The 61,820-nt window shown below is 42.0% G+C and overlaps 3 protein-coding genes across 3 annotated transcripts in view; 2 read left to right on the forward strand and 1 right to left on the reverse strand.

The window, feature by feature from the left end:
- Positions 1-420: 420 nt before the first annotated feature.
- Positions 421-3,006, forward strand: LOC133561629 (trypsin-2). The gene is made up of 6 exons (XM_061915044.1): positions 421-571; positions 641-791; positions 861-1,111; positions 1,197-1,333; positions 1,420-1,521; positions 2,834-3,006. The coding sequence occupies exons 1-6, from the start codon at positions 532-534 to the stop codon at positions 2,879-2,881; spliced, it is 729 nt and encodes a 242-aa protein (XP_061771028.1). The 5' UTR covers positions 421-531; the 3' UTR covers positions 2,882-3,006.
- Positions 3,007-13,737: 10,731 nt separating this feature from the next.
- Positions 13,738-21,920, forward strand: mrpl17 (mitochondrial ribosomal protein L17). The gene is made up of 3 exons (XM_061915045.1): positions 13,738-14,098; positions 18,360-18,428; positions 21,536-21,920. Exons 1-3 carry the CDS (start codon positions 13,925-13,927, stop codon positions 21,800-21,802), a joined length of 510 nt encoding a protein of 169 aa, XP_061771029.1. The 5' UTR covers positions 13,738-13,924; the 3' UTR covers positions 21,803-21,920.
- An 11,839-nt stretch (positions 21,921-33,759) lies between these two features.
- tmem145 (transmembrane protein 145) overlaps positions 33,760-61,820 on the reverse strand; it is a 103,466-nt gene continuing 75,405 nt past the window's right edge. Inside the window, exons 11-15 of the mRNA XM_061915046.1 lie at positions 56,890-56,983; positions 50,444-50,616; positions 42,780-42,900; positions 42,091-42,279; positions 33,760-39,519 (exon numbers count right to left, since the gene is read on the reverse strand). Coding sequence (XP_061771030.1) covers positions 39,268-39,519; positions 42,091-42,279; positions 42,780-42,900; positions 50,444-50,616; positions 56,890-56,983 — 829 coding nt within the window. The 3' untranslated portion in view covers positions 33,760-39,267. The remainder of the gene's footprint in view (positions 39,520-42,090; positions 42,280-42,779; positions 42,901-50,443; positions 50,617-56,889; positions 56,984-61,820) is intronic.

Consider the following 61,820-nt stretch of genomic DNA (forward strand, 5'->3'; position numbering starts at 1 on the left):
CAAATATCTTGTCTTAGTAGTGCATTCTACTGAATATGGGTTGAAAAGGATTTGCAAATCATTGTATTCCGTTTATATTTACATCGAACACAATTTCCCAACTCATATGGAAACGGGGTTTGTACAAGTCGTGATACGTTTCAGGAGTTGCGTTATCTAAAGACGAGGCCAAAATCAACATTTGAGGATGTGAATGGGCCAGCTGGAGAAGCCTTTCCAGCACAGAGCCAACCAAGGTCAAGCAATGCAGAAAAACACCCCGTGCTAAACAACTAAATGCAAACCCTTATAGAACCTTCAAATTGGGGAACTTCAAGTATTTCTTTATGTTTAATGCTTTCAAATGGATCTTTTCACCAATTACATAACTCAAAAACAAAGTTTGGGGTTCACCCCACCCCGCCTACGAATTATTTTCCTGGATTCTAATTGGTCAAAAGCAACGTTAGGGGCGTGTGCAAACGTAAGGCAGGATCCATATAAAGCCGACCTCAATCCCCAAGTCCTCATCGACAGGATCACTCAGCAACCATGAGGTGTCTGGTCTTCGCTCTGCTCATCGCAGCCGCTTGTGAGTAAAACTTACCTGCATTTGTCGTGGGAAATCCTTCCCTTGGTTGATCGCTTCTTTGTTTTCCAGTCGCCACGGAGGACGACAAGATCGTCGGAGGGTATGAGTGCAAACCTTACTCCCAGCCCCACGCGGTGTCTCTGAACTCCGGCTACCACTTCTGCGGCGGCTCCCTTGTCAACGAGGAGTGGGTGGTGTCCGCCGCTCACTGCTACAAGTCGTACGTAACCTACCGACTCCGTAACCCCATCATACGAAAAACTTTTAAAAACTTTTAACACCATTGCAGCCGTGTGGAAGTTCGTCTCGGAGAGCACAACATCAAGGTCACCGAGGGAAAAGAGCAGTTCATCAGGTCCTCCCGCGTCATCCGCCACCCGGACTACAGCTCCTACAACATCGACAATGACATCATGCTGATCCAGCTCAGCGAGCCCGCCACCCTCAACGAGTACGTGAAGCCCGTGGCTCTGCCCACCAGCTGCGCTCCAGCCGGCACCATGTGCAAAGTCGCAGGCTGGGGCAACACCATGAGCTCCAGTAAGTTTCGAACTTTGACAAAGTGTTGCTAAAAATAGTTATTTGGTTGCACTTTTCTCCATTTGTGCTTTCTTTTGTGTTCTAGCCGCTGACAAGAACAAGCTGCAGTGCCTGGACATCCCCATCCTGTCCCAGAGGGACTGTGACAACTCCTACCCCGGCATGATCACCGATGCCATGTTCTGCGCCGGATACCTCGAGGGCGGCAAGGACTCCTGCCAGGTAACGGAACTTTCTCAGAAACACCAAACTATATGGAATTGTGGAGAAATGTTGATGGTTAACCGTTTGTATAATTTTCTTTTCAGGGTGACTCCGGTGGTCCCGTGGTTTGCAACGGTGAGCTGCAGGGTGTTGTGTCCTGGGGATACGGATGTGCCGAGAGGGACCATCCTGGTGTCTACGCCAAGGTATGACAACGGACCAAAGAACTCATTTCTCAGATTGAACTCACCACATTTAGTCAAGATGATCCCAAGTTCTCCATCCATCCATCCATCATCTTCCGCTTATCCGAGGTCGGGTTGCGGGGGCAGCAGCCTAAGCAGGGAAGCCCAGACTTCCCTCTCTCCAGCCACTTCATCTAGCTCTTCCCGGGGGATCCCGAGGCGTTCCCAGGCCAGCCGGGAGACATAGTCTTCCCAACGTGTCCTGGGTCTTCCCCGTGGCCTCCTACCAGCTGGACGTGCCCTAAACACCTCCCTAGGGAGGCGTTCGGGTGGTATCCTGACCAGATGCCCGAACCACCTCATCTGGCTCCTCTCCATGTGGAGGAGCAGCGGCTTTACTTTGAGTTCCTCCCGGATGGCAGAGCTTCTCACCCTATCTCTAAGGGAGAGACCCGCCACCCGGCGGAGGAAACTCATTTCGGCCGCTTGTACCCGTGATCTTATCCTTTCGGTCATGACCCAGAGCTCATGACCATAGGTGAGGATGGGAGCTTTGCCTTCCGGTTCAGCTCCTTCTTCACCACAACGGATCGATACATCGTCCGCATTACTGTAGACGCCGCACCGATCCGCCTGTCGATCTCACCGTCCACTCTTCCCCCACTCGTGAACAAGACTCCTAGGTACTTGAACTCCTCCACTTGGGGCAGGGTCTCCTCCCCAACCCGGAGATGGCACTCCACCCTTTTCCGGGCGAGAACCATGGACTCGGACTTGGAGGTGCTGATTCTCATTCCGGTCGCTTCACACTCGGCTGCGAACCGATCCAGTGAGAGCTGAAGATCCCGGCCAGATGAAGCCAACAGGACCACATCATCTGCAAAAAGCAGAGATCTAATCCTGCGGCCACCAAACCGGAACCCCTCAACGCCTTGACTGCACCTAGAAATTCTGTCCATAAAAGTTATGAACAGAATGGGTGACAAAGGACAGCCTTGGCGGAGTCCAACCCTCACTGGAAACGTGTCCGACTTACTGCCAGCAATGCGGACCAAGTTCTGACACTGATCATACAGGGAACGGACCGCCACAATCAGACAGTCCGGTACCCCATACTCTCTGAGCACTCCCCACAGGACTTCGATAGGTCGAATGCCTTCTCCAAGTCCACAAAGCACATGTAGACTGGTTGGGCAAACTCCCATGCACCCTCAAGAACCCGGCCGAGAGTATCCCAAGTTCTTGTCAAGAAAATCGCTTCCAATACTTGAGTCACATTTCAGTTAAGTTTTGTTCTATTTCAAGGAAAACTAACTTTACTCTCAATTCACAGGTCTGCCTTTTCAACGAATGGCTGGAGCGCACCATGTCCCGCTATTGAGCCCGAGCCTTTGAGCCATAACCCGAGCCTTGTTAACATCTTTGTACCTCCTGGAGAACTGTTGTACAACTTCCATCAACATGCAGCAACTTTCCGTTTGTATCAATAAAGGCTGAAAATTGGTATTTACCTGAAGTTTCTACTCTGTACCAGCTGCATCTCACCACTGCTCTCACATCACAACATAATCTGGCCAGGCCGACAATCTAGCGGACACTATCTCACTGCATCAAGGCCTCAAGTCAAGGTCAGAAAGATGTTTACAAGCTGAAAGTGTTTTTGTGGTCAAACGGAACAACTCTAACGCTATAAAAAAAACCTCTGTCACTTTAAATAAAAAAGTTTTCCAATCAGCACCGTAGCAAGACTTGTATTGGTCTCAGTTCCAGAAATAAGTCTTTATAGCTAGCAGCCAGTCAATAAAAAAAAAAAAAACCTCCTAGTGTCCAATCTGGTCTAATCGTGTCTCTGCCGAAAACATTAAAGAGGTTGTTTCACAAACTTTTTCAACACTAAAATTCTATTAAAAACTCTTTCAACACTAAACCAACTAGATAGATGGATAGATAGATAGATAGTACTTTATTTATTCCGTCAGGAAAATTAAAATTTTCAGCACAATCCCATTCAAGATCAGACAAACATTACAGGGAGACAGAACAGGATCGCTGACTTGTCTGCCGGCTTCCAGCGCCCCTTACAAAAATGATGAGATACAGGTAAAAAAAAAAAGATTAAAATAAAATAAATAAATCGGTCTTAGCCTGGGCCCTGGAGAGGGGGTGCAGACTGAGGCAAACGGGAAAAAAACAACTCATAGCCATAGAACACATCTCTCTTACATGTGTGTAAGAGGGAAACATCAAAGAACACAGAGGAGATTAAAGACATTAAAGCAGCTGATGCAACCAGACACTTCTACATACAGCTATGAATAAAAAAGTAAAATAAACATATCCACTGTGGTGGCCTCTGCGGTGTTCCACGCCATTGTCCGCTGGAGTGGAGGGAGGATGGCCAGAGACAGGAGCAGACCCAACAAAGCAACCAAGACAGTGTCCAGTCCGCATGGATGAGCGAGGATACGTCCAAGGTGACTGAGGTGTCCGACACCTGCTCACCCAGCCAAGACACCGCCAAGCCTCTCCGTCCCAGTAGCTCAGTGCTAGCTCCGCAGTCCTGTCCCCTCATCCGCATCTCCTCCAGTCCCTCCAAACCGACTCCGGTTTGGCAGATACCCAGCAGCTGGTCTCCATGGCCAAAAGGCTCCCGGGAGGCAGATCCAGAAGTCCACAAAAAAAGCACCACAGAGGTCACAAAAGTGCCACCCCTTGTCACACAGTCCCAAAGGGTCCCGGACCAAAAGGCAAGAAAATATAATAACATATGAAAACAAGAGGGGAACACAAAAGGATGACACAAGAGCACAGAGCTCCTGCCAACAGCAGCGCCATCTTCATCAACTAGACCAGTCCCCAAGGCCCAAACTTAGAACTACACTTTTTTGGGAATGTTGCCTATCATTCAAGATTCTTAGATAAAACAAGCACACACATAACGTCTGTTCTTTATGCATTTCAACTCCAGACTAAACGTGATCAAAAGTCTGCTTACAATGGAGCCTATGGTAGTCTCTCTATTCTGCCTATAAAAGCGCTTAATGGTAAATGTGTTGTACATGTATGGCGCTTTTCTACCCCTTTTTTAAAAAGGAGCCCAAAGCGCTTTGAAACCATTTCCACTTCCGGCCATTCACACACACATTCACACACTGATGGCGGGAACTGCCATGCAAGGCGCTCACCAGGGCCCATCAGGAGCAAGGGTGAAGTGTCTTGCCAAAGGACACAACGGACGTGACTAGGATGGTGGAAGGTGGGGATTGAACCAGTAACCCTCAGATTGCTGGCACAGCCACTCTACCAACTTTGCCATAATAAACAACCAAAAACCTCAGAAAAGGTTTTATATACAACCTCTAAGTAGGGTGATGTATCGATATATCAATCAATCAATCAATCAATCAATGTTTACTTATATAGCCCTAAATCACTAGTGTCTCAAAGGGCTGCACAAACCACTACGACATCCTCGGTAGGCCCACATAAGGGCAAGGAAAACTCACACCCAGTGGGACGTCGGTGACAATGATGACTATGAGAACCTTGGAGAGGAGGAAAGCAATGGATGTCGAGCGGGTCTAACATGATACTGTGAAAGTTCAATCCATAATGGATCCAACACAGTTGCGAGAGTCCAGTCCAAAGCGGATCCAACACAGCAGCGAGAGTCCCGTTCACAGCGGAGCCAGCAGGAAACCATCCCAGCAGCGCAGAGATGTCCTCAGCCGATACACAGGCAAGCAGTACATGGCCACCGGACCGGAACAGACCCCCTCCACAAGGAAGAGTGGGACATAGGAGAAAAAGAAAAGAAACGGCAGATCAACTGGTCTAAAAAGGGAGTCTATTTAAAGGCTAGAGTATACAAATGAGTTTTAAGGTGAGACTTAAATGCTTCTACTGAGGTGGCATCTCGAACTGTTACCGGGAGGGCATTCCAGAGTACTGGAGCCCGAAATGAAAAAAGCTCTACAGCCCGCAGACTTTTTTTGGGCTTTGGGAATCACTAATAAGCCGGAGTCCTTTGAACGCAGATTTCTTGCCGGGACATATGGTACAATACAATCGGCAAGATAGGATGGAGCTAGACCGTGTAGTATTTTATACGTAAGTAGTAAAACCTTAAAGTCACATCTTAAGTGCACAGGAAGCCAGTATATGTATATATGTAGGTATATATGTATATAAAGGTATATACAGTATAGGTATATATGTAGGTATATATGTATATAAAGGTATATACAGTATAGGTATATATGTATGTATATATGTATATAAAGGTATATACAGTATAGGCGTAATGTGATCAAACTTTCTTGTTCTTGTCAAAAGTCTAGCAGCCGCATTTTGTACCAACTGTAATCTTTTAATGCTAGACATGGGGAGACCCGAAAATAATACGTTACAGTAATCGAGACGAGACGTAACAAACGCATGGATAATGATCTCAGCGTCTTTAGTGGACAGAATGGAGCGAATTTTAGCGATATTACGGAGATGAAAGAAGGCCGTTTTAGTAACGCTTTTAATGTGTGCCTCAAAGGAGAGAGTTGGGTGGAAGATAACACCCAGATTATTTACCGTGTCGCCTTGTTTAATTGTTTGGTTGTCAAATGTTAGAGTTGTATTATTAAATAGAGGTCGGTGTCTAGCAGGACCGATAATCAGCATTTCCGTTTTTTTGGCGTTGAGTTGCAAAAAGTTAGCGGACATCCATTGTTTAATTTCATTAAGACACGCCTCCAGCTGACTACAATCGATATATCGTGGGTTTGTCTCTGTGCGATATAGAAAATGACTATATGGTGATATTTGAGTATATGTTCTCACACAGTTGCTTTTAGCTGCGGGCATTACACTACAGGCTCTTCTCACTCTTTCTTGTCTCTCTTTCTCACAGAGACATAAAACAAACGCACCTTCTTACATACGTCACATACGCCCCCACGGAGCAGAGAGGAAGCAGCATGGGTAACGTTAGCTGTGGTGCGAGTGGTAATACGAGAGAAAGAAGGTGCAAATCTGGTAACAAATAAAGGAATAATTAATTCCCAAGAAAAACAGCAGGGGGTCCATCGTCTGGTGGTGGTTTGGCTTCGAGCGGGAATATGTCGAACAGACAATTGAATTTGTCAAGTGTGGGGCAAAAGCGTTGCTACACAAAGTAGCATTACTGCTAATATGAAGCATTATTTGAAAAGTCACCTGCTAGAGAATGAAGAGTGCATTCTCCGCATATCAACATCTCCGTTCGGTGCCACACCAACAAAATGCCGAGTCAACCATTTCCACCAACACCGTATTAAAAAAAATAGTCAACAACAGAAGGAGATACATCTGCAGGAACCTACCACATAACGCAGGACATACACTATTTGATTTCCTATTATGCAGCTTGTTTACTTTTGATACTTATTGAAACATCTTGTGTGACATCATGCACAAAAGTGCACTTTGTTTTAAACTATTGTAGTGGCGTTCTGTACAAAAAGTGCACTTCAATTTAGTGTTGTTTTGATATGTCATCTTAGTGACATCATGCACAAAAGTGTACTCATTGCTTGCATATATATCACTAAATATATATGTGATGTAACAACAGGAACATTCATAATAACATTTAATATTTTCAATCATCAATCAATCAATCAATGTTTATTTATATTGTCACAGTTATTTTTTGTTGACGGACCCCAAGATGCAGAGACGGAGGCAGGCATAGAATATGAAGACATTATTTACTATAAATAATAGAAGAAGAACAAACAAAAAGCAGGCACGTGGGCGGAATAACAAACTAAGGGAGCTAGCACTGGAAGCTAGAAAACAAAAAGGAACTTTAGCATGGAAGCTAGAGGATAACAAACAGAAAAACTGGAAATAACTAATGGCTAACAAGAACAGCTTACCGCTAAGATGACCAGGACAAAATGTAGCACGACAGGTAATAGCTGAAAAGAATCACAGACACGACAAGAGCAACGACAAGTCTGAATGACAATACAACGATCCAGCAACTGACACAAGACAAAGCAGGTACAAATAGGAGCAGGCTGATTGGCAACGGGTTTGGCCAGGTGCCGATCAGCCGCAGCTGAGGAGGAACACAGCACTCAGGGAACAAGACAGGAAGCTGACAAAATAAGAGCACTAGACAGGAATTAAAGACAGGAGATACTAAACACAGAGGAAACGGACAAATGCAGAGGAAAAAACTAAAACATAGATAAACTGTCAGGGGAAAGCCTGACATGTATAGCCCTAAATCACAAGTGTCTCAAAGGGCTACACAAACCACAACGACATCCTTGGGAGAGCCCACATAAGGGCAAGAAAAACTCATCCCAGTGGGACGGCGGTGACAATGATGACTGTGAGAAACCTTGGAGAGGACCGCATATGTGGGCAACCCCCGCCCCCAGGGCACCTAAAGCAATGGATGTCGAGCGGGTCTAACATGATATTGTGAAAGTCCAATCCATAGTGGACCTAACATAACCATGACAGTCCAGTCCAAAGTGGATCCAATATAGTAGTGAGAGTCCCGTCCAAAATGGAGCCAGCAGGAAACCATCCCAGGCGGAGGCGGATCAGCAGCACAGAGATGTCCCCAGCTTTTAGTGAGATTGTAAAGACATACCTCGAGGTCGGATGGCTGCGGTGAACACGCCAGTGTCTCAGAGAGAAGCCGAGGAGCCAAGCTCACAGCTACCTTTTTTGACAGCTACTGCAGGAGGACGAATAATCCACTGATGACTCCGGTAAGATATATATCACAGTTTTACCATCCAACAACATGCTTGTTGACGTAGAGAAACATGTTCGCTTGACCGCTCTGTGTTAAAGCTTCACAACAAACGAAGAAACACCGGCTGTGTCTCAGTGCTAAAGACAGCTGTAATACACCGCTTTCCACCAACAGCATTCTTCTTTGACGTCTCCATTATTAATTGAACAAATTGCAAAAGATTCAGCAACACAGATGTCCAAAATACTGTGTAATTATGCGATGAAAAGAGACTTTTAGCCGTAAGTGGTGCTGAGCTAGTATGTCCCATCCAACTCGAAACGTCACAAACACACGTCAATGACTGGGCGTATCGATACCAAGTTTCGATACTTGGTGAGTATCGGTATCGTATTGATACTAGAGTGATGGTATCGATACTTCACCAAATTAAGCGAATCACTCCGATTTTAAAAAAAATGTGAGCGCTCCTCACCACTCCACCCTTCTCCCTAATGATGGGTCGCGAACGAGATTTAAAAACACTTTAAAAATTCATCTTCAACCCAAAATAAAATAAAATAAAATAAATACAATTAACATGACGCTTGGTGCGTTGGCGCACAGACATCAGTATAATTCGCTCCGAGGTTCACTCGGACACACACACACACACACACACACACACACACACACACACACACACACACACACACACACACACACACACACACACACACACACACACACACACACACACACACACACACACACACACACGTGCGTTTCCAGTGCGACTTAATGTCTTGGTTGTAAACTGTAAAGTATTTTATTGCACTAAAATAACAATAAGAATGTCTCAGTTCTTTTGTTTTGTGTTCATTTTTACAACTGTTTAATAACAAGTGTTTTCTTTTTTTACTTAAGTTCTTGTGTGTTGTGAGGCGACTAGCCAAGTTCAGTATTTGTTTTCACCTTATTTGCACTACTTACTTTATTGTAATTGATATTACTTTTTTATTTGAATTTCTCAGTTCTTTTGTTTTGTGTTCATGTGTACAACTTTGTTCAATAACTCGAGCTGTGTTATTTACCTTAAGTGTTTGTGTGTTTTGAGGCCACAATCCAGGTTCAGTAGTTGTTTGCACCTTATTTGCATTTCTTTATTGCTATTGATATGGTAGCTCGGTTGGTAGAGTGGCCGTGTCAGCAACTTGAGGGTTGCAGGTTCGATTCCCGCTTGTACCATCCTAGTCACTGCCGTTGTGTCCTTGGGCAAGACACTTTACCCACCTGCTCCCAGTGCCACCCACATTGGTTTAAATGTAACTTAGATATTGGGTGTCACTATAATTCACTTCACTTTTGTAATAAATATTTTATTTTTTGACTTAAATCGTTGTCCTGTGTTGTATTATTATCATAATCAATTAATAAAGGCAAAAGTACAAATTTGTTTTTCAAAAGTATCGATACCCCGAACCCCCCCCCCATCAGATGACGACACTTCCGGTATTGGTATCGGTATCAGCGATACTGGCCGGTATCGATACCCAAATTTGCGATATTGCCCACCCCTACACGTCATCATTCCGCGACTTTCAACAAGAAACTCCGCGGGAAATTTAAAATTGTAATTTAGTTAACTAAAAAGGCCGTATTGGCATGTGTTGCAATGTTAATATTTCATCATTGATATATAAACTATCAGACTGCGTGGTCGCTATTAGTGGCTTTCAGTAGGCCTTTAATGTACCCACGAATGGGTTGCAATCCTGCACAAAACCTCATAGAAAATACCCACTAACGGGTTCAATAACAGTAAATATTAACCACCAATGCATTGGATTTTTGTTGCTTGTCTTTGTGTGCACACACTGATATATGTCATATACATGCCATGTCCCCTCCCCCCCCCCCCTCAGTAAGCTGTGGAGTCCCCCAAGGCAGTATACTAGGACCTTTACTGTTCCTAATATACGTAAATGACATGCCATCAGCATGCCACTGTGAATTGTTCCTGTTTGCGGATGACTCGGCCCTGCTGGTGTCCGGCAAGGACAAGTCACAGGTGGAACAAATCCTCAGTACTGAACTCCTCAATATTTGCACCTGGCTTGCTGACAACAAGCTATCCATACACTTCGGTAAAACAGAATCCAGCCTATTTGGGTCCCATATCAAACTTAAGAAAGTCAGTGACTTGACTATAAAAGTGGGTGACATTGTTATCACCAGGAAAGATGAGATCACCTACCTAGGTTCCATTCTAGAAGCTAATCTTTCCTGTGATAAAATGGCAACCAAGGTGATCAAAAAGGTCAACCAAAGAACGAGATTCCTCTACAGAATCACCTCTCTGGTCAACAAAAGCACCTTGAAGATTCTAACGGGAACTCTCATTCAACCCTTCTTCGACTACGCTTGCACCTCCTGGTACCCCAGCACCTCCAAAACCCTCAAATCTAGACTCCAAACATCCCAGAATAAGCTAGTCCGGTTACTTTTAGACCTCCACCCCAGATCACACCTCAATCCAACCCACTTCTCCAAAGTGGGCTGGCTCAGGGTGGAGGACAGAGTAAAACAACTTGCACTGAGCCTAGTCTATAAAATCCGCTACACCTCCTTGATACCGAAGTACATGTCAAACTACTTCGCCATAACCACAACACCAGGGGGAGCTCCACAAACCACGTTAAACCCAGATTCCAATCTAACAAAGGTCTTAACTCATTCTCTTTCTATGCCACATCAATGTGGAATGCACTCCCAACAGGTATAAAAGTAAGTGCATCTCTATATTCCTTCAAAAGCGCTCTAAAACAACACCTCCAGGCAACTTCAACACTTTACTAATACCCTCCTCCATTCACATCCCATCTCCCCGGATTATAAACAACTCTAATGTACTTCTAATGTATATACTTGTTCTTATGCTATGTGAACTCACTATGTTCTCTGCTGGCTGTACATATCCTACTAAATAAGACCTACACTGTTTCAATGTCCACATTTCTCTGTTGATGCAATTGTTGATGACTGAAGTACTGATATCAACCAAAGCTCCTCATCCCACCCCCCGGATTGTAAATAATGTAAATAATTCAATGTATATACTATGATGATTAACTTGTGTGATGACTGTATTATGTTGATAGTATATATTTGTACCATGAATTGATTAACGTGGACCCCGACTTAAACAAGTTGAAAAACTTATTCGGGTGTTACCATTTAGTGGTCAATTGTACGGAATATGTACTGAACTGTGCAATCTACTAATAAAAGTATCAATCAATCAATCAATATATTATCCCGTGTAGCGCGTTACTTACCTTTACTTGATGCTGGCCCGTCACTTTCTTTTTGTCTTCAAAAGATTTTCTTCGAAAAGAGTTCAATATCTTCAAAAAGAGTACAAACTTCAAAACAGCGCTGCTGAGGCTGTTGTTCCTTCAGCGCGTCGTCCTCCGTCTGCCTGCCGCTGCGTTGTTCCTGGCCCGAAACCACCATCCCGCCCGCTGGCTTCCAGTCTCCTGGTCCAAACGAGGCCAAACCGCCCGTCCTGTGGCTGAACACCGCCCCGGCGTGCTCTCCAGGTGCGCACGCCACGCCTTGATGCAGCCTAATTACTTCCTGTTTCTAATAAAGTTAAAGTAGCAATAATTGCCACACACATGTGGCCAAATTATTCTCTGCATTTGACCCATCACCCTTGATCACCCCCTGGGAGGTGAGGGGAGCAGTGGGCAGCAGCGGTGCCACGCCCGGGAATCATTTATGGTGATTTAACCCCCAATTCCAACCCTTAATGCTGAGTGCCAAGCAGGGAGGTAATGGCTCCCATTTTTATAGTCTTTTGGGGTTCTTTTCGGGGTTTGAACTCACAACCTACCGATCTCAGGGCGGACACTCTCACCCAGGGGTGCCCATTACGTCGATCGCGAGCTACCAGTCGACCGCGGGGGGTGTGTCAGTCGATCTCCAGCCAGGCTTTTTAAAAAAATAGACCTAAAAATGAGTGATCATCAATCTTCACCAAGACGTCACTTAAATGACATTCACGGTACCGGAGGGTCTTGTGAGATGACGCTGGCTGCTGCAAGATCATTATTATGAAAATATGACCGAGAGGAAGGCGAGAAACACTTTTTATTTCAACAGACTCTCGCGCCGTACCTTCCGTCAAAACTCTAAAGGCCGACTGCACATTTCCTATCTTCACAATAAAAGCCCTGCTTCATGCTGCCTGCGCTAACAAAATAAGAGTCTCGGAAAACTGGCGTGCACAAGCGATCCCTCAGAAAGCTGTCGTGCACATCACTTGTGCACGACAGCTTTCCGAGACTCTTATTTTGTTAGCGCAGGCAGCATGAACCAGGGCTTTTATTGTGAAGATAGGAAATGTGCAGTCGGCCTTTAGAGTTTTGACGGAAGGGACGGCGCGAAAGTCTGTTGAAATAAAAAGTGTTTCTCGCCTTCCTCTCTGTCATTTTTTCATAATAATGAACTGGCAGCAGCCAGCGTCATCTCACAAGACCCTCGGGTGCCGTGAATGTCAATCAAGCAAGCTACGGAATTTGCCGCCAATGTTTTTCTTGTAAAGTGTATGGAAGCTGGATGAATTAGACGCCAAAAACCAACCACTTTCATGTGGTATTGTACAGAAAGGACAACTTTTTTTCTCCTCCATTTGAAAATGTGGGCGTTATCATCATTACTGTCTGATTCCAATCAATGCAAGTCATCAGAATCAGGTAATACACCAACTTATATTCTTGTCTTCGTGAAAGAAAGACATCTATATGTGTTACATGTGCTTGTATTATCATTAAACACATTTAACTTGTTTACAAAAATGTCTCTTTCATAAATAAATAAATATAAATGATATATATAAATGAGGTAGATCCCCTCGAGTTGGTCAATTGAAAAGTAGCTCGCCTGCAGAAAAAGTGTGGGCACCCCTGCCTTACGCTCAATCCAATCCAATCCACTTTATTTATATAGCACATTTAAACAACAATAACGTTTCCAAAGTGCTGCACAGCCATGTAAAAACAATTGTAAAAAAATAAATGAAATAAAATAAAAAAAAAAAAAAAATATATATATATATATATATATATATATATATATATATATATATTATGCTCCACCAATGACTGAATAAAAACAAAAAATAAATAAATACGCTGTTTTATTTTGTACTGTTTTGTACTTATTTTGATTTTTGTTTAACGTTTTAAATGTTGAAATGTATAAATAAAAGTTTAAAATACAAATCACGTGTCACCACTTCCGCTCTTAACGCTTATAACCGGAACTTAATACCGCAAAGAGTCAAGTCCATAAAAATAGGTTACAAATGTTTGTTTTTTTGTTTTTTTTTAAACATGCTCCAAACGAGTACTAGTTTTTTTACCCTACAATAAGCTGAAAACACGGTAAAACAAAAATAAAATAAAATAATAAAAGCATGTATTTTTGTAGGCGGAACATTTCCTTCCATGTTGTTTTCAACCCGGACACATTTGTTGGCGTGACGTCAATGTCACCTATCTAGTCTGCTTGGCGGTTTTTGTTTCCTACTAGTTTCAAATAATTGTGTATTTTTCTTGAAAAAACGTCTTTTATTTTGGTTCTTCGGAAGCGCTTGAGTTTGCGGCCTGGATCCAAAAGCAGGCCAAGATGCGACTGACGTTGCAAGTGTTGATCTCCCACGGCCGGGTGGGCAGAAAAATGGGCATGGGACCCAAGTCCCGCATGGACCTGCTGCGGAACATCCTGACTGGTTTAGTCCGGCATGAGAGGATAGAAACCACGACCGCCAGGGCTGATGAAGTCCGCTTCTACGCCGAGAAGGTGACGCCCGCTAAGCTAACTATGCTAACGGAGCTATCTCGATGTTGACAACATAAACATTAAAGGCCTACTGAAATGAGATGTTCTTATTTAAACGGGAATAGCAGGTCCATTCTATGTCTCATACTTGATCATTTCGCGATATTGCCATACTTTTGCTGGAAGGATTTAGTAGAGAACATCCATGATAAAGTTCGCAACTTTTGGTCGCTACTAAAAAAGCCTTGCCTGTACCGGAAGTAGCAGACGATGTGCACGTGACGTCACGGGTTGTGGAGATCCTCACATCCGAACATTGTTTACAATCATGGCCACCAGCAGCTAGAGCTATTCGGACCGAGAAAGCGACGATTTCCTCATTAATTTGAGCGAGGATGAAATATTTGTGGATGAGGAGAGTGAGAGTGAAGGACTAGGGAAAAAAAAGACAGGGCAGTGGGAGCGATTCAGATGTTATTAGACACATTTACTAGGATAATATTGGAAAATCAAGTCTCACCTTAAAACTTGTTTGTATACTCCAGCCTTTAAATATACTCCCTTTTTAGACCAGTTGATCTGCCGTTTCTTTTCTTTTTCTCCTATGTCCCACTCTCCCTTGTGGAGGGGGTCCAGTCTGATCCTGTGTATCGGCTGGGGACATCTCTGCGCTGCTGATCCGCCTCCGCTTGGGATGTTTTCCTGCTGGCTCCGCTGTGAACGGGACTCTCGCTGCTGTGTTGGATCCACTTTGGACTGGACTCTCGCGACTGTGCTGGATCCATTATGGATTGAACTTTCCCAGTATCATGTTAGACCCGCTCGACATCCATTGCTTTCCTCCTCTCCAAGGTTCTCATAGTCATCATTGTCACCGACGTCCCACTGGGTGTGAGTTTTCCTTGCCCTTATGTGGGCCTACCGAGGATGTCGTAGTGGTTTGTGTTGTGGTTTGTGCAGCCCTTTGAGACACTAGTGATTTAGGGCTATATAAGTAAACATTGATTGATTGAAATCCCTTATCTGCTTATTGTGTTACTAGTGTTTTAATGAGTTTGTGTCGTACCTGAAAGTCGGAGGGGTGTGGCGACCGCCAGTGTCTCTGAGGGAAGCCAGGTTTCTTGACGAGGCAAACCTTTTTTCCACTCTTCCACGGTGGAAGCATTCCACGTTCAGGGGCCGGCCGGTCGGAGGTGGCAAGACAGTCCGCATCTGCCTCTTTGACAAGTGCACAATGACCGACGCAAACTCCGCTCATGTCTACGGTAATAGCCGACTTATTACCACCATTTTCTCACCTAAACCTGCCGGTTGACATGTGGTCGGGAACCATGTTTGCTTGACCACTCTATCTATAGTAAAGCTTAACCTTCACTGGGCGGTATAGCGATATAGCTTGGTTGATAGAGCGGCCGTGCCAGCAACTTGAGGGTTCCAGGTTCAATCTCCGCTTCCGCCATCCTAGTCACTGCCTTTGTGTCCTTGGGCAAGACACTTTACCCACCTGCTCCCGGTGCCACCCACACTGGTTTAAGTGTAACTTAGATATTGGGTTTCACTATGTAAAGCGCTTTGAGTCACTAGAGAAAAAGCGCTTTATAAATATAATTCACAATTCACTTCACCTTCGGGAATGTAAACAAGGAAACACCGGCTGTGTTTGTGTTGCTAAAGGCAGCCACAATACACCGCTTCCCACCTACATCTTTCTTCTTTGACGTCTCCATTATTCATTGAACAAATTGCAAAAGACTCAGCACCACAGATGTCCAGAATATTGTGTAATTATGCGATTAAAACAGACGACTTATAGCTTGGATCGGGCTGAAAAAAAATGTCTGCTACAATCCGAGACGTCACGCGCACACGTCGTCATACAGACGTTTTCAACAGGATACTTTGAGCGAAATGTAAAATTGCAATTTAGTAAACTAAAGCGGCCGTATTGGCATGTGTTGCAATGTTAATATTTCATCATTGATATATAAACTATCAGACTGCGTGGTCGCTAGTAGTGGCTTTCAGTAGGACTTCAAGTCTACATGAAGGCATCAAAACTATGAAACCATTTCAGGTGACGACCTCTCGAAGCTCATGGAGAGAATGCTTAGCGCGTGCAAAACAGTAATCAAAGGGTGGCTATTTTGAAGAAAATTGAATATAAAACATGTTTTCAGTTATTTCACCTTTTTTTGTTAAGTACATAACTCCACATGTGTTCATTCATAGTTTTGATGCATTCAGTGACAATCTACAATGTAAATAGTCATAAAAATAAAGAAAAACATAGAATGAGGAGAAGGTGGTGTCCAGACTTTTGGCCTGTACTGTATATTTTTTAACTATTGTATATCTGCGATGAGGTGGCGACTTGTCCAGGGTGTACCCCGCCTTCCGCCCGATTGTAGCTGAGATAGGCGCCAGCGACCCCAAAAAGGGAATAAGCGGTGGGAAAATGGATGGATGGATATTTGCGGCCATTTTTTTGGACACACCTTTTGTAATAGTTTTATAAGATTTGGTATATCCATTTTCTACCGCTTATTCCCTTTTGGGGTCGCGGGGGTCGCTGGCGCCTATCTCAGCTACAATCGGGCGGAAGGTGGGGTACACCCTGGACAAGTCGCCACCTCATCGCAGGGCCAACACAGATAGACAGACAACATTCACACTCACATTCACACACTAGGGACCATTTAGTGTTGCCAATCAACCTATCCCCAGGTGCATGTCTTTGGAAGTGGGAGGGGCCTATCCCCAGGTGCATGTCTTTGGAGGTGGGAGGGGCCTATCCCCAGGTGCATGTCTTTGGAAGTGGGAGGAAGCCGGAGTTCCCGGAGGGAACCCACGCATTCACGGGGAGAACATGCAAACTCCACACAGAAAGAACCCGAGCCTGGATTTGAACCAAGGACGTCAGGACCTTCGTATTGTGAGGCAGATGCACTAACCCCTCTTCCACCGTGAAAAACAAAAAACATACATGTTTTGTTTTCTGCGGGGTAATAGAGTCATTTATGATTTTGATAAGATACAGTACAGGCCAAAAGTTTGGACACACCTCCTCATTCAATGAGTTTTCTTTATTTTCATGACTATTTACTAGGGATGCACCGATTAATCGGTTACCGAATATATTCAGCCGAATATGGCAAAAAAAGCCACATTCGGCCTTCGGTGGAATGAGTTAAAAACAAGGCCGAATAGTGGCGTGTGACGCAATTTTTTGACGCGGTGACGCAATCAACCAACGTGCAGTGTTAAATTTAAATTGTTTTATACATAGTTAGTTTCCTTCTTTTTATTCTGAAGCGGAAGTACTGTTATTGACAAATCTGTTCTGGCCTGGGATGGGTTGTGTACCTGTATAAGTGTATGAGGTTACAAGCACACACTTAATTGAGATTTACTTGAGCCTTCTGTTTACATTATTAGCATATCTACTGTGGCTAAGCAGACTTTTGCCAAAAGGACAATAATTCATTTGTTGTGGGTTTATCCACTTTAATGCACTTTATTTTCATTTTTGGAATGCATGTTTTGTTTGAAGGCCTAATATAAATGAAAAACTGTGCTTTTTTTTGGAAAAGCAAAGGCTACTGGAATATTAAAAAATGTGAATATTCAATAAAAATGTACTTTATTTGAAAAACATGTCTAAAAATGTATTCCAGGCTATTTATGCAACATAAGAAAGTTGTGAAAAACCGCATTTATTATTCGGTATTCGGTATTTGGCCTTCGGCCAAGCGCTCAAATTTTATTCGGTTTCGGCTTCAGCCACAAATTTTCATTTCGGTGCATCCCTACTATTTACATTGTAGATTGTCACTGAAGGCATCAAAACTATGAATGAACACGTGTGGAGTTATAAATGAAAACATGTTTTATGTTCTAGTTTCTTCAAAATAGCCACCTTTTGCGCTGATTACTGCTTCGCACACTCTTGGCATTCTCTCCATGAGCTTCAAGCACACCTGTGAAGCGACAACTGTTTCAGGTGACTACCTCTTCAAGCTCATGGCGAGAATGCCAAGAGTGTGCAAAACCTGAAATAGTTTTCACTTCACAGGTGGGCCTTACCAGGGATGATTGGAGGAATTTCTTGCTTTATCAATGGGGTTGGGAAGGTGTGTCCAAACTTTGTCTCATTCTTATCACAATTGTGGTAAAAAAATAGTCAAATCCATAAAAATTATGCGCAAAAGACGCCAATCAGTATTGTAGTGTTTCAAAGCCATCCTATGTGGTGGAACTAATGACAAGGTGCTTGTTCCCCCAGCTGATTGACTACGCTAAAGCCGGAGACACGGATGAGAAGGCCATGAAGATGGCCACATTCTGGCTGACGGTAAGTGCTGACAACTTTTGGTCTTTCTGTAAAACACTGATTCTCCAACTCTGATAGTCGGCTCCATCTGGTGCAGAAGTGTCAAAGTCCTAAACTAAAATGTATTTAAAAAAAAAATCTCGATTGTAGTTTATTACGATTTGCAATCGATTTATATATATTTTTTAATTAATAAAAAACAAAAATTTAGATTAAATTTTTAAAATCGTGAATTGTGTTGAATTAAAAATCGATTCTGAATAAAATTGTCAACCCAAGAATCAATCAATTAAAATTGTGAGTTTTAAATGTACCAAGGCGGTCAAAGTGAAAGTGAAAGTGTTAAATCATGCGATTAATCAAACAACATTATCACTCCCCGACCCCAAAAGGGTGATGAAAGGGCGGTTTAGCTCGGTTGGTAGAGTGGCCGTGCCAGCAACTTGAGGGTTGCAGATTCGATTCCCGCTTCCGCCATCCTAGTCATTGCCGTTGTGTCCTTGGGCAAGACACTTTACCCACCTGCTCCCAGTGCCACCCACACAGGTTTGAATGTAACTTCGAAAGTGGGTGTCACTATGTAAAGCGCTTTGAGTCACTAGAGAAAAAGCGCTATATAAATATAATTCACTTCACTTCACTTTAAGTTGATGATTACTTCTATGTGGGGTGGTTTAGCTCGGTTGGTAGAGTGGCCGTGCCAGCAACTTGAGGGTTGCATGTTCGATTCCCGCATCCGCCACCCTAGTCACTGCCGTTGTGTCCTTGGGCAAGACACTTTACCCACCTGCTCCCAGTGCCACCCACACTGGTTTGAATGTAACTTAGATATTGGGTGTCACTATGTAAAGCGCTTTGAGTCACTAGAGAAAAAGCGCTATATAAATATAATTCACTTCACTTTAAGTTGATGATTACTTCTATGTGGGGCGGTTTAGCTCGGTTGGTAGAGTGGCCGTGCCAGCAACTTGAGGGTTGCATGTTCGATTCCCGCATCCGCCACTCTAGTCACTGCCGTTGTGTCCTTGGGCAAGACACTTTACCCACCTGCTCCCAGTGCCACCCACACTGGTTTGAATGTAACTTAGATATTGGGTGTCACTATGTAAAGCGCTTTGAGTCACTAGAGAAAAAGCGCTATATAAATATAATTCACTTCACTTTAAGTTGATGATTACTTCTATGTGGGGCGGTTTAGCTCGGTTGGTAGAGCGGCCGTGCCAGCAACTTGAGGGTTGCATGTTCGATTCCCGCATCCGCCACCCTAGTCACTGCCGTTGTGTCCTTGGGCAAGACACTTTACCCACCTGCTCCCAGTGCCACCCACACTGGTTTGAATGTAACTTAGATATTGGGTTTCACTATGTAAAGCGCTTTGAGTCACTAGAGAAAAAGCGCTATATAAATATAATTCACTTCACTTCACTTTAAGTTGATGATTACTTCTATGTGGGGCGGTTTAGCTCGGTTGGTAGAGCGGCCGTGCCAGCAACTTGAGGGTTGCAGGTTCGATTCCCGCTTCCGCCATCCTAGTCACTGCCGTTGTGTCCTTGGGCAAGACACTTTACCCACCTGCTCCCAGTGCCACCCACACTGGTTTGAATGTAACTTAGATATTGGGTGTCACTATGTAAAGCGCTTTGAGTCACTAGAGAAAAAGCGCTATATAAATATAATTCACTTCACTTTAAGTTGATGATTACTTCTATGTGGGGCGGTTTAGCTCGGTTGGTAGAGCGGCCGTGCCAGCAACTTGAGGGTTGCAGGTTCGATTCCCGCTCCCGCCATCCTAGTCACTGCCGTTGTGTCCTTGGGCAAGACACTTTACCCACCTGCTCCCAGTGCCACCCACACTGCTTTAAATGTAACTTAGATATTGGGTTTCACTATGTAAAGCGCTTTGAGTCACTAGAGAAAAAGCGCTATATAAATATAATTCACTTCACAAGTGTTGGCCCTGCGATGAGGTGGCGACTTGTCCAGGGTGTACTCCGCCTTCCGCCCGATTGTAGCTGAGATAGGCGCCAGCGCCCCCCACAACCCCAAAAGGGAATAAGCGGTAGAAAATGGATGGCACTTCACAAGTGGTAGAAAATGGATGGATGGATATGGTAAGTTGCAATAATTTCACCTCCAAATGTGGTGTATATTTACTGTAAATGGAAAAACAGTACTGCTGTTTTTATGGTTTCAGTTGCCAGAATTTTTCTGTAAAATTTTAATTTGTTTTTTTACTGTAAATAAAACTGCAATTTCACAGTAACATTTTTCGCACCTGAGCTGGCATTTTATTTTGTAATGTTTTTACCGCAAATGAACAACTATAGATTTTTCAGTGTATTACTGTAAATGCCACAGTTTATTACAGTAAAAAAAAAAAAAGTTTTTTTCATTGGGAGAAAAATGCTGTAAAAAATACATAAAATTTCAAAATTTTACCAGGAAATCTATTGCTACTTTTACCGTGCGCAATTTGATGGATAACTTGCTTATATGTCATATAGTGAATTATATTTTTATATAGAACTTTTCTCTAGTGACTCAAAGCACTTTTACGTAGTGAAACCCAATATCAAAGTTACATTTAAACCCGTGTGGGTCAGGTGTCTTGCCCAAGGACACAACGGAAGTGACTAGGATGGCGGAAGCGAGGATCGAACCTGGAACCCTCCAGTCGCCGGCACGGCTGCTCTACCAACCGAGCCATACCGCCCCGATTATTAGTATTTATTTCTATTTAAAAAATAGTTTGAATGTTTGATAACATATTTTTGCATTATTAGACAATATTTAAGTTAACATCATTTGGAGTACGTATATTTTTTTCTCCCAAAACAGAAAGAAAGAATACATTTAGTAAGTTAAAGTACTTTTTGGATACATATTTTCAGGATTTTGAGGGCCAAATAAAATGAAGCCTTGAGTTTGACACCTGTGATGTAGTGTTATTTTCCTATAGTTAAACACTGTACTGTTACAGTGGCCAAAAATATTAAATATACTTGTTAAAATAAACCCTTGGTTTGTTTTTAATGACTACTTCGGCCTACTACGCTGCTGTATTTTAACTTTGGTCATGATGGTGGCGCTCTAACGGAATGTTTGCTTTTTTTTTACCAACTGTGCAGGAGAAGGACCTGGTCCCCAAGCTCTTCAAAGTCCTCGCTCCGCGGTTCGAGTCCCACAGCAGCGCCTACACACGCATGGCTCGCATCCCCAACCGACAGAACCTGGACCGGGCCCAGATGGCCGTGCTGGAGTTCAAAGGAAACCCTTTACCTCCACTCTACCCTGTCAAGAAAAGGAACGAACTGACTCTCATCAACCAGCTGCTCAGAGCCTACAAGGAGGAGAAGACAGGAGTCAGCAGCAAGTCCACACCAAGTCTTCCATAGGACTACCAAAACATGAGCGGACTATTACACACGTTAACAAATATCTCTTTGTCATTGTCTCCGTATTTTCACAAACCTGATCAGATATTAAAGGCCTACTGAAAGCCACTACTAGCGACCACGCAGTCTGATAGTTTATATATCAATGATGAAATATTAACATTGCAACACATGCCAATACGGCCGCTTTAGTTTACTAAATTGCAATTTTAAATTTTGCGCGGAGGTATCATGCTAAAACGTTGCGGTATGATGACGCGTGCGCGTGACATCACGCATTGTAGAGGACATTTTTTTCCAGCACCGTTCACAGCTATAAGTCTCTTTTTATCGCATAATTCCACAGTATTCTGGACATCTGTGTTGCTGAATTTTTTGCAATGTGTTCAATTAATAATGGAGACGTCAAAGAAGAAAGCTGTAGGTGGGAAGCGGTGTATTGCGGCCGCCTATAGCAACACAAACACAGCCGGTGTTTCATTGTTTACATTCCCGGAAGATGGATGTAAACAATGATAGTTTATATATCAATGATGAAATATTAACATTGCAACACATGCCAATACGGCCGCTTTAGTTTACTAAATTGCAGTTCTAAATTTCACGCGGAAGTATCATGCTGAAACGTCTCGGTATGATGACGCGTCATTGTAGAGGACATTTTTTTCCAGCACCGTTCACAGCTATAAGTCCCTTTTAACGCATAATTCCACAGTATTCTGGACATCTGTGTTGCTGAATTTTTTGCAATTTGTTAAATTAATAATGGAGACGTCAAAGAAGAAAGCTGTAGGTGGGAAGCGGTGTATTGCGGCCGCCTATAGCAACACAAACACAGCCGGTGTTTCATTGTTTACATTCCCGTAAGATGGATGTAAACAATGATAGTTTATATATCAATGATGAAATATTAACATTGCAACACATGCCAATACGGCCTTTTTAGTTTAAGTCGGATAAGCGGAAGATGATGGATGGATGGATGGATGGATGGATGGAATTTCGCGCGGAAGTATCCTGCGAAAACGTTGCAGTATGATGACGCGTGCGCGTGACATTACGCATTGTAGAGGACATTTTGTTCCAGCACCGTTCACAGCTATAAGTCGTCTCTTTTTATCGCATAATTCCACAGTATTCTGGACATCTGTGTTGCTGAATTTTTTGCAATGTGTTCAATTAATAATGGAGACGTCAAAGAAGAAAGCTGTAGGTGGGAAGCGGTGTATTGCGGCCGCCTATAGCAACACAAACACAGCCGGTGTTTCATTGTTTACATTCTCGAAAGATGACAGTGAAGCTTTACTATGGAACAGAGCGGTCAAGCGAACATGGTTCCCTACCACGTCAACCGGCAGGTTTTGGTGAGAAAACTGGTGGTAATAAGTCGGCTCTTACCGTAGACATGAGCGGAGAGCTTGCGTCGTTCCTCCTGCACTTGTCAAAGAGGCAGCTGCGGACTCTCTTGCCTCCTCCCACCCCCGACCGTCGGATGCTTCCACCGTGGAGGAGGGAGGGAAAAAAAAATCTCAGCCCGTCTGCCTTCGCCTCCTCGAGACAAGTGGCTTCCTTTGGAGGAACTGGCGGTCACCACACCCCTCCAACTTTCAGGTTGTACAGGTATGATCGTATAATCTCACTAAAACACTAGTAGCACAATAAGCAGATAAGGGATTTTCCAGAATTATCATAGTAAATTTGTCTAATAACATCTGAGACGCTCCCACTGTATAGTCTTTTTTTTTTTTTCCATCTGGTCCTTCACTCTCACTTTCCTCATCCACGAATATTTCATCCTCGCTCAAACTAATGGGGAAATCGTCGCTTTCTCGGTCCGAATCGCTCTCGCTGCTGGTGGCCATGATTGTAAACAATTTCAGTAGGCCTTTAACACATTATTATTATTTAAACTAGGAAAAGGAAACTTCCTTGCTTCGTCCTCACGGTGGCGCCAAAACTCCTGAACTACCTGAAATGTGTTTTCTCAAAAGAATTACCACAAAGAAGGCTTGCCCAAGGGTAGAGTCTCACAAAAATGTCATCAAATGATCTTTTTATTAAACCAAACTACATCGAAACATTTTTTTTTTCATTTTTTTCCAATGGACGGGAGTGTTTTGGATCCCTTAATGCAGTTATAATCAAATAGTGGGGCGGGAAAACAATGTGACACAGGTAGACATGCTTTATCAGTATCATGCGTCAAACCCCGCTTGGAGAGTCAGTGCTCATTGCAGACATTCATCCTGACTTCATTTTCAATAAAAAATCATCACAAATTGTTTTAATCATTGTTTTCTTTATAGTGCTTATAAAGTAATATTGCTGATCATTTTTTTTTTTAGTTTATTTACCGTCATTCGGATTTTCAGTATCAAATGGTTCATCCATCTATCCATTTTCTACCGTTTTTACCGTTAGGGGTCGCGGGAGCCTATCTCAGCTGCATTCGGGCGGAAGCCGAGGCACACCCTGGACAAGTCACTACCTCATCGCAGGGCTCAAATCGGTCCAAAAATTTTAAATAATTTTTCAGCAAAATGTTGCACTATTTTTTTTTGTTACGGACTAAAACTGTTTTATTCTTTATTGTTTGAGTTTGAGTTTCTTTCGAACATGCATTGTGAATTGATCTTTGTTTCTGTTTTACCAATCAGAATCAGCTTTATTAGTGTGTATTTCTAAAGAAAGTTTGTTTTTTTTAAACAATTTTAGAATTTTCTGGGCAGTTTTCACAGTCAAAACCCATTTTTATTTCTTACTGGTTGAAATGTTCCCATTTTTTGTATTTATGATTTATTTTAATTATTAAAACAAGATATAATAAAGACTTAATATAGACACAGTTTTTCCCGTAAGTTTTCGGGATATCAGTGCCTCTTTCAGAAATCTCCCGGTGTAAATATTCTCCGATCTTCACCCGGACAACAATATTGAGGACATGCCTTGATGGAAATACCTTTGACGTCCTCTGGAACATGATATCGCGTCCGCTTTTACGCCATTCTATCTGCGTCCCGCCAGTCTATGAGCCTTTAGTTGCCACACATAAGTGACTGCGAGGCATCCTTGCTGTTTACTTGCTCAACAGCCATACAGGTCACACTGAGGGTTGTGATATAAACAACTTTAACACTCTTACCAAAATGCGCCACACTGTGAACCCACACCAAACAAGAATGACAAACACATTTTGGGAGAACATCCGCACTGTAACACAACAGAACAAATACCCAGAGTCCCATGCATCCCTAACTATTACGGGCTACATTATACACCCCCACCCACCTCAACCGACGCACGGAGGGGTGGGGCTGTATAATATAGCCCGGAAGAGTTAGGGATGTTGTATTTATGTTGTGTTACGGTGCAGATGTTCTCCCGAAATGTGTTTGTAATTCTTGTTTGGTGTGGGTTGACAGTGTGGCGCATTTTAGTAAGAGTGTTAAAGTTGTTTATACGGCCACCTTCAGTGTGACCTGTATGGCTGTTGACCAAGTATGCTTTGCAGTAGCTTGCAGAAGCCACGTTCAACATGTGATAAAGTAGGCAAAGTGTTTGCTAAATTTATAGAGGGTACTAAACGCAGCGCCACCATAGCACGCCTAGGGTGAAAATTAGCAGACATTTTAGAGAATAGTTGCTCTGAAATTCAGGAGTCCCTCGGAAAATTTGGGGGTGTGAGGTTGTCAAGCGCTATTTATATTAATGTCGCGGGCCGCGCTAACATTAAATCTTCATATTAAGGTGCGGGTCGCATTTCTAAGACACCTAATTTATACAAAGCACAAAAAAACAAAACATGTATTCATTGTTGTTTCATTTTAAATTTCAAAAGATTTTTGTGGCTCCTATTGTATTCTTAATTTTGTGAAACAGGTTAAAATGGCTCTTTGAGTGGTAAATGTTGCCGACTCATGATGTAGGGAAATCATTTTAACATTTTAAGGTGCTTTTTTTAGGATTAGTTCTCCATTCTATAAGAGTTGTTTCCACAATAATTGCAATTTCCACACATTTTTCCCCCCCATAAAAGTGAATAAATCTCCTACAAAGTTTAACATTTAGCGTCATAAAACTTTTATTTACTCCATGTTCAAATGGTCATAAACATATGAGCTAATCAGTCTAGCAAATGCATGAAATATGATTAAAAATGAAAGTATTTTTCCTTAAAATTGGTTTTAAACACGTAAAGGAGAATAAGATTTTTGGTCTAGTCCGTGTGTCAAAAGTATGGTCCGGGGGTTATTTGTGGCCTGTAGTTCAAGTTTTATGAGCCAGCAGCATATTTTCAAAATAAAATCTGATTAAAAAGAAAAAAAAAGATCATATAATGACAAAAAGGTGACATTTTAATACCCATACACTTTGTTATTTATAACAAAGCTGACAATCCGTTATAGTTAAATATCTACATCTTCTGATTTTAGCATTTATTTGTATCTTTACAAAAAATATATATAAATGGCCCCCGTATGTTTTGACTTTTCAGTATGAGGCCCTTAGTGGAACAAGTTTGGACGCCCCTGATTATTATGCCACAGGTGTCCAACTCAGACGTGGCCCGCCACTTCATTTTATTTGGCCCTCCAGAGCCTGCAAATAATAAGCATCAATAAAGTACTGTAACTTTTCTTACTATGTAAAATGTATTCTTTCTTTCCATTTTGGGAGAAAAAAATAAGTAAGTACTCCATGTAATCGCAAATTATGTCAACTTAAATATAGTCTTATTATGCAAAAAAAAATATCATCAAACATTCAAACCATTTTTTTAAGTAGAAATAAATACTAATAATAATGATTTCAAAGCAAGTTATCCATCAAATTGTGCAATGTAAAAGTAGCAATAGATTTAATGGTAAAATGTTGACATTTTTTGTGGTTTTTACAGCATTTTTTTCTCTAAATTAAAAACAGTACTTTTTTTTTACTGTAATAAACTGTGGTGCTGGTTCAGCATTTACAGTAATACACAGGAAAATCTATGGTTGTTGATTTGCGGTAAAAAAAAACAACTACAAAAAAAACTGGAAGCTCAGTTGACAAAATTTTACAGTAAAATTGCATATATTTTTTTATTTACTGTAAAATTGTATTTTTTATTTAAAGTAAAAAAACAAAAGTAAATTTTACAGTAAAATAGCATTTTTTTAACACAGTAAAAAACAAAGGTAAATTTTACAGTAAAATCTAAAGTAAATTTTACAGTAAAATTGCATTTTTTTATTTACAGTAAAAAAACAAATGTAAATTTTACAGTGAAATTGAATTTTTTTACTTACAGTAGAAAATTTACATTTTATAGTAAAATAGCATTTTTTTGTTAGAGTAAAAAAAACATATTTTAGAGTAAAATAGCATTTTTTATTTACAGTAAAAAACAAATGTAAATTGTACAATAAATATGCATTTATTTATTTACAGGAAAAACAAATGTAAATTTCAGTTAAAATTATTTTTTTAATTTACAGTAAAAACATTTTTTAACTTTTACAGTAAAAGTACATTTGTTATATACAGAAAAAACAAATATAAATTTTACAGCAGAATGGATTTTTGAAAATTTACAGTAAAAAACAAATGTAAATTTTACCGTAATATTATTTTTTTTGATTTACAGTTAAAAAAAATGTAAATTTTACAGTGAAATTACATTTTTTTATTTACAGTAAAAAAATATATATACATTTTACAGTAAAATTGTTTTTTTATTTACGGTAAAAAACAAATGTAAATTTTACAGCAAATTCACATTTTTTATATACAGTAAAAAACTAATGTAAATTTTACAGTAAAATTACATTTTCTAATTTACAGTAAAAAACAAATGTAAATTTTACAGTAAAATGGCATTTTCTATTTACAGTAAAAACAAATGTACATTTTACAGTAAAATTGTTTTATTTACAGCAAAAAAACGAATGTAAATTTTACATTAAAATAGCATTTTTTATTAACGGTAAAAACAGTACATTTTACAGTAAAATAGCATTTTTTAATTTACAGTAAAAAAAACAAATGTAGATTTTATAGTAAAATAGCATAATTTTTTTACAGTAAAAAAATGTACATTTTACAGTAAAATTGCATTTATTTTTAATTTAAAGTAAAAAAAACAAATGCAAATTTTATGGCGAAATTCTGGCAACTGAGCTGCCTTTTTTTATTTTAAACATAAAAACAGCAGTACTGTTTTTGCATCTACAGTAATATACACTATATTTTGAGGTGAAATCATTGAAACTTGTATCTTTTTTCACATTTTCGTTTAAAATGTAAAGTTAGAAGCGGCCCCCAGGGGCCAAACATACCTGCGATGTGGCCCTCAGCGAAAACATCTTTGACACAACTGCCCTTTGTCATTAAAGTTCCGTTTCCTGTTCTGCGGTTATCATCACACTTTTCTTCTTTGCCATCATTCACCCGTCAAAGAAAAAGCTAAACCTTTGTGAAGTCAATGCTTTGACGTCTGGCAGGACCTGCGTGATGAAGAATTGGACACATTACAAAAGGAAGGCTCTCTTCAAACCACAAACGAGGAGGCACATAATAAAAGATGTTTTTTTATTATCATTTTGGCAAAAAGGTGTGTATCTACAACATATTTGACAGCCATAAAATGCATTGAAACAGTGATGTGCTCTTGAACGCCTCTTGGAAGAAACTTACAAAGCTGTGCTCTTCTCTGTCATGCATCCTCAACCATCTCCTCCTCCTCGTGTTTCTAGCCTTCTTGAGACATCAAGGAAAAGTAGCTTCCATAGGAGGAGGTGTGAACAAGTTAGGACATAAATCAGAGCGCCGATAAACCTTATAGTGTGTGAATGTGGAAATAGTGTCAAAGTGCTTTGGGTTCCTTAAAAAAGGGTAGAAAGGTTCATACAAATACAAGCATTCACCATCTAGAGCAGGGGTGTCAAACTCAAATACAGAGTGGGACAACATTTTAAACGGAACAAAGCTGGGGGCCAAGTTGAACAAATGAACCTTTTAATAGGAACCCAAACAAGTTTTGCATTAACTATTGAACAAGCAAGTCTTATATGCAAAATCCAGTTTCAAACAATAATAATAATAATTTAAAAAATATCAATGGCATATCAAATAAAATTTAAATAAAAATGTCATGCCTTTTTTTTCTATTTGCAATCTTCTGAAATAAATATCACATTTTTTCCACAGGCTAGTAATAAATGTGAAAATAAAACAACAATAATGAATGAACCAAACATTCAAGCCTTGAAGTAGCAAAAGAAAATGCTTGAATAAAACGTTAATTATTGGTCAGTTGGCTGGAAGTTTCCCGGAAGAGTTAGTGCTGCAAGGGGTTCTGTACTGGCTCACCTGCACTGGCTTCCTGTGCACTTAAAATGTGACTTTAAGGTTTTACTACTTACGTATAAAATACTACACGGTCTAGCTCCATCCTATCTTGCCGATTGTATTGTACCATATGTCCCGGCAAGAAATCTGCCTTCAAAGGACTACGGCTTATTAGTGATTCCTAGAGCCCAAAAAAAGTCTGCGGGCTATAGAGCGTTTTCCGTTCGGGCTCCAGTACTCAGTTCGAGATCCTACCTCAGTAGAAGCATTTAAGTCTCACCTTAAAAGTCATCTGTATACTCTAGCCTTTAAATAGACTCCCTTTTTAGACCAGTTGATCTGCCACTTCTTATCTCCTATGTCCCCCCCTCCCTTGTGGAGGGGGTCCGGTCCGATGACCATGGATGAAGTACTGGCTGTCCAGAGTCCAGACCCAAGATGGACCGCTCGTCTGTGTATCGGTTGGGGACATCTCTACGCTGCTGATCCGCCTCCGCTTGAGATGGTTTCCTGTGGACGGGACTCTCGTTGCTGTCTTGGATCCGCTTTGAACTGAACTCTCACAGCTGTGTTGGAGCCACTATGGATTGAACTTTCACAGTATCATGTTAGACCCGCTCGACATCCATTGCTTTCGGTCCCCTAGAGGGAGGGGGTTGCCCACATCTGAGGTCCTCTCCAAGGTTTCTCATAGTCAGCATTGTCACTGGCGTCCCACTGGATGTGAATTCTCCCTGCCCACTGGGTGTGAGTTTTCCTTGCCCTTTTGTGGGTTCTTCCGAAGATGTTGTAGTCGTAATGATTTGTGCAGTCCTTTGAGACATTTGTGATTTGGGGCTATATAAATAAACAGTGATTGATTGATTGATTGATTGATGTTGTGTTACGCCCGAAATGTGTTTGTCATTCTTGTTTGGTGTGGGTTCACAGTGTGGCGCATATTTGTAACAATGCTTAAGTTGTTTATACGGCCACCCTCAGTGTGACCTGTATGGCTGTTGACCAAGTATGCCTGGAATTCACTTGTGCGTGTGTTTGTGTGTAAAAGCCACAAATATTATGTGACACGCTGTTAGCATGGAGGAAAAGCGGACGTGACGACAGGTTGTAGAGGACGCTAAAGACACTGCCTTAAATGCACGTCCCCAATCGGTAGAAATTCGGTTGCCCCGGGAGATTTTCGGGAGGGGCACTGAACTTCGGGAGTCTACCGGGAAAATTAGGAGGGTTGGCAAGTATGAATATTAGCGGTGAATGCGGTGTTACAGCGGCGGGCCAGCTCTAATGCTAAATTGATATTGCCTCAAGGGCCAAATTAAGGGCCAGAGTTTGACACCCATGATTTAGAATGTGATGAGGTGGCGACTTGTCCAGGGTGTACCCCGCCTTCCGCCTGAATGCAGCTGAAATAGGCTCCAGCGGTCAAAAATGGATGGATGGATGTCAAAAGGGGGCGGTCCTAAAGAGGAGGTCTCAAGAAGGTAAGAAACACAAGAATGTGTGTAGAGGGGAGGAGGAGGCTGTGTTGAAGGCAACATTACACAAAATGTACATCATCATCATCATCATCATCGGGGCAAGTCTTCATCCAAGTATCACTTTGGGTCCCATCATGAAGGAGCGGGGTGTCCAAAATGTCAATTTTGCACATGAAACAATCCGGTGTAGGTCAAGACACTCCAAGTCTCAACTCTGAAGACGCCGTGTGACTCCTGACTGAGTCTAACATCCATCTTATTAATACTTCTCATTCTTTACAATGCAGCGGCGAAAAAGGACCGACTTTGGACGCCCCGGCAGGTTGTTTTAAAGGCCTACTGAAAGCCACTACTAGCCACCACACAGTCTGATAGTTTATATATCAATGATGAAATATTAACATTGCAACACATGCCAATACGGCCGCTTTAGTTAACTAAATTGCAATTTTACATACGGCCGCTTTAGTTTACTGAATTGCAATTTTACATTTCGCGCCGAAATATCCTGCTGAAAACGTGTCCAGCTATTAAGTCGCATAATTCCACGGTATTCTGGACATCTGTGTTGCTGAATCTGTTGCAATTTGTTCAATGAATAATGGAGACGTCAAAGAAGAAAGCTGTAGGTTGGAAGCGGTGTATTGCCATGAATTTTTCATCTTTGCTCAAATTAATGGGGAAATTGTCGCTTTCTCGGTCCGAATCGCTCTGGCTGCTGGTGGCCATGATTGTAAACAATGTTCAGGTGTGAGGAGCTCCACAACCCGTGACGTCACGCGCACATCGTCTGCTACTTCCGGTACAGGCAAGGCTTTTTTATTAGCAACAAGAAGTTGCAAACTTAATCCTCGATGTTCTCTACTAAATCCTTTCAGCAAAAATATGGCAATATCGCGAAATGATCAAGTATGACACATAGAATGGAGCTGCTATCCCCGTTTAAATAAGAACATCTCATTTCAGTAGGCCTTTAAAGGCCTACTGAAAGCCACTACTAGCGACCACGCAGTCTGATACATCAATACATCAATGATGAAATATTAACATTGCAACACATGCCAATACGGCCGCTTTAGTTTACTATATTGCAATTTTAAATTTTGCGCCGAAATATCCTGCTGAAAACATGTCCAGCTATCAAGTCGTCTGTTTTCATCGCATAATTCCACAGTATTCTGGACATCTGTGTTGCTGAATCTTTTGCAATTTTGTTCAATGAATAATGGAGACGTCAAAGAAGAAAGCTGTAGGTGGGAAGCGGTGTATTGCGGCCGGCTTTGGCAACACAGACACAGCCGGGGTTTCATTGTTTACATTCCCGAAAGATGAGCGGTCAAGCGAACATGGTTCCTGACCATAAGTCAACCGGCAGGTTTCGGTGAGAAAATGGTGGTAATAACTCGGCTCTTACCGTAGACATGAGCGGAGAACTTGCGTCGAAGATGACAGTCAAGCTTTACTATGGAACAGAGCGGTCAAGCGAACACGGTTAGATTGGACCACGCACACAAAGTACAGTGTATTATGTGTATTAATAACATTTTACCATTCTGTATTCTGAAGGTGATCTACTGAAAGCCACTACTAGCGACCACGCAGTCTGATAGTTTGTATATCAATGATGAAATATTAACATTGCAACACATGCCAATTAAGGCCTTTTTAGTTTACTAAATCGCAATTTTAAATTTCGCGCCGAAATATCCTGCTGAGAACGTGTCCAGCTATTAAGTCGTCTGTTTTCATCGCAAAATTCCACAGTATTCTGGACATCTGTGTTGCTGAATCTTTTGCAATTTGTTCAATGAATAATGGAGACGTCAAAGAAGAAAGCTGTAGGTGGGAAGCGGTGTATTGCGGCCGGCTTTAGCAACACAAACACAGCTGGTGTTTCATTGTTTACATTCCCGAAAGATGACGTAAAGCTTTAATATGGAACAGAGCGGTCAAGCGAACATGGTTCCTGACCATAAGTCAACCGGCAGGTTTCGGTGAGAAAATGGTGGTAATAAGTCGGTTCTTACCGTAGACATGAGCGGAGAGCTTGCGTCGAAGATGACAGTCAAGCTTTACTATGGAACAGAGCGGTCAAGCGAACATGGTTCCTGACCATAAGTCAACCGAAAGGTTTCGGTGAGAAAATGGTGGTAATAAGTCGGTTCTTACCGTAGACATGAGCGGAGAGCTTGCGTCGAAGATGACAGTCAAGCTTTACTATGGAACAGAGCGGTCAAGCGAACACGGTTGGATTGGACCCCACACACACAAAGTACACCGTATTATGTGTATTAATAATACGGTGTATAGCTCGGTTGGTAGAGTGGCGGTGCCAGCAACTTGGGGGTCGCAGGTTCGATTCCCACTTCCGCCATCCTAGTCACTACCGTTGTGTCCTTGGGCAAGACACCTTACCCACCTGCTCCCAGTGCCACCCACACTGGTTTAAATGTAACTTAGATATTGGGTTTCACTATATAAAGCGCTTTGAGTCACTAGAGAAAAGCGCTATATAAATATGATTCACTTCACCAATTCACAATTTTACCATTCTGTATTCTGAAGGCGATCTACTGTATGTTGTGTGTTACTCCAGCATCAATATCAGCAGCCTCCTCCTGACCGTCACCGTCAGCGCCGGGTTCAAAGCGGTATGGTTCTATTCCTTGTTGCGGTTGGGCCTAGCCGAGTGGTCCTGCCACCCCCACAACTGCCACGGCGCCTCTCCCAGCATCTGAATCACTCCAACTACCCTCTTGTCCTTTTTTTTTCTTTTTCTTTCTAGTCCTTCACTCTCACTTTCCTCATCCACGAATGTTTCATCTTTGCTCAAATTAATGGGGAAATTGTCGCTTTCTCGGTCCGAATCGCTCTGGCTGGTGGTGGCCATGATTGTAAACAATGTTCAGATGTGAGGAGCTCCACAACCCGTGACGTCACGCGCACATCGTCTGCTACTTCCGGTACAGGCAAGGCTTTTTTATTTGCGACCAAAAGTTGCGAACTTTATCGTCGATGTTCTCTACTAAATCCTTTCAGCAAAAATATGGCAATATCGCAAAATGATGAAGTATGACACATAGAATGGACCTGCTATCCCCGTTTAAATAAGAACATCTCATTTCAGTAGGCCTTTAAAACGACCATCACTTCATTTGGAATCTCTGTCCATTTTTTTTTTACAACGAAAGGTGGCTGCTATTGTTGACAACAGGCGGGGGTGGGGTGTATTTACATGTTCCATCTGGGAGGTGACATCATCACAAATCAACAAGGCGGGAACATTCAAAGTGCTCCATGCAGGACACAACATGTACACTTTTTTTTTCTTTTTTTTTTTTACAAGCTGTTGGAGCTTCATGTGTTTCAAAAGTGAGACAGGGTCCTCCAAGACATATAAAAGACATTCTAAAGGTTGTGTTTTCGCCTCATTCCTGTGAGAATCCTGCGTGCGACTGACACATTGAAGGGGGACTGCCCTTTTGTTTTTTTGCCTATAATTCACAATCTTAATGAGAGACAAGAACACATATGTTTTTTGTTTTTTTATGCATTCTGACTTGTAAATTAAAGTCAGCTTACAAGGGAGTCCTCAGTGGTCCCCAAGTTTTCTTGCACCACCGACCGGTTTAATTTATGTATCATTTTCAGGGACCGGCTTAAAAATACAGCAAGAATAAGTGCATGCAAAATACAACTCACTATTAGGCTGAATTAGTGTTATTTGCAATGAGATGGAAATCAGCCTTAAGCTGCAGTTCTGTCACTTTTCTATTTGAAATTCTCATTAATGTGAATTGTATCATGTCACAAAGACAAATATAACAACTTCCTATGAGGAGTTTTATTGTACAAATACAAACCCCGTTTCCATATGAGTTGGGAAATTGTGTTAGATGTAAATATAAACAGAATACAATGATTTGCAAATCCTTTTCAACCCGTATTCAGTTGAATATGCTACAAAGACAACATATTTGATGTTCAAACTGATACTTGCAAATAATCATTAACTTTAGAATTTGATGCCAGCAACACGTGACAAAGAAGTTGTGAAAGGTGGCAATAAATACGGATAAAGTTGAGGAATGCTCATCAAACACTTATTTGGAACATCTCACAGGTGTGCAGGCTAATTGGGAACAGGTGGGTGCCATGATTGGCTAAAAAAACAGCTTCCCAAAAAATGCTCAGTCTTTCACAAGAAAGGATGGGGCGAGGTACACCCCTTTGTCCACAACTGCGTGAGCAAATAGTCAAACAGTTTAAGAACAACGTTTCTCAAAGTGCAATTGCAATAAATGTAGGGATTTCAACATCTACGCTCCATAATATCATCAAAAGGTTCAGAGAATCTGGAGAAATCACTCCACGTAAGCAGCATGGCCGGAAACCAACATTGAATGACCGTGACCTTCGATCCCTCAGACGGCACTGTATCAAAAACAGACATCAATCTCTAAAGGATATCACCACATGGGCTCAGGAACACATCAGAAAACCAGTCACTAAATACAGTTGGTCGCTACATCTGTAAGTGCAAGTTAAAGCTCTACTTTGCAAAGCAAAAGCCATTTATCAACAACATCCAGAAACGCCGCCGGCTTCTCTGGGCCCGAGATCATCTAAGATGGACTGATGCAAAGTGGAAAAGTGTTCTGTGGTCTGACGAGTCCACATTTCAAATTGTTTTCTGAAATATTCGACATCGTGTCATCCGGACCAAAGGGGAAGCGAACCATCCAGACTGTTATCGACGCAACATTGAAAAGCCAGCATCTGTGATGGTATGGGGGTGCATTAGTGCCCAAGGCATGGGTAACTTACACATCTGTGAAGGCACCATTAATGCTGAAAGGTACATACAGGTTTTGGAACAAAATATGTTGTCATCTAAGTGCCGTCTTTTTCATGGACGCCCCTGCTTATTTCAGCAAGACAATGCCAAGTCACATTCAGCACGTGTTACAACAGCGTGGCTTTGTAAAAAACGAGTGCGGGTACTTTCCTGGCCCGCCTGCAGTCCAGACCTGTCTCCCATGGAAAATGTGTGAAGCGTAAAATATGACAGTGGAGACCCCGGACTGTTGAAGGACTGAAGCTCTACATAAAACAAGAATGGGAAAGAATTCCACTTTCAAAGCTTCAACAATTAGTTTCCTCAGTTCCCAAACGTGTATTGAGTGTTGTTAAAAGAAAAGGTGATGTAACACAGTGGTGAACATGCCCTTTCCCAACTACTTTGGCACCTGTTGCAGCCATGAAATTCTAAGTTAATTATTATTTGCAAAAAACGTTTCGGAGTTTGAACATCAAATATGTTGTCTTTGTAGCATATTCAACTGAATATGGGTTGAAAATGATTTGCAAATCATTGTATTCTGTTTATATTTACATCTTACACAATTTCCCAACTCATATGGAAACAGGGTTTGTATATAAAACTTGGATTATTTTTAAGCTTTTCGAAGGCAGAATAGAGAGAGTCCTATTGGCTACTTTGTAAGCAGACTTTTGATGGCGTTTATTTACGAGTTAGAATGCATAAAAAACATGTGCGCGCTTGCTTCACATAACGATTGTGAAAGACAGGCACAGTTGCCAAAAAAAAAAAAAAAAAAAGAGCAGTTCCCCTTTAAAACCTCTAAAGGCTTAGTGGCCACATGCGTGGACAGCACCTTTTAGCTCTTATTTCCAAAATTGTGTACACTACTTCTGGTGGTTTCAGAAGAGCATAACGTACATTGGAATTTAGGGGGAGAAAAAGTGTAAAAATAAGAATTAGCATGTCGCTAAACATGAAGTACACGTTTGTGTACTTATGGACTAAGTACATCATATCAAAATATGTTAGTTTTTATTCTAATTAGAGTCCAATAAGCCCAAATAGAAAGGAGAAATAAAACAAAAGCACGTAAACAAACAGTTTGGGCTTTAAGAGGTTAAGGAGTGGGACTATCCAGGACTAGCTGCAGTGTGCTCAAACAACCACCAGGTGGCACATGTGAGTAGATAATACTCTATCATCTCTTTATCTGTGGACTTATCAGTTGGGCAGCACATTCTTCACTCGTGCTTTAAGTGAAGGATGAGGCAAAAATACAACCTTACATACTTAAAATGACACGCACTTGTAGGCCATACAATCTCTTATTTCAATTATATTTGTCGATTACAAGTCCAAAAAAAAAAATTACCGGATTTCCTTGAATTGCCGCCGGGGCGCTAATTAATTTAAAACCTCGTGCCACCCACACTGGTTTAAATGTAACTTAGATATTGGGTTTCACTATGTAAAGCGCTTTGAGTCACTAGAGAAAAGTGCTATATAAATATTATTCACTTCACTTCTCACTCCTGCGCTTATTACCAAAGGCATGCGGTAAAAGTAAGCATGCGCTAATTATTTTAAAACCTCCTCTCACTCCGGCACTTACCAAAGGTACGCAGTAAAAATTTGAGTGTGATGTAAGCTTGGACCTTAAATCCTACTGAATAGCTCTTAATCTTCTTCCCTTTATGCGATTTCAAATTACCGGTTTTGAAATCAGCCTCCTGCATTTTGAAAATGATGACAGGGGAGGTCCCAAGAGCTGTGGACCAGCTCTATACTCTGGGCAGGGTTCTTGAGGGTGCATGGGAGTTTGCCCAACCAGTCTACATGTGCTTTGTGGACTTGGAGAAGGCATTGGACCGTGTCCCTCGGGAAGTCCTGTGGGGAGTGCTCAGAGAGTATGGGGTATCGGACTGTCTGATTGTGGCGGTCCGTTCCCTGTATGATCAGTGTCAGAACTTGGTCCGCATTGCCGGCAGTAAGTCGGACACGTTTCCAGTGAGGGTTGGACTCCGCCAAGGCTGTCCTTTGTCACCCATTCTGTTCATAACTTTTATGGACAGAATTTCTAGGCGCAGTCAAGGCGTTCCGGTTTGGTGACCGCAGGATTAGGTCTCTGCTTTTTGCAGATGATGTGGTCCTGATGGCTTCATCTGGCCGGGATCTTCAGCTCTCACTGGATCGGTTCGCAGCCGAGTGTGAAGCGACTGGAATGAGAATCAGCACCTCCAAGTCCGAGTCCATGGTTCTCGCCCGGAAAAGGGTGGAGTGCCATATCCGGGTTGGGGAGGAGACCCTGCCCCAAGTGGAGGAGTTCAAGTACCTAGGAGTCTTGTTCACGAGTGGGGGAAGAGTGGATCGTGAGATCGACAGGCGGATCGGTGCGGCGTCTTCAGTAATGCGGACGTTGTACCGATCCGTTGTGGTGAAGAAGGAGCTGAGCCGGAAGGCAAAGCTCTCAATTTACCGGTCGATCTACGTTCCCATCCTCACCTATGGTCATGAGCTTTGGGTCATGACCGAAAGGATAAGATCACGGGTACAAGCGGCCCAAATGAGTTTGGGTCTCTCCCTTAGAGATAGGGTGAGAAGCTCTGCCATCCGGGAGGAACTCAAAGTAAAGCCGCTGCTCCTTCACATCGAGAGGAGCCAGATGAGGTGGTTCGGGCATCTGGTCAGGATGCCACCCGAACGCCTCCCGAGGGAGGTGTTTAGGGCACGTCCAACCGGTAGGAGGCCACGGGGAAGACCCAGGACACGTTGGGAAGACTATGTCTCCCGGCTGGCCTGGGAACGCCTCGGGATCCACCGGGAAGAGCTAGAGGAAGTGGCTGGGGAGAGGGAAGTCTGGGTTTCCCTGCTTAGGCTGTTGCCCCCGCGACCCGACCTCGGATAAGCGGAAGAAGATGGATGGATGACAGGGGAAGTGTCACTCGTGACGTCACGAGTTTGACCCGGCGGTAATTGAAGGCAGGTGCATACTATATACCCGGCGGCAATTCAAGGAAATACGGTATATAATTTGATTTTAGCTCACAGTTTCTGATGCTACGCTCGCTAACCTCAGATTGAAACACTTTTAAATCACTAAAACTTTATCTTTAAGTTTTTTTTTTCTATTTAAAAAAAATGAAGCGCCACTTGTGGGGGGGATGACATGGTCAGTTTGGGGCGATTTGCTGATGTTAGTGAGAGGATGGATGCTAAAATGAAGGCTGGATGACGTGTCTTTGTGCTGTTTTGCTTCAGTACATTCACCGACGTCCTAGCGCGGAAAAAGTGGTTTTATCATCTCAGTCTATGAATATTTGTATAATATAAGCAGGGCATGGAGCGACTTTATGGACATATATTACAGTACAAACATGCTTTTTTTCTTTTTTTTTCTATTCTTATTTCATTTTTCTTACAAGTACCAGAAACGAGGTTTTACATCGACACATCCGGAATAACCAGCTGCGATGTCGGCGTTGGAAGGATATAAATGAGCAAACATAAGAGAATAAATACCTAAACAAAGGAAATGTGATGGCATTACTTTTTGTCCTTGACTGGAAATGAAAAACGACACAGAGTGGGAGCTCTGTCCGGTTTAAACTATTTACAATCTGTGATGCTGGACTTTCCTTCTATTGCTGCGACCGCGTCTACTCGGTTGTCTGTCTCCCTCCACTGCTCACGTATATATTGCTGCTTCTTCCGCACCCTCCATCAATCGGGAGACTTCACGTAACGCACTTTTTTTCTCGTCTTTGTCCGTCTCTGCTGTCTTTTTATTTTGTACTCACGCCATCTTGACCTTCCTGTGCTTCCTTCGTGGCGTCTCACGCCTTGGATCCAAACGCACCTCCTCCTCCCTGCATGCTGAAGTACTCGGTGAAGGACGGAAGGCGGACGGGGAGAGGGGGCGAGCGTGCGGCCGGGCGAGGTGGGATGGTTGGGGGTGGTGGCGGCGGCGGCAGCGGCAAAATGGCCGTCAGGTCAGCGGCGGCGGTGGTGATGATCTTCTGCTCGCTGTTCCTCGGCACTTCTGGGACCTTCTTGGCGACCGTCTCCTCCACCGTCTTGACGGGATCCTGCAGATGAAGATGGCGCGTTATGATAAGTGAGAACACATGACATCACACATTGTCACATGACGATCATAACCAGTGGCGTGTATAGTCCAGACTTTTTACCCCCCAGAGGTGGCACGTAGTTTTTGCAGGGGTGTTCAACTTTGTAAAGACACTTTCTTGCAAGACAATTGCTGCCATTAGATATGAACGCATCTGTGGAGAGAAGGAGCCGGCGAACGAGCATCGGGGTAGGACACGCTGGAGCCCGGCCAAAAATGGCGCCGAGAAGGCGGAGGATGCGGCCAAGCGACATGACAACACATGACAACACATGACTCATGACATCACATGACAACACATGACATCACACAACAACACATGACATCACACAACAACACATGACATCACATGACAACACACAACACATGACATCACATGACAACACACAACAACACATGACAACACACAACACATGACAACATACAACAACACATGACAACACACAACAACACATGACAACACACAACACATTACCTCACATGACAACATACAACAACACATGACAACACACAACAACACATGACAACACACAACACATGACATCACATGACAACATACAACAACACATGACAACACACAACAACACACAACACATTATCTCACATGACAACATACAACAACACATGAAAACACACAACAACACATGACAACACACGACAACACATGACAACACACAACAACACATGACAACACACAACAAATGACAACACACGACAACACATGACAACACACAACACATGACATCACATGACAACATACCACAACACATGACAACACACAACAACACATGACGTGACATGACAACACACAACAACACACGACAACATCACATGACAACACACAATAACACATGACGTGACATGACAACACACAAGAACACATGACATCACATGACAACACACGACAACACACGACATCACATGACAACACACAACACCACATGACGTGACAACACACAACATCACATGACAACATACAACAACATCTCATGACAACACACAACAACACATGACGTGACATGACAACACACAAGAACACGACAACACACAACACACGACATCACATGACAACATACAACAACATCACATGACAACACACAACAACACATGACGTGACATGACAACACACAAGAACACATGACATCACATGACAACACACGACAACACACAACAACACATGACAACACACAACAACACGTGACATCACATGACAACATACAACAACATCACATGACAACACACAACAACACATGACAACACACAACAACACGTGACATCACATGACAACATACAACAACATCACATGACAACACACAACAACACATGACAACACACAACAACACGTGACATCACATGACAACATACAACAACATCACATGACAACACACAACAACACATGACATCACATGACAGCATACAACAACACATGACAACATACAACATCACATAACAACACACAACATCACATGACAACACACAACAACACATGACATCACATGACAACATACAACAACATCACATGACAACACACAACAACACACGACATCACATGACAACACACAACACATGACATCACATGACAACACACAACAACACATGACATCACATGACAACATACAACAACATCACATGACAACACACAACAACACATGACAACATACAACAACATCACATGACAACACACAACAACACATGACATCACACAAATTACAACAACACATGACATCACATGACAACACACAACAACATCACATGACAACACACAAGAACACATGACAACACACAACAACATCACATGACGTGACATGACAACACACGACAACACACAACAACACATGACGTGACATGACAACACACGACAACACACAACAACACATGACGTGACATGACAACACACAACACATGACAACACACAACAACACACAACATCACATGACAACACACGACAACACACAACATCACATGACAACAACACACAACAACACATGACGGGACATGACAACACACAACAACATCACATGACAACAACACACAACAACACATGACAACACACGACAACATCACATGACAACAACACACAACAACACATGACAACACACAACAACACATGACGTGACATGACAACATACAACAACACATGACAACATACAACAACATCACATGACAATATACAACAACATCACACAACAACACACAACATCACATGACAACACACGACAACACACAACATCACATGACAACACACGACAACACACAACATCACATGACAACAACACATAACAACACATGACGTGACATGACAACATACAACAACATCACATGACAACACACGACAACACACAACATCACATGACAACAACACATAACAACACATGACGTGACATGACAACATACAACAACATCACATGACAACACACAACATCACATGACAACATACAACAACATGACATGACAACATACAACAACATCACATGACAACACACAACATCACATGACAACAACACACAACGTGACATGTGTTGAGACTCACCGACTGGATGGAAAAGAGTTCTGTGAAGTTGGGCTGAGAGTCTCCCAGGAAGGAACCATTCCCGTAGGCGTGGTGAGGGAAGTTCTCGGCCGCCTCGCCGCCTTTCGGGCTGGACAGGAGGATTCCAATCTGTGACGTCCGCACGTGGTAAGGAAAGTTCTTGTTGGCTGCAGACGGCCGCGTTATGACCTGGGAGATGAAAAGTAGTGTACACTTGTACAAACCCTGTCTCCATGTGAGTTGGGAAATGGTGTTAGATGTAAATATAAACAGAATACAATGATTTGCAAATCCTTTTCAAGCCATATTCAGTTGAATATGCTACAAAGACAACATATTTGATGTTCAAACTCATAAACATTTTATTTTTTTTGCAAATAATCATTAACTTTAGAATTTGATGCCAGCAACACGCGACAAAGAAGTTGGGAAAGGTGGCAATAAATACTGATAAAGGTGAAGAATGCTCATCAAACACTTATATGGAACATCCCACAGGTGTGCAGGCTAATTGGGAACAGGTGGGTGCCATGATTGGCTATAAAAGCAGCTTCCATGAAATGCTAAGTCATTCACAAACAAGGATGGGGCGAGGGTCACCACTTTGTAAGCAAATTGTAGCAAAACCGAGGAGGCTTTGCTCCACATTTTAAAACCGGGCTCTCTTCTTTAGCGCCCGTGCTACTCACCAGGAAGACGATGTGAGCGTAGAGGTGGATGCCGAGCTGGATGCCGTTGACGATCTTTTCCCGAGCCCATCGAGGGATGCCAAAGTTAGCGATGAGCGCCATCACTGGCACAGCGAAGAACCTGATGGAAGAGGAAGCACGTGAATAATAATATCACAACAAAGTCAGTAACATTTCCATCCATCCATCCATCTTCTTCCGCTTATCTGAGGTCGGGTCGCGGGGGCAACAACCTAAGCAGGGAAAACAACCTAAGCAGGGAAACCCAGACTTCCCTCTCCCCAGCCACTTCGTCTAGCTCTTCCCGGGGGATCCCGAGGCGTTCCCAGGCCATAGTCTTCCCAACGTGTCCTGGGTCTTCCCCGTGGCCTCCTACCGGTTGGACGTGCCCTAAACACCTCCCTAGGGAGGCGTTCGGGTGGCATCCTGACCAGAAGCCCGAACCACCTCATAACATTTCAATCCAACTATTTAGTAAAGCCTCTTAGATCAGCTGATAGTGCTGGACAACAAAGACCGATCATAAAACAACAACAGATTATAAAAAATACCGTATTTTTCAGACTATAAGTCGAAACTTATGTGTGAAATTACGCCAGGGACGGCGTGGCGAAGTTGGTAGAGTGGCTGTGCCAGCAATCTGAGGGTTACTGGTCCAATCCCCACCTTCTAACATCCTAGTCACGTCCGTTGTGTCCTTGGGCAAGACACTTCACCCTTGCTCCTGATGGGTCCTGGTGAGCGCCTTGCATGGCAGCTCAAATTAATGGGGAAATTGTCGTTTTCTACGTCCGAATAGCACTTTTTGTTGGAGGCTCCCATTATAAACATTGTGAATATGTGAGGAGCAAATCAAACATGTGACGTCATCGTCTGCGACTTCCGGTAGAGGCAGGGCTTTTCTTTTAAAGGGGAACATTATCAGCAGACCTATGTAAGCGTCAATATATACCTTGATGGTGCAGAAAAAAAGACCATATATTTTTTTAACCGATTTCAAAACTCTAATTAGGTGAATTTTGGCAAATTAAACGCCTTTCTGTTTATCGCTCTGGAGGCGATGACGTCAGAATGTGACGTCGCCGAGGTAACACAGCCGCCATTTTCATTTTCACATTACAAACACCGGGTCTCAGCTCTGTTATTTTCCGTTTTTTCCACTATTTTTTAGAACCTTGGAGACATCATGCCTCGTGGGTGTGTTGTCGGAGGGTGTAACAACACTAACAGGGAGGGATTCAAGTTGCACCACTGGCAAGAAATCTGCCGCCAGACCCCCATTGAATGTACCAGAGTGTCTTCACATTTGACCGGCGATGCTAAGACAGACATGGCACAGAGATGTATGGATAACCTGCAGATGCATTTGCAACGATAAAGTCAAATAAATCACAAAAGTGAGTTTGTTGATGTTGACTTATGTGCTAATCAGACATATTTGGTCGCGGCGTGACTGCTAGCTAATCGATGCTAACATGCTACGCTAATCAATGCTAACATGCTATTTACCGGCGGTGCTAAAGCAGACATAGCTTTGATTGATTGATTGATACTTTTATTAGTAGATTGCACAGTACAGTACATATTCCGTACAATTGACCACTAAATGGTAACACCCCAATAAGTTTTTCAACTTGTTTAAGTCGGGGACCACGTTAATCAATTCATGGCACAGAGATGTATGGATAACCTGCAAATGCATTTGCAACGATAGTCAACGAAATCACAAAGGTGAGTTTTGTTGATGTTGTCTGTCAGCTAATCGATGCTAACATGCTACGCTAATCGATGCTAACATGCTACGCTAATCGATGCTAACATGCTAATTACCGGCGGTGCTAAAGCAGACATGGCACAGAGATGTATGGATAACCTGCAGATGCATTTGCAACGATAAAATCAACTAAATCACAAAAGTGAGTTTGTTGATGTTAACTTATGTGCTAATCAGACATATTTGGTCGCGGCGTGACTGCTTGCTAATCGATGCTAACATGCTACGCTAATCGATGCTAACATACTATGTACCGGCGGTGCTAAAGCAGACATGGCACAGAGATGTATGGATAACCTGCAGATGCATTTGCAACGATAGTCGACCAAATCATAAAGGTGAGTTTTGTTGATGTTGACTGCCAGCTAATCGATGCTAACATGCTACGCTAATCGATGCTAACATGCTAATTACCGGCGGTGCTAAAGCAGACATGGCACAGAGATGTATGGATAACCTGCAGATGCATTTGCAACGATAGTCAACGAAATCACAAAAGTGAGTTTGTTGATGTTGACTTATGTGCTAATCAGACATATTTGGTCGCGGCGTGACTGCTAGCTAATTGATGCTAACATGCTATGTACCGGCGGTGCTACAGCAGACATGGCACAGAGATGTATGGATAACCTGCAGATGCATTTGCAACGATAAAGTCAACAAAATCACAAAAGTGAGTTTGTTGATGTTGACTTATGTGCTAATCAGACATATTTGGTCGCGGCGTGACTGCTAGCTAATCGATGCTAACATGCTACGCTAATCGATGCTAACATGCTAATTACCGGCGGTGCTAAAGCAGACATGGCACAGAGATGTATGGATAACCTGCAGATGCATTTGCAACTATATTACGTTTCCTTCCACCCACATTTAATGCGAAAAAAACACTTACCAATCGACGGATTTAAGTTGCTCCAGTGTCACGAGATACGAAAGTCCCGATCGTTTGGTCCGCACATTTTACCAGCGATGCTAACGCAGCTATTCGGCCATGCTATGGCTATGAATAGCGTCAATAGCTTCAGTTTCTTCTTCAATACTTTCATACTCCAACCATCTGTTTCAATACATGCGTAATCTGTTGAATCGCTGAAATCCGAGTTTGAATCCGAGCTAATGTCACTATATCTTGCTGTGGTATTCCCATTGTTTGTTTACATTGGCAGCACTGTGTGACGTCACAGGGAAATGGATAGTGGTTTCAAAGATAGCGAAAATAAGGCACTTTAAAGCTTTATTTAGGGATATTCCGAGACCGGTAAAATTTGGAAGAAAACATAAAAAAATAAAACAAGCCACTGGGAACTAATTTTTATTGTTTTTAACCCTTTTGAAATTGTGATAATGTTCCCCTTTAACACCGACAGTTGCGAACTTTATCGTGGATGTTCTCTACTAAATCCTATCAGCAAAAATATGGCAATATCGCGAAATGATCAAGTATGACACATAGAATGGACCTGGTATCCCCGTTTAAATAGGAAATCTCATTTCAGTAGGCCTTTAAGGTCCAAGCTATTGAATATGCTAAAAAGAACAGTAAGCAGCTATGTTTTATTAATATACCGTAGCTGCGTGTGTCAAATATGAGTCATTAAATGACTCCCGCCTCCTGGTGGTAGATGGCCCTAGTGATCCTTCGTGCGACTACTCGGCTGCAGAAGAAGTGACAACAAGCAGCAAGAGTGAGCAGCCATCGTTTATTTTTTCCTCTCGCTTGCACTTTTAACATAGAGGATTACATGTCTAAAATAAAACAGTTTTCTAAACTGGACTTTCAATCGAAGCAGGAGGTAATAAAGCAGGGGTAGGGAACCTATGGCTCTAGAGCCAGATGTGGCTTTTTTGATGACTGCATCTGACTCTCGGATAAATCTGAGCTGACATTGCTTAACACGATAAGTAATGAATAATTCCACTTGTAATCACAGTGTTAAAAATAACGTTCAAAATATAAAACATTCTCATGCTTTATGTTCAAGAAGTTGCATTAATGGTAAGAAGTAATTTATTTATTATTGCTTAGTGTGGGGCTTGCCCTCCTAGGGGTTCTTCAGACCACCAAGAGCCTGTTTTAGGGTTACAATATTGTTTTATATTATTTTTCTCTCAGTTGCTTTCCAGCAATTGTCTTTTTCTCTTTCGTCCTCACTCGCGCTCTGGCTCCAGCCCCAACCCTGTCTCTCCTCCTGGCTGCTGCTTATAACAGAGCGACAGGTGATTAGATAACAAGGCCCAGCTGGGCCTTCTACACACCTGTCGCTGATTTCGAGGCCGGTCCTGGCAACATCCTGCTTTGCTGCAGGCCCGCAGGCCACGCCCGCTCCACAGTTAGCTTCAGAATAACAATGTTAATACAAAGAATAAGAGACCTATTATACTCTGGAAATGTTGGTCTTAAAAATGCACACGTTTAGTTGTGTTCAGTGGAAAAACATTTTTTATATGGCTCTTAGGGAAATACATTTTAAAATATTTGGCTTCTTGGCTCCCTCAGGCAAAAAGGTTCCCGACCCCTGTAATAAAGGAAGATCTCCATCAAGACAGAGAGACTTTTAAAACTGAAGAAAGATAAGGAAGACTTTTATAAACCCAGAATCCCCCCTCCAGGGGGGGATTCTGGGTGCTGAAAGGATTTAGTAGAGAACATCCACGATAAAGTTCGCAACTGTCGGTATTAAAGGGGAACATTATCACAATTTCAAAAGGGTTAAAAAAAATAAAAATTAGTTCCCAGTGGCTTGTTGTATTTTTTTATGTTTTTTTTCAAAATTTTACCCAGAATCCCCCCTCTAGGGGAGGGATTCTGTGTGTATAAAAGTCTTCCTTATCTTTCTTCAGTTTTAAAAGTCTCTCTGTCTTGATGGAGATCTTCATTTATTACAGGGGTCGGGAACCTTTTTGGCTGAGAGAGCCAAGAAGCCAAATATTTTAAAATGTATTTCCCTAAGAGCCATATAATATTTTTTTTTAACACTGAACACAACTAAACGTGTGCATTTTTAAGTAAGACCAACATTTCCAGAGTATAATAAGTCTCTTATTCTTTGTAATAACGTTATTCTGAAGCTAACTGTGGAGGTCCTCTCCAAGGTTTCTCATAGTCAGCATTGTCACTGGCGTCCCACTGGATGTGAATTCTCCCTGCCCACTGGGTGTGAGTTTTCTTTGCCCTTTTGTGGGTTCTTCCGAGGATGTCGTAGTCGTAATGGTTTGTACAGTCCTTTGAGACATTTGTGATTTAGGGCTATATAAATAAACATTGATTGATTGATTGATTGATTGATTGATTGATACTTAAAAATGCACACGTTTAGTTGTGTTCAGTGTTAAAAAAAATATTATATGGCTCTTAGGGAAATACATTTTAAAATATTTGGCTTTTTGGCTCTCTCAGCCAAAAAGGTTCCCGACTCCTGTAATAAAGGAAGATCTCCATCAAGACAGAGAGACTTTTAAAACTGAAGAAATATAAGGAAGACTTTTATAAACCCAGAATCCCCCCCCTACAGGGGGAGGGGGGGGTTGCCCACTTCTGAGGTCCTCTCCAAGGTTTCTCATAGTCAGCATTGTCACTGGCGTCCCACTGGATGTGAATTCTCCCTGCCCACTGGGTGTGAGTTTTCCTTGCCCTTTTGTGGGTTCTTCCAAGGATGTTGTAGTCGTAATGGTTTGTACAGTCCTTTGAGACATTTGTGATTTAGGGCTATATAAATAAACATTGATTGATTGATTGATTGGCAAACAAATTATTGATGCTTTTGATCAGACGGAGCTGGCATGGGCTTCATTTATAAGTAAAGGTAAAACCATAATAACGTTTTTTTAATTAAAAGTGCTTTTCATGATGGTATCCTTACATCACACTCAAATTTATAAGCGCAGGCCTAAATTTACCGCATGCCTTTGTTAAGTGCCGGAGTGAGAAGAGGTTTTAAAATAATTAGCGCATGCTTGCCTTTGGTAAACGCCAGAGTGAGAAGAAGTTTTAAATTAATTTGGCAATTTAAGGAAATACGGTGTATTGATGCATGCTTGGTGAAGGTTTAATGTCATATCCAACAATTGCGACTTTTTACTGTCTACATCAGGGGTGCCCATTACGTCGATCGCGAGCTACCAGTCGACCGCGGGGGGTGTGTCAGTCGATCTCCAGCCAGGCTTTTAAAAAAAATAGACCTAAAAATGAGTGATCATCAATCTTCACCAAGACGTCACTTAAATGACATCCACGGTACCGGAGGGTCTTGTGAGATGACGCTGGCTGCTGCAAGATCATTATTATGAAAATATGACCGAGAGGAAGGCGAGAAACACTTTTTATTTCAACAGACTCTCGCGCCGTACCTTCCGTCAAAACTCTAAAGGCCGACTGCACATTTCCTATCTTCACAATAAAAGCCCTGCTTCATGCTGCCTGCGCTAACTAAATACAGAGTCTCGGAAAACTGGCGTGCACAAGCGATCCCTCAGAAAGCTGGCGTGCACATCACTTGTGCACGCCAGCTTTCCGAGACTCTTATTTTGTCAGCGCAGGCAGCATGAAGCAGGGCTTTTATTGTGAAGATAGGAAATGTGCAGTCGGCCTTTAGAGTTTTGACGGAAGGGACGGCGCGAAAGTCTGTTGAAATAAAAAGTGTTTCTCGCCTTCCTCTCTGTCATTTTTTCATAATAATGAACTGGCAGCAGCCAGCGTCATCTCACAAGACCCTCGGGTGCCGTGAATGTCAATCAAGCAAGCTACGGAATTTGCCGCCAATGTTTTTCTTGTAAAGTGTATGGAAGCTGGATGAATTAGATGCCAAAAACCAACCACTTTCATGTGGTATTGTACAGAAAGGACAACTTTTTTTCTCCTCCATTTGAAAATGTGGGCGTTATCATCATTACTGTCTGATTCCAATCAATGCAAGTCATCAGAATCAGGTAATACACCAACTTATATTCTTGTCTTTGTGAAAGAAATACATCTATATGTGTTACACATGCTTGTATTATCATTAAACACATTTAACTTGTTTACAAAAATGTCTCTTTCATAAATAAATAAATATAAATGATATATATAAATGAGGTAGATCCCCTTGAGTTGGTCAATTGAAAAGTAGCTCGCCTGCAGAAAAAGTGTGGGCACCCCTGGTCTACTGAGTTTATGATTTCTGCTGGTGGTGTGCCTCCGGATTTTTTTAACGCATAAAATGTGCCTCGGCTAAAAAAGGTTGAAAAAGTCTGGTCTAGCCCGCATGGAAAATGAAAAGACATGTCTCACATCAAGATTTTGGATGGTGGGGAATAAAAATCCATAATTTTCCTGCTGGCTCCGCTGTGAACGGGACTCTCGCTGCTGTGTCGGATCCGCTTTGGACTGGACTCTCGCGACTGTGTTGGATCCGCTTTGGACTGGACTCTCGCTGCTGTGTTGGATCCGCTTTGGACTGGACTCTCGCTGCTGTGTTGGATCCATTATGGATTGAACTTTCACAGTATCATGTTAGACCCGCTCGACATCCATTGCTTTCCTCCTCTCCAAGGTTCTCATAGTCATCATTGTCACCGACGTCCCACTGGGTGTGAGTTTTCCTTGCCCTTATGTGGGCCTACCGAGGATGTCGTAGTGGTTTGTGCAGCCCTTTGAGACACTAGTGATTCAGGGCTATATAAGTAAACATTGATTGATTGATTGATTGATAAAGGTGCAGTTTTCCTTTAAGAGCTGCACTGTGAATGTTTTCCTCTGGCCATGTACAAAGTGAGTATCGGGCCAGCGTAAAATAACTTGAAATCCGGGCGATCATTAAAGCATGAGCACACGTATGAATAATTCAACATGAAGAGTCTTCAAATAGATCAATTGTGGGTATTTCCCAAGCCGTGGCGAAGGACTCACCACAGCGTGTATGTGGTGAAAAAGGGGACGTAGAAGGGCTGCTTTTCGGGGTAGTGCTTCAGGGAGACCAGCACGGCGTAGCAGAACCACACGTAGGCCAGCAGCTGCAGGCCCATCAGCCCGTAGCCGGCCGGGCTGTCGTAGGCGTACAGGACCTCGCCTGGATCGAAGAACTGAAGGATGAAAAACAGGCATTCATTTAGATTTAACAGGGGTGGGCAACCTTTACCACTCAAAGAGGCATTTTGACCCGTTTCACAAAAGAAAGAAAACAATGGGAGCCACAAAACTCTTTTGAAATTTAAAATAAAATGACACTTTGTGCTATGTACAGTGGGGCAAAAAAGTATTTAGTCAGCCTCTGATTGTGCAAGTTCTCCCACTTAAAATGATGACAGAGGTCTGTAATTTTCATCATAGGTACACTTCAACTGTGAGAGACGGAATGTGAAAGTTGAGTTTATACCAAAATGGATACTAAATACTTTTTTGCCCCACTGTATATACACATAACTTTAAAACCAAGCATGCATTATGTCTAAAAAAAAATGCCTGTTCTATTGAATCTATGTGGGTTTTACTATGGGTTGTACTTGTATAGCGCTTTTCTACCTTCAAGGTACTCAAAGCGCTTTGACACTACTTCCACATTTACCCATTCACACACACATTCACACACTGATGGAGGGAGCTGCCATGCAAGGCGCCAACCAGCACCCATCAGGAGCAAGGGTGAAGTGTCTTGGTCAGGACACAACGGACGTGACAAGGTTGGTACTAGGTGGGAGTTGAACCAGGGACCCTCGGGTTGCGCACGGCCACTCTCACACTGCGCCACGCCGTCCCTTTTACTAGAATCAATTGTTTTTGTAAAGTTTGCAAATAGAAAAAATAGGCTTTACTCACTATGACAGTACACTGTCACACTCAATATTACAGTTATTTAAACATAACTCCCAAACCACACATGCAAAATGGCCAAAAATGCCTGGAGAAATGTATCTTTGAGAGTTTTATTGGAAAAATCTATATTTTGTAAGGTTGCAAAGACCCAAGTTTGATTTTTACTCAATACGACAATATAACTGTCATACTAAAAAAATGAAAGTTATATACACATAACTTTAAAACCAGGCATGCATTATGTCTAAAAATGCTTTTGTTCTATTGAATCTAAAGGGGAGCAAAAAGGTATTTAGTTAGTTACCGATTGTGCAAGTTCTCCCACTTAAAATCATGACAGAGGTCTGTAATTTTCATCATAGGTACACTTCAACTGTGAGAGACAGAATGTGAAAAAAAAATCCAGGAATTCACATTGTAGGAATTTTAAGGAATTTATTTGTAAACTATAGTGAAAATAAGTATTTGGTCAACCATTCAAAGCTCTCACTGATGGAAGGAGGTTTTGGCTCAAAATCTCACGATACATGGCCTCATTCATTCTTTCCTTAACACAGATCAATCGTCCTGTCCCCTTAGCAGAAAAACAGCCCCAAAGCATGATGATTCCACCCCCATGCTTCACAGTAGGTTTGGTGTTCTTGGGATGCAACTCAGTATTCTTCTTCCTCCAAACACCACGAGTTGAGTTCATACCAAAAAGTTCTATTTTGGTTTCATCTGACCACATGACATCCTCCCAATTCTCTGCTGTATCATCCATGTATCCATTTTGGTATAAACTCAGGCCCCACAACTACAAATGCATGCTTTACAGTTTAGCTGACATTGACACTCGGCCTCATCGCCCTCCTTACGCACACATCTAGGTCGTGTGCCGGTACCAGATTGCATTTCACAGTCCAGTGGCTGGAGAGCCCTTCTGGATTACCTGCTGCTACATAATGCATGGACCCGACAGCTCGCCTCGTGGCTTTTCACCATCCGACCAAGCAATCAAGCGGAGCCTGTTGAGTTGCAAACTGCATTTTGGAGTCTCGGTGCCGGTGTAACCCAGTTTGGATTATTTTTAGCGGGAGCTCCCGGGAGTGTGGAGCGCTTTTCCTTGCAAAAAGGGGCAGAAATGACTATAGGGCTCCTTGGTTATGTATGGGCTGAATACTTCCAGAACCGTAATCCCAATGGACCATTACCGTGTTGTGTGCAGAGGCTGTACTTCACTGTCCCAGAACATGGCACTGGGCTTCATCTACACACACCTGAGCATTATTAATTCATCACCTTTATGCTGAACAGAGGAGTGCTCGCTCCATTTTCACACATACAGCATAATTAATAAGGGTGGAGAACTCCGTCTGGCTGCGGCTCATATGGTTCGCTGCGTCTATATGTCTAAATGCCAAGGTATTAAACGAGCACCAAATAATAGAATTCCATGCATCAGCAGCAGCAGCAACTACGTCTGCAGCTGGCCCAGCAACCAGCGGTTTTTAATTTGAGGATTATCTTCCACTGGAGTCGACAAACCCTTGAGGACTTTGTACTTCAAGTGTGACAATGCAGCAAACATTTTGCAGCTTGTACTGAATCAAAGAATCATGAAGACCTCATATACTTGTTGGACTTGTTTTTAGAGGGAAGGATTAATGAATTTACCAGAATTTACGAACTTTAAGACGCTTCACATGCCGCCGATACATTTTAATTTGGACACATCAGACCAGGGGTCGGGAACCTTTTTGGCTGAGAGAGCCGTGGAAGCCAAATATTTTAAAATGTATTTCTGTGAGAGCCATATAATATTGTTTTTAACACTGAATACAACTAAATGTGTGCATTTTTATGTAAAACCAACATTAGGGTAGAACACGTCTGTTATTCTTTTTAATAACATTTTTATTCCGAAGCTAACTAATAATGAATAAAATACTTCTTACCATTCTGGACTTCTTGAACAGGTGCGGTAGTAAACGGATGGATGGATAAAAATGCATTGGAATTTTTTTATATTTTGAACGTTATTTTTAACACTGATTACCAGGGGAATTATTCATTATTTGTTGTGTTAGGCAATGTCATCTAAGATTAATCTGAGAGCCAGATGCAGTCATCAAAAGAGCCACATCTGGCTCTAGAGCCATAGGTTCCCTACCCCTGCATCCGACCAATAAAATTGCCGGACCGGTCACAATAGACCAATGAAATAGTTCACATTAAACAAATGCATTCACACAATCTTCCAGTCAGCCATTTGGTACATTATACACTCACCCTCATTGTGCAGCTTGTACTGAGTCAATGAATCATGAAGACCTCATACTTGTTGGACTTGTTTTTAGAGGGAAGGATTAATGAATTTACTATAATTTCCGAACTATAAGACACTTCACATGCCGCCAATACATTTTAATTTGGACACATCAGACCAATAAAATTGGTCACAATGGACCAATGAAATAGTTCACATTAAACAAATGCATTCACACAATTATCCAGTCAGCCATTTGGTACATTATACACTCACCCTCATTTTTCAGCTTGTACTGAATCAACGAGTCATGAAGACCTCATACTTGTTGGACTTGTTTTTAGAGGGAAGGATTAATGAATGTACCATAATTTACAAACTATGAGACACTTCACATGCCGCCGATACATTTTAATTTGGACACATCAGACCAATAAAATTGCCGGACCGGTCACAATGGACCAATGAAATAGTTCACATTAAACAAATGCATTCACACAATCATCCAGTCAGCCATTTGGTACATTATGCACTCACCCTCATTTTGCAGCTTGTACTGAATCAATGAATCATGAAGACCTCATACTTGTTGGACTTGTTTTTAGAGGGAAGGATTAATGAATTTACCGTAATTTCCAAACTAAGACGCTTCACATGCCGCCAATACATTTTAATTTGGACACATCAGACCAATAAAATTGGTCACAATGGACCAATGAAATAGTTCACATTAAACAAATGCATTCACACAATCATCCAGTCAGCCATTTGGTACATTATACACTCACCCTCATTTTGCAGCTTGTACTGAGTCAATGAATCATGAAGACTTCATACTTGTTGGACTTGTTTTTAGAGGGAAGGATTAATGAATGTAACGTAATTTCCAAACTAAGACGCTTCACATGCCGCCGATACATTTTAATTTGGACACATCAGACCAATAAAATTGGTCACAATAGACCAATGAAATAGTTCACATTAAACAAATGCATTCACACAATCTTCCAGTCAGCCATTTGGTACTTTATGCACTCACCCTCATTATGCAGCTTGTACTGAGTCAACGAGTCATGAAGACCTCATACTTGGACTTGTTTTTAGAGGGAAGGATTAATGAATGTAACGTAATTTCCAAACTAAGACGCTTCACATGCCGCCGATACATTTTAATTTGGACACATCAGACCAATAAAATTGGTCACAATGGACCAATGAAATAGTTCAGATTAAACAAATGCATTCACACAATCATCCAGTCAGCCATTTGGTACTTTATACACTCACCCTCATTATGAGGACAAAATGCAAACAACACAGCCCCAAAGCCGAAGTCGATCGACCCGGCTATCGAAAAACTAAGGCAGTCGCCGCAAGGAGCAGAAAGCCACCATTCCAAAAGGACTCCTACCTTGAATATAAGCTGACCACTCTTTTTCAAGACCTGTTTTGAGTTTTTCCAATTTATATATTTGTTCAAAGGCAGATATTACTATTATAAATAAAAATCAGAGGCCCCACATTAGTGTATTGGAAGTAAGTTGTCCTGAGGGACAACTTAGAACGGTATAGCTTGGTTGGTAGAGTGTCCGTGCCAGCACCTTGAGGGTTCCAGGTTCGATCCCCGCTTATGCCGTTGTGTCCTTGGGCAAGACACTTTACCCACCTGCTCCCAGTGCCACCCACACTGCTTTAAATGTAACTTAGATATTGGGTTTCACTATGTAAAGCGCTTTGAGTCACTAGAGAAAAGCACTATTCTACTATAGTCTACTGGGAATACACTTTTTTGTGTCCGTAGCTTTAATGCAAAAGCAGGCTTTATTTTATCATGTGTAGTGAAGCCTGTTTCTTTTATTAAAAATTTTTTTTTCATTCTATTAAAGCCGGTTTCTGTGAAGAGTTGGATGTATTCATAGGGCGGGTTCATTTAGCTCGGGGCTGGTGAGGAGCAGTATTATGTTCATTTAAAGGGGAACATTATCAGCAGACCTATGTAAGTGTCAATATATACCTTGATGGTGCAGAAAAAATATTTTTTTAACCGATTTCCGAACTCTAAATGGGTGAATTTTGCCGAATTAAACACCTTTCTGTTTATCGCTCTTTTTGCGATGACGTCAGAACGTGACGTCGCCGCGGTAACACAGCCGCCATTTTCATTTTCAACACATTACAAACATTGGGTCTCAGCTCTGTTATTTTCCGTTTTTTCGACTATTTTTTGGGAACTTTGGAGACATCATGCCTCGTCGGTGTGTTGTCGGAGGGTGTAACAACACTAGCAGGGAGGGATTCAAGTTGCACCACTGGCAAGAAATCTGCCGCCATTGAATGTGCCAGAGTGTCTGCACATTTTACGGGCGCTGCTAAGGCAGACATGGCACAGAGATGTATGGGTAACCTGCAGATGCGTAGCATCAGTTGATATTCTAGTTTAAAGCATGTTTTACTCAATATAGGTCATAAAGTCTCAGCAACACTGTAATATCTTACTGAGATCATTTAGGACCAAAATACTTAAAACAAGTAAAACATTCCAACATAAAATCTCCTTAGCGAGAAAAATTATCTTATCAGACAGAAAATAAGCAAATATCACCCTCATTTGAAATACTTAATGAAGTGAAGTGAAGTGAATTATATTTATATAGCGCTTTTCTCTAGTGACTCAAAGCGCTTTACATAGTGAAACCCAATATCTAAGTTACATTTAAACCAATGTGGGTGGCACGGGGAGCAGGTGGGTAAAGTGTCTTGCCCAAGGACACAACGGCAGTGACTAGGATGGCGGAAGCGGGAATCGAACCTGCAACCCTCAAGTTGCTGGCACGGCCACTCTACCAACCGAGCGATGCCGCCCCATAGAAATTACTTTAAAAAATGTCGTTTTATACCTGTGAGTGTTAATGACACAGCTTAGCATCAGTTGATATTCTAGTTTCAAGCATGTTTTACCCAATATAGGTCATCAAGTCTTAGCAACACTGTAATATCTTACTGAGATCATTTAGGACCAAAACACTTAAAACAAGTAAAACAAGTAAAACATTCCAACATAAAATCTGCTTAGTGAGAAGAATTATCTTATCAGACAGAAAATAAGCAAATTTCGCCCTTATTTGAAATACTTAATCTTATTTAGATTTCTGTTTTTGCAGTGCAATGAATAATTATGAACACAAAAACACCAATAATCGGTAATGTTGATGACTGGTATCAATTCCCAGTGAATTGATACACGATGCTAAGTGACATTTCAATGAACGGCAGCTGAAGCATGCTGTGTGTGTACCTCTGCTTCGTAGATAAAGAGGATGACGTAGGTGATGGTGTAGACGGTCATGTAGATGCTCAGCTTCACTGATCCACTGTGACTGATCCTTGCCCTGACGCACACAGAAGGGGTCAAAGTTTAGTCATCAGTTAGGCCGCAATAAAGACAAAACAAAGACATTTGGAGACACACGTGTTTAGGGAGGAGAAGGAAGAGATATGGAGATTTATAGTCAGACAAGAGCGGTTATTTACGCCCCACAACACGACTCACGTTTGAATTGAATTAATAAAAAAAGCAGCATCTTTTGAGTTCTGTTTCCTTAAAGAGTCTGAAGACAAAGACAGGGGTTGCTAACACGTGATATATATATATGAAAAAAAAAAAATATGACAGTGACACCCCCAGTTGCCAACAGGCGTGCATTTTAAAGAGGAACATTATCACCAGACCTATGTAAGCATCAATATTAGGGATGCACCGATTAATCGGTAACCGAATATATTCGGCCGAATATGGCAAAAAAAGCCACATTCGGCCTTCGGTGGAATGAGTTAAAAACAAGGCCGAATAGTGGCGTGTGACGCAATTTTTTGACGCGGTGACGCAATCAACTAACGTGCAGTGACGTTGGGATATGTTGTGTACCTGTATAAGTGTATGAGGTTACAAGCACACACTTATTGAGATTTAGTGGGGCCTCTGTTTACATTATTAGCCTGTTGTGTAGGCTACCTGTATAAGTGTATGAGGTTACAAGCACACACTTAATTGAGATTTACTTGAGCCTTCTGTTTACATTATTAGCATATCTACTGTGGCTAAGCAGACTTTTGCCAAAAGGACAATAATTCATTTGTCGTGGGTTTATCCACTTTAATGCACTTTATTTTTGGGGGGAATGCATGTTTTGTTTGAAGGCCTAATATAAATGAAAAACTTTTTGCTTTTTTTTTTAAAAGCAAAGACTACTGGATTATTTTAAAAAATGTCAATATTCAATAAAAAATTACTTTATTTGAAAAACATGTCTAAATATTTATTTTAGGCTATTTATGCAATATAAAAAAATTGTGAAAAACTGCATTCATTATTCGGTATTCGGCCTTTGGCCAAGCGTTTAAATTTTATTCGGCTTCGGCTTTGGCCACAAATTTTCATTTCGGTGCATCCCTAATCAATATATACCTTGATGTTGCAGGAAAAAAAACATGTTTTTTTAACCGATTTCCGAACTCTAAAAGGGTGAATTTGGCTGTTTAAACGCCTTTTAATTGATCGCCTGTCGGAGCGATGACCTTTCACCCGTGACGTCACAACATGAAGCAATCCGCCATTTTCTCAATCTTATTACACGCACCAAGTCAAATCAGCTCTGTTATTTTCCGTTTTTTTGACTACTTTCCCGTACCTTGGAGACATTATGCCTCACTAATTCACTTGTCGGAGGGGTGTAACAACACCAACAGAGACGGATTCAAGTTGCACCACTGGCAAAAAGATGCGAAAGTCCCTCGTTTGTTCCGCGCACTTTACCGACGACAGCTATGCTACAACAGAGATGGCAAGAATGTGTGGATATCCTGCGACACTCAAAGCAGATGCATTTCCAACAATAAAGTCAACGAAATCTGCAATATTGGAAAATAAACCACCACTAAATCTGCCCGAGTGCGAGCTATTCAGGGACGAGGGCAGTCTCTTCCCGCAGACGAGCGAGATAAACCCCTGGATATGATTTATGCCACTTCTCATTTTGTCCACCAAACTTATGAAGTTGTGCATGAATGCACAAAGGTGAGTTTTGTTGATGTTATTGACTTATGTGGAGTGTGCTAATCAGACATATTTGGTCACGGCATGACTGCAAGCTAACCGATGCTAACATGCTATTTAGGCTAGCTCTATGTACATATTGCATCATTATGCCTCATTTGTAGCTATATTTGCATCCAGCCTTTCCCTTCACCCACATTTAATGCCAAACAAACACATACCAATTGACGGATTAAAGTTGCACCAGTGGCCAAAAGATGCGAAAATCCCTCGTTTGTTCGGCACACTTTACCGACGACAGCTATGCTAAGACAGAGATGACACAAAGACGGAAAGAATGTGTGGATATCCTGCGGCACTCAAAGCAGATGCATTTCCAACGATAAAGTCAACGAAATCACAAAGGTGAGTTTTGTTGATATTATTGACTTGAGTGCTAATCAGACATATTTGGTCACGGCATGACTGCAAGCTACTCGATGCTAACATGCTATTTAGGCTAGCTCTATGTACATACTGCATCATTATGCGTCATTTGTAGCTATATTTGCATCCAGCCTTTCCCTCCACCCACATTTAATGCCAAACAAACACATACCAATCGACGGATTAAAGTTGCACCAGTGGCCAAAAGATACGAAAATCCCTCGTTTGTTCGGCGGACTTTACCGACGACAGCTATGCTAGACAGAGATGACACAAAGGTGGCAAGAATGTGTGGATATCCTGCGACACTCAAAGCAGATGCATTTCCAACGATAAAGTCAACGAAATCACAAAGGTGAGTTTTGTTGATATTATTGACTTGAGTGCTAATCAGACATATTTGGTCACGGCATGACTGCAAGCTACTCGATGCTAACATGCTATTTAGGCTAGCTCTATGTACATACTGCATCATTATGCGTCATTTGTAGCTATATTTGCATCCAGCCTTTCTCTCCACCCACATTTAATGCCAAACAAACACATACCAATCGACGGATTAAAGTTGCACCAGTGGCCAAAAGATACGAAAATCCCTCGTTTGTTCGGCGGACTTTACCGACGACAGCTATGCTAGACAGAGATGACACAAAGGTGGCAAGAATGTGTGGATATCCTGCGACACTCAAAGCAGATGCATTTCCAACGATAAAGTCAACGAAATCACAAAGGTGAGTTTTGTTGATATTATTGACTTGAGTGCTAATCAGACATATTTGGTCACGGCATGACTGCAAGCTACTCGATGCTAACATGCTATTTAGGCTAGCTCTATGTACATACTGCACCATTATGCGGCATTTGTAGCTATATTTGCATCCAGCCTTTCTCTCCACCCACATTTAATGCCAAACAAACACATACCAATCGACAGATTAAAGTTGCACCAGTGGCCAAAAGATACGAAAATCCCTCGTTTGTTCGGCAGACTTTACCGACGACAGCTATGCTAGACAGAGATGACACAAAGGTGGCAAGAATGTGTGGATATCCTGCGACACTCAAAGCTGATGCATTTCCAACGATAAAGTCAACGAAATCACAAAGGTGAGTTTTGTTGATATTATTGATTTGAGTGCTAATCAGACATATTTGGTCACGGCATGACTGCAAGTTACTCGATGCTCACATGCTATTTAGGCTAGCTGTATGTACATATTGCATCATTATGCCTCATTTGTAGCTATATTTGCATCCAGCCTTTGCCTTCACCCACATTTAATGCCAAACAAACACATACCAATCGACGGATTCAAGTTGCACCAGTGGCAAAAAGATGCAAAAATCCCTCGTTTGTTCGGTACACTTTACCGACTGCAACTATGCTAGGACAGAGATGACACAAAGACGGAAAGAATGTGTGGATATCCTGCGACACTCAAAGTAGATGCATTTGCAACGATAAAGTCAACGAAATCACAAAGGTGAGTTTTGTTGATATTATTGACTTGAGTGCTAATCAGACATATTTGGTCACGGCATGACTGAAAGCTACTCGATGCTAACATGCTATTTACGCTAGCTGTATGTACATATTGCATCATTATGCCTCATTTGTAGCTATATTTGCATCCAGCCTTTCTCTCCACCCACATTTAATGCCAAACAAACACATACCAATCGACAGATTAAAGTTGCACCAGTGGCCAAAAGATACGAAAATCCCTCGTTTGTTCGGCAGACTTTACCGACGACAGCTATGCTAGACAGAGATGACACAAAGGTGGCAAGAATGTGTGGATATCCTGCGACACTCAAAGCTGATGCATTTCCAACGATAAAGTCAACGAAATCACAAAGGTGAGTTTTGTTGATATTATTGATTTGAGTGCTAATCAGACATATTTGGTCACGGCATGACTGCAAGTTACTCGATGCTCACATGCTATTTAGGCTAGCTGTATGTACATATTGCATCATTATGCCTCATTTGTAGCTATATTTGCATCCAGCCTTTGCCTTCACCCACATTTAATGCCAAACAAACACATACCAATCGACGGATTCAAGTTGCACCAGTGGCAAAAAGATGCAAAAATCCCTCGTTTGTTCGGTACACTTTACCGACTGCAACTATGCTAGGACAGAGATGACACAAAGACGGAAAGAATGTGTGGATATCCTGCGACACTCAAAGTAGATGCATTTGCAACGATAAAGTCAACGAAATCACAAAGGTGAGTTTTGTTGATATTATTGACTTGAGTGCTAATCAGACATATTTGGTCACGGCATGACTGAAAGCTACTCGATGCTAACATGCTATTTACGCTAGCTGTATGTACATATTGCATCATTATGCCTCATTTGTAGCTATATTTGCATCCAGCCTTTCCCTCCACCCACATTTAATGCCAAACAAACACATACCAATCGTTGGTTAGAAGGCGATCGCTGAATTCGTCCGCGCTTCCTCCCGTGCCGCTGTCTGTCGTGATATGGCTCAATAGCTTCAGTTTCTTCTTCGATTTCGTTTTCGCTACCTGCCTCCACACTCCAACCATCCGTTTCAATACATGCGTCATCTGTTGAATCGCTTACGGCGCTGAAATCCGAGTCTGAATCCGAGCTAATATCGCTATACCTCTCTGTGCTATCCGCCATGTTTGTTTCTATGTGGTCACACTGTGACGTCACAGGATAATGGACGGGTGGATATAACGACGGTTAAAATCAGGCTCTTTGAA

This window comes from Nerophis ophidion, linkage group LG11 (genome assembly GCF_033978795.1).
Source record: "Nerophis ophidion isolate RoL-2023_Sa linkage group LG11, RoL_Noph_v1.0, whole genome shotgun sequence".
In the NCBI taxonomy this organism is placed as follows: Eukaryota; Metazoa; Chordata; class Actinopteri; order Syngnathiformes; family Syngnathidae; genus Nerophis; species Nerophis ophidion.

What these genes read in the sequence shown, in the direction of transcription:
- LOC133561629 (XM_061915044.1), top strand. Translation starts at nt 532, where the DNA reads ATGAGGTGTCTGGTCTTCGCTCTGCTCATCGCAGCCGCTT. An exon ending in GCGGCAAGGACTCCTGCCAG is followed by an intron (nt 1,334 to 1,419) that starts GTAACGGAACTT and finishes TTTTCTTTTCAG; the next exon opens with GGTGACTCCGGTGGTCCCGT. An exon ending in ATCCTGGTGTCTACGCCAAG is followed by an intron (nt 1,522 to 2,833) that starts GTATGACAACGG and finishes CTCAATTCACAG; the next exon opens with GTCTGCCTTTTCAACGAATG.
- mrpl17 (XM_061915045.1), top strand. Translation starts at nt 13,925, where the DNA reads ATGCGACTGACGTTGCAAGTGTTGATCTCCCACGGCCGGGTGGGCAGA. An exon ending in TCCGCTTCTACGCCGAGAAG is followed by an intron (nt 14,099 to 18,359) that starts GTGACGCCCGCT and finishes TTGTTCCCCCAG; the next exon opens with CTGATTGACTACGCTAAAGC. An exon ending in TGGCCACATTCTGGCTGACG is followed by an intron (nt 18,429 to 21,535) that starts GTAAGTGCTGAC and finishes CCAACTGTGCAG; the next exon opens with GAGAAGGACCTGGTCCCCAA.